Here is a 56,609-nt window from a genome sequence, read left to right on the forward strand (position 1 = left end):
ATTGATCGAACATCTTGACCACGGTCAAGAAGGGTCAAAATATTAACACTTGCTCACAAATCTAGTTATTGCGTTGTGCCGGAGTTCCAGAATAAGCAGAAGAAAAACCTGATTTCTCATACAGGATCGACGCTTTTCTGCTTTAGGGTCTTTCATTCATATTCGTATTCGATACTGGCATCCTAGCCTCGCACAGGAATCTGACCTGGGCCCTCTTGTACAGAGTTTGGTACGGAGTCAAAACTAGCGTCTGCAGATTCTTGATAACCTCATCTTTGAAAGAAGTGTTTATTATCGAAATGTCGAAGAATAAACTTAATTTAACGTTGCGTCCTGGTTCTTTGGAACCCTTGGCTCTAACTCCGCAGTCTGAAAACGAGTGAGTGGATTATATTTGAAATGGTGTCAAAATAAAGAACTCACGTACCTGTTGGTTCATTATCTGAATAGTTACAAAAACTCTTCTCTAGACATGGCTCAATCAAAAAGCATCAATTTTGTTTTTCTTCTCCTCTCAAACCAGTTGTTTTCATGTTTTTGAGAATTAGTATGGCACTTAAAACCCTCATTTGTTATGGTTTTTATTCTAAGAAATCCACCGAGGTTAAGATACCCATGATTACAAGTGAACTGAAGTCAATCATTCCTTTCCCTCCATTGTTTTCTCCTGCCTTTAAAGGTATTTTCGTTCATGGAATTTTTATTTTGTTTTTGTTTTTTTCCAGCTCTGGTCAATCTTCGATTGATAATATACAAGAGCGCATTGAAGAGCTCAATATGAATGACACTGAGAAAAAACGTTTAGAAAATTTCCTATGCCAAAAGTCCACTATTGGTGAGCTCACAGATGATGACCTGGAAAAATTAGGGGAACTGGGTGCCGGAAATGGTGGAGTTGTCATGAAAGTCAGGCATAAAAAGAGTGGTTATATCATGGCAAGAAAGGTGAGCGTTTGCGCAAAGCAATTAGATCCTTCCCTTTGATGTTTTGAGTTCTTTTTTTAAATCCCCTGTTTCACTTGCCACAGTTAATTCATCTTGAAGTAAAGCCAGCCATCAAGAAGCAAATTATCAGAGAGTTGAAAGTTCTCCATCAATGCAATTTTCCTCATATTGTAGGGTTCTATGGAGCATTTTACAGGTAAGAGATGTTATTAGTTAGTACTCGTTTTCAGTTCTTGAAGATTTCTTTTGTCTTTTTCTCATAATTTTCCCCTCTTCTTATGTCTGTAATCAATGTTTGTTACAGTGATGGAGAGATAAGCATTTGCATGGAGTACATGGATGGTGGCTCTCTTGATCTTATCTTGAAGAAAGCTGGCCGCATACCTGAACCCATACTTGGCAGTATTACCTTAGCGGTAGGCATATAAGATGATTGGTTCAAACTTCTTGTTCACATTTTCTGGTGTGCACATCAAGATTCTTTTCACTTAAATTTTTATTGTTATGACAGGTTTTGAAGGGCCTAAGCTATTTACGGGACAAGCATGCTATAATGCATAGAGATGTTAAGCCTAGCAACATTCTTGTCAATAGCGCTGGAGAAATCAAGATATGTGATTTTGGTGTTTCTGGTCAACTCATTGACTCAATGGCAAATTCCTTTGTTGGCACAAGAAGTTATATGGCGGTAAGTTTTCCAGTTTCCTTTGACTCATAGTGTGAATATAATGTCTTATTTAGAATATATTACCCTATATTTATTTTTTCTCATCTTTTTACAGCCGGAACGATTGCAGGGAACTCATTATTCAGTCCAGTCTGACATTTGGTCTCTTGGCTTATCATTGGTTGAAATGGCCATTGGAATGTACCCTATTCCACCTGCTGATGCTAAAACACTTGCTGCCATATTTGGGACAGTCAGTGGTAATATAGAAGAAATTGCAGGAACCCCACCTAATAACAACAGTGAGTACAAATTTGTTTAAGCTGAACTGGTTTCTTGTCTGTCTTACTGTAATACCTGCATTTTATGTTTCACAGGTAGTGGCAGTAGCTCTAGCAATGGTCCTAGACCGATGGCAATATTTGAGTTATTAGACTACATTGTGAATGAGCCGCCTCCTAAGCTCCCAGCAGGACTGTTTTCTGATGCTTTCAAAGACTTTGTCGAACGCTGTCTCAAAAAGAACCCAGAGGAACGAGCAGATCTCAAATCTCTCATGGTACAGGTCCAATACTTGTTTGTTTACAAAGTTTCACCTTATTACTTGGGGTAATTCTTGTTTTGTTTTCTTGTTTTAGAACCATGAGTGGATCAAAAAGGCAGACCAAGAGAGAGTTGAAATTGCAAGTTGGGTATGCCAGACAATGGACCTGAAGCCAACCACTCCTACAAGAATGGTTCCTTTATCCTCATGAGAACAAACTCCGCCTTGCAACTGTATCTGCAACATTCCATACTTCGAGCATTGACTCTATTGATCCTTACTGACCGCATCCACTGATGGGTCAGCTTGATTATAATGGGCTTTGTGCCGGCAACAATACATGAACAACAATTTCTGTTTCTGCTAGCCTTGCAGGCTAGCTAGCACAATTAAATGTAATTGTGTTGTGTGTATGTGATGTTCACAATAAATTATTTTCGCTGTGCGCGTTGACTTTGTTCAATTACAGGGGGCTCTGTTTGTATGATGCACATTATTATTACTATCACTACATTTTTATTATTACTGTTATTGTTATTATTTTTATTACTGTGAATGCATAATATGGTAAATAAGTTGTTTGTAAAGTTGCCTCTGGCCTGCTTGGTATCCATCTTCTTAAATAGAATAGTTAATCTTCTATTTGAGACCTCTTGTTATATATGAATGAACTTTTAAAATTATTTCAATTTGAGGTCAAATAGATGTTTTTGGCTTGAAAATTTGTTACCTTACTAATCAAGGAATTTGTCAATTGTACTTGTCAGAAGTTTATCAGATTTATTAAGTCTTCACTGTGAAAATTAAGTATTCCTTCAATTTCTAAAATTACAATTTAAGTACCTTGAACTATTTTATGCCAAGCATTTCGACTGGATTCATATCCATGTAAACTTGTATCATGTTATATTAGCTATGATGATTATTTATACAACTCACATGATGTTAGCTATGTATTTTGGCTGTATTTAAAATTTGCATCACGACATTTGTGAAGCCCTCAACATGTTTCACTTACAAATTTCCTCTTTTTCGTAAGACTTTTGGCATGTCATTACTCTTGTCTTCAGTGTAAACTTTGTGTCCGCTCTGTACATACCCTTAAAGGTAAACATTATTCTAAATGTAACTCGAACTAATCTAGGGTATTTTATTATTAGTGTATTTTAATCATCAAGAGTACTCTGGGCTGAAAAAGTATGGTTTAGTCAAAGCCTTTCAAAATATTTTTGTAGGCTGAGTGTTGACCAAAGCTGCAGGAAATTGAACCACTTTGTATAGATAATTATTAAATTATTCTGTACAGTTATTATGAGTTATCTTACTGTCCATATTAAATCAGATATGACAGTTGTTGTAACTGCTGATCAGGAGAAGTGGCTGCTTTGTGATAGTGCTTTAAGACTAATTTTATTGGTACTCTCCTTAACTACATTTATGTACTGTTATTCATATACTTGTGTTGCGCATGCGCTTTCATGATGTCTTTAGTGAAGATCAATGTCAGATACCGCTTTCTACACCATTGAATTTTTGCACAAATTTGTTCGCAGACTTCATTATAATATGCTGCCTAGATGTATTCTTTAATGATATGTACCTGTTAATATGTGGTATTTTAGTGCAAACAAACCCATGCTAGTATATGTCTTCATTGGGTTGCATTCACTGTTTTATCTCTTTGGTAAGTTTAATTATTGGCTTGTACTGTCCCACAAGAAGAAAACATACTCTACCACTTTCATACGAATGTTGTGAATTGATAGACATTTATCTTCTTCGAGGACAGAATGGCTCTGTGTTACCTTTTTAGAAGTTATTGCTGGGGAGTCGTCACCCGACTGTTGTACTATATGTTTTCACTTCCACTCCATTGCTGTAGTATACTTCACGGAGCACACAGAGCTTGTGTTTTATACTCAATTTAGATGGTAGTGCAGCAACATTAGTTAAAACTGGTTCACTTTTTGGAGACTGCTGCATTACTTGCTTTCATGCTACTAAGTGAAAATTTTCCCATTTCTAATTCATTAGTTTTAACTCTTTTTTTATTGGATAATCAAATCATTTATGCAGCCATTTATACTTTCTTTTAAATTGCCTTCCTTAAATTCTCTGAGTGGTCATACCTGGTAGATTTAAATTAGATAGTCTTTTTTTTAAAATCTTGTTTCATATTCTTATTTGAAAACATTATGTTTACAATAATTGAGTCTGAAGTGTATCCAGTATTTGTTGAGCCCAAAATGAACAGGTTTTGTTCATGTTTTTGCTAGTCGTGTCATCCACCAACTACCAAATGACTTTCATGATTAGGAAACCCTTGGTTTATGTTAGCATCAGTTGAATTCTTCTTTTATTTGACATGAGTGCTTTTTATGTTGTTGTAAAAAGTTGTGCTTTGACTGAAATTTTATTTAATACTCCTCTTCTTTGTCTTGTCAAGCGTGTTGAAACCCTCTGCTGGTAACTTACTTATGCACACGCTCTGTGTTGCGAATCAACCAGAGATGTATTAATTGTGTACATGTATATTAAAGAATAAGTCAGCTGTCCTTGGCTAAAAATTGGAAGTTGTTGATGAACCCGTTCCCCTCTCCTTTCCACCCCCATCCCGCACTCCGATTGGGGACGGCTCGTCCTGCCCTGCGTGGGGGACGTCCCAGTCCCAGCAGACCGATTCCGAGCGCCGTTTTCGTCGCTCTGTCTCTCTCGCACCGGTACGCGACGCCCCGAGAGTGCGAGAGAGACAGAGCAACGAAAACGGCTTCGGAATCAGTCTGCAGGGCGGGCCGCCGGGGTGGAGGATGGAAAGTTTCGGCTTTTGGCGGCGCGGGCGCGAAGAAGGCGAACGCCTTGCGAACGCGGACGCGGCGATAACTTTGAGAAACCGCGAAAGACTCCGGGATTGGCCCTGAGCTCGGCAAGCGGTCGCGAGGCGCTGCCTGCTCCCTGCACTGGAAGCCTAATTTGGCCGGCTCGCTGCTCATTCGAATTCGCTTCGCGCCCTACTAAGTGGAAGTCACGACGAAAGAAACAACCACAGTTTTGGATCCCCCATTCTTTTCTTTCCGGCCTCGGCCCTCGCCAAGTCCGCTCTATTCCGAATTCCGCGCCCCGTGTTCCTTTCGCCGCCAGACCCGACCTGCCCACAGTGGGCCAGAAGACCTGTGGAGGCGGCAAAAACTCTCGACGCGCGTTGAGATCCAGAGTTGCTAAACAGGACTCCAACAGAACGTATGACCAAACCAATGGATTCCTCGTTCGGAGAGCAATCCATAGGTGGGGTCCTCGGCCTGGCCGGCCGGTCTGGCCCAGGCCAAAGGGGATATTACAAACGATATGTGGACTGGAATTTGCAGAGCACCGGACAGCACGATTGAAGAGAGCTCCCTTTATAGGGGGCGGACCAGGGCAGGCCGCCCTTGGGAGGAGAGGGAGGAATCGGAGACTGCACGATGCCGAACAGTGCTTTCGTCGCGCTGTCTCTCTCGCACTCACGGGGCGCCCAGCAAGGCTGCAAGGGTGCGAGAGAGAGAGAGAGAGAGAGAGAGAGAGAGAGAGAGAGAGAGAGAGAGAGAGAGAGAGAGAGAGAGAGCGGCAAAAGCCTGTTCGGAACCGGCCGGGGCCCTGGTGGGGCCGGGTGGGGCGCTGGTGGGGCGCGGCTTTTCGGGGCTTTGAAGAACACGGAGGCCACGACCCCTGAGCTGCTATCGGCACTTTTCAGCACTTCCAGTTCACGGCCTGGCACAGCATGGCCTGCCACGGCGTCGTCTCAATCACTCCACGAGACTCACGAGGCTCCTTGCGCGGGTCGAGAGTCAACGCCCCTTGCCGACGACCAAAGGGAGGTCCTTCTCACTCGCACTCATGGGGCGTCCCGTAAGGGTGCGAGAGAGACAGGCCGACGAAAGCACTGTGCAGCCAGCCACCCCGAGCCGACGCCCGTCAAAACGCGGGCAGGCGGCGCCGCGCGGCCCCACGCCACCGAGTGCCCCGTCTTGCCGGCAGGCTATCTGTGCCCTCGCAGCGCGCGGCGCGCAGCTCGCAGGCGTCAAGCAGCTCAGCCGCAAGCCCAACACGGCACGGCTGGGCGGGCACGCCGCTGCGAACGGAAGACAAGACAGCGTCTGCGGCGGCGGGAAGTTGTCACCTCCCGAAAAACACATCATTCATGTTGCCAATATCTGACTCAATGTAGGGATTCGAACGCCGGTCCTGAGGGTTCGGGGTCGGCGCCTCTACGCTCGCGGCTGTCGCATCGCTGCGGGTGGCGGGGTGGCGGGGTGGCGGCCAGCACCGGAACGCGGTTTCGAGTCTCGGCAACTTTTGATGGCGCGAGATAGCGTCTTTCCGACTAGACACGCCGTGATGCCGTGATGAGCGAGGCTGCTGACTAGGCAAGCGCCAAGGATTTTCCGTGGAGCCACGTGCACCGATCCGCGCCTGTTTCACCTGCTTTGAATGCAAGGGCGGATCCAGTGGTGGTCTCAAGGGGGCACAGCGGCCCATCTTTTTGGCTGCTTGCAGGGGCAGCGTGTGGCTTTTCACTCATGAACTAACTTTTCCGGCCCTGCAATTATTTTTGTGGAGGGGGATGAGGACATACACGTGTGTGTGTGTGTGTGTGTGTGTGTGTGTATGTGTGTGTGTGTGTGTGTGAGTGTGAGTGCGTGAGAGACATATGGAAAGTGTGTGGTGGCGAGAGTGAGGGAGAGGGATTAGCTGGCCGCTTCGCAATCATGGTGGCCCGGCAGCGCGTTTCGCGTTTCGGACTGCTGTTCCGGAGTCCGGAGGTCCGTTTCGTCGCTCTGTCTCTCTCGCACCCGCACTCCCGCACGGTGCGCCCCGTGAGTGCGAGAGAGGCAGGCGGTGCCGGGCCGCTGCGTGTGGAGTGTGGAGGGCCCCGCCGCTCTCCGAGGCCGCTGCCGCCGCTGCGCGTTGCGCCGCCTCGTGGCTGCCCTGGGCTGCCCGGCGCTGTGCCGCCGGTGTTGAGTTCAGTGTCGGGCCAGACGCCCCCCGACGCGCACCGCTTGGGAGGGAAGGGGCATCGCCGCACCAGTCGGCTAGTCGGCCGCCACGCCACGCCGCGGTACGCCCGCCCGGTACGCCCGGTACGCCCGGTGCGTCCACCGTGCCGCACGCGCAGCGCGGCACACGCCAGTCCCAGTCGCCGTGCAGAGGCCGCACGCACGCGCGCCGCATCCCGCGCTCTCTAAACGTGTAGTGTGTCAGTGTGTGTGTGTGTGCGCTCGTGAAAGTGTCAGAGGTGATCATCATTAATGTGGTTCCAAGTTTCGGGGCGTGAGTGTGTGTGCCGTGTCAGTGGTGTCTGTGTGAGTGCAGTGCAGTGACTGTGTGCAAGAGGAAGGCTCCCTGGGCTATGGCTCCGAGAAGCTCTCGCTCGGACAGGACTTCCCTCAGGTTGGTACTCGACTACTCGCTGTCTCTCTCGCTCTCGTGGGCCGCCCCGTCGGTTTATTGCTTTCGTTGCGTCTCCCAGTCCACATTTCCATTCGCGAGATATTTGACGGCGGGGTGGTCAAACTTCACCCACCGGTCCATCAAACAACTCGAGTCACGAGTGGCATTTGCACCTACCGGCCTGTGGCTCTGGTCTCTCTCCCCCCTCTATCTCCCCCTCTCTTCGATTCACCTCCCAGACAACCTGGGGATGAAGGCAGTGGAGGAGTAGTTCACCCCTTCACGCGTCATCTCCCAGACGCGATTTTCGAGGCGGATTTGCAAGTCTAATTGTCTCTCAAGTTCGTTGGTGCAACCCGAATCGGACGAGGGCCCCCGTCCTTGCGAACGTTGCGAACAGCCGTTGACCTGTACAAATTCGTTTACGATTGTTTTGAAGCGCGGAGGAGTGGGTGATCCGGTGCGGCGGACGTGGCGCACAGTGGGCCAGAAGACCGGTGGAGGCGGCCAAAACCTTAGACGCGATTTGAGCTCCAGAGTCGCTAAATGGGGCTCGAACCGAACGTGTGACCCCACCAATGGATTGCTCTCCGAAAGAGGAATAGCTACACTGGAGCTCAAAACACGTCTAGTGTTTTGGCCACCCGCGGTTCGGAGCGCTTCCAGCGATACTTGTTGCCGGGGGCGGAGCAGCAGTGCGGGGGCGGCAGCCCTTCCAGTTGGCCGGTTCTTTTATTGGTGCCTTTGGCAACCCAATCGATCGCAACAAACGCCATCCACCGTGGGGAATCACTTCCCTGGCTTTACAAGTGACTTTTGGCGATATATCTTATGAAATTTTCTATGATGTAAAATCAAGCAACTGCTATTAACACACGTCGGTACAAAGTGGGCCAGAAGACCGGTGGAGGCGGTCGAAATTCCTGACGCGTTCTGCGAGCTACAGAGTCGCTAAATGGGACTCGAACTGAACGTGACACCCTCGGTGGCCCCACCAATGGATTGCTCTCCGAACGAGGAATCCATTGGTGGGGTCACTCGTTCGGTTCGAGTCCTGCTTAGCGACTCTGGAGCTCAAAACGCGTCCAGAGTTTTGGCCGCCGGCGCCGGTCTTCCGGCCCACTGTGCGGTGGATGCTTCGACAATGAGGCGGGCAATTCGGTCGTGGCGCACTTATCCCAGTTCGCCCGCTGCGCCAGCCTGTCGTTTCCAGTCCATCGAGATGAGCCCTTTGCTGCTTGTCGGTCGACTGCGCGCTGTGTGAAGTGGGCTGCGTGCCGCTTGCTGCCGCGTGCAGAGACAGGCCCCGCTGCCGCTTGCTGCCGCTTGCTGCCGCTTGCCGCCGCCACGAGCGATGCGCGCGATGAAGCAATGAGAACGCTGTAAATATGCCAATTTAAATCAACAAAAGAAAACTGTGGATTTTCCCCAGTGACATCGTTTTGACTAGAACCTTATGACTTGTTTGTTATAAGGACCAAAAATGAATTTGGCTTCACCTTCAGGACAGTGAGTCAGAAAAAAAATGCACGGGAAGCGATTTCTGAGAGGTGCCCTGATCTCAACTGCGCGAATTAAAACAATATGATAATGGTATTTGGGAGAGAATGCGAGAGGCTTGATGAAAGCGGAGCGCCGCGGAGAGGCAATGGAAAAGTTGACGTGAGGGGTGCCATATTTTCATCCACCCCTGGCCTTGGCGGTTCAAGCTCCAGTCCTCCCGCCCCCTCCCCCCTAAGGGAGGGATTAGTTGCCCGGTCTCCCAGCATGCATCTCGGTTGCGCCGACCTATCTTCCATGTGACCTTACCCCCCCCCCCCCCCCCACCACCACCACCACCACCACCCACCACCACCAACTCCCAACTCGCAGACCTGTCACGAGAGCCGGCGGCACAAGACTCGCCCGCGAGTTACCCACTACTTGTTTCAATTCGACCAAATGACTCCCGGTTTTTCTGTCCTCTCCATTTCGGACGCGAGAATGGCGCCAGCAGTGCGGCCGCCGCGACCAGGACGAAATCGGCTCGACGCGGGGTTCGGTCAGCGCACAGTGGGCCAGAAGACCGGTGGAGACGGCCAAAGCTCTAGACGCGTTTTGGGCTGCAGACTCGCTAAATGGGACTCGAACCGAACGTGTGACTCCACCAATGGATTGCTCTCCGAACGAGGAATCCATTGGTGGGGTCACACCGTTCGGTTCGAGTCCTGTTCAGCGACTCTGGAGCTCCAAACGCGTCTAGAGTTTTGGCCGCTCCACCGGTCTTCTGGCCCACTGTGCAGCGTCGCGGCTCCGCGACTCCGGCAAGGCTGGATGGCTTATTTTGGACCGGTTCAACTCGGAGCCCGCGTGCCCCGCCGCCTTGTTGGCCAGCAGGCCGGTAATGCCCGGCCATTTCTCTCATTATTATTTTATAATTTTATTATTTTCCCAAAAACTCATTTTCTTTCAGTATTCCCGCGCGAGTGCGGCAGTGCGGCTCGCCGAGTGGGCCCTGTTCTTGGGAACGGCCTGGCCCTACCATCTTTCTCCCGATTTCCTCGCATGCACGCTGCCGCGCCGTCCGTCGTCCTTTCATATTTCCCTCCACTTTTCTTTCTTTTTTTCCCCTTGTTTTTCGTTTCCTGCGGTCATTCCGTCGCTACGTGCGCGCCGCGTCCGCCGAGGCAGTCCGACAGTCCTTCGCGGCCGCTGCAGACTGGGAGTCTCGCTCTGTCTCTCTCGCACCCGTACGGGACGCCCCGTAGTGCGAGAGAGACGAAAACGACTCGCAGTCTGCTGCAGCGGCTTCGCAGCTCCGCGGCCAATTTTTCTTATTTTTGAGTTGGCCGGGTCATCAGCATCGGCAACAGGTTTGACAAGCGTGCTCACGTGAGGTGAGCGCCCCGCCCCGCCCCGCCCCACCCCGCTGTGCCGCTTGCCTGGCCACCTCCAGCAGCACGACTAGATGCCCCAGTGCCTGGCTGGCCTGGCTGGCCTGGCCGGCCGGCCCGGCTGGCCTGGCGCTGGTGGCGGTAGGTGTGATAACCCAGCACGCGAGACGGGCGAGACGAGACGAGACGCGAGCAGTGCAGAGACCGAGTCCTTTTTGCCCTTTTTCCATTCGCACGCCGCCGCCAACGCGCGCCGCCAGCCGTGCCGCCGCGGTCCGTGGTCCCGATCCTTGAAACGAGTGTGTAAAAGTTGCCGGCAGCGTGATTCCGAAAGGCCGTCTCTCTCGCACCGCTGCGGCCTGCGGGAGCGCCACACGGTGGGCCAGAAGACCAGTGGAGGCGGCCAAAACTCTAGACGCGTTTTGAGCTGCTGAGTCGCTACACAGGACTCGAACCGAATATGTGACCCCACCAATGGATTCCTCGTTCGGAGAGCAATCCATTGGTGGGGTCAAATGTTCGGTTCGAATCCTGTGTACCGACTCTGGAGCTCAAAACGCGTCTAGAGTTTTGGCCACCTCCACCGGTCTTCTGGCCCACTGTGCGCCGTGAGTGCGAGAGAGTCGGAGCACCGCTTCGGAGTCGGCCTGCTGTGCGAGTTGTGTTGTATTGTAACACTCGGTCGGCCTCCGCGCCGCGCTATTGCCGCTCGGCGCGGGCTGGGCTGTCGTTGGCTGCCATCGGCTGCCGCGCCTCGCCACCGGGTTAACAAACTAGGCGTGCGGATATGTTTTTGCAACTGTCAAGTACAATGCGGGTGTGCTATGCGGCCGTGTCATCCGTGTGAGTGAGTGTGTGTGTGTGTGTATCACAGTCGCGCTCACACCTACACAGACACACGGCACACGCGGACACGCAGGGGCCTCGCGCTTGCAGCGTGCCTGGCGCCCCCCCCCCTCCATCTCTTTCACACACACACGCGCGCGCGCGCGCGCACACACGCACAGAAAGACGCAGCCGTGTGTGGTTTAAATTAGCATTCTCTATATCGCGGGCCGCAATTTGAGGCGCCGGACGAGAACTGTCTGTGCAACATAACGACGGGGAATTAATGCTGAGTTTATGCGCGCTGCGCGCTCCGAAGGGGAGGAAGGAAGGAAGGTGGAGGCGAAGGCGAAGGCGAAGGCCTGCCTGCCGGCCTACCTGCCCGGCCTGCACGATATTAATTGGCGGCCGTTGTTAAAGATTGGGGGACAATGAGCGCTGGCGCGGGCTCTCTCTGTCTCTCTCGCGCTCAGGTGGCGTCCCGTGTGGTTGTGAGAGGGACGACACGCCGTGCGCGGAATCAGTCGTCTGCCGGGGCGCTGCTGCAGCCTGGCCCTGGCCCGGCGCCAGCGCTTGGGGCGACGCTGGGGACCGGGGGGCCGGCGCTAAGCTGGGACCATCTATATTTCCGGACAGTTTAAGCCCGGCCCCGGTCACCGCGACCTTGACGGCGGCCTTGACGGCCACTCGGCCATCGCAGCCCGCGGGCCTTGGACCCGCCAAGCACGGCGAAGCACGGCGAAGCACACCCCGGCCGACGCCACGCCGCGCCACCCCGGGCAGCTCACGGGGGACGGGGCTTCCCTGCCGGGTAGCGAACTTGACGCGGACACCAGCGCGCCGCCACCGCCACCGCCACCGCCGCGGAGCGTCGAGGCGTCGCGGGATAACGACGTGCAATCCGCCGCCCCATCCCGCGGTGATTGGGTTCCGGGATTCCGAGGGCGGGACGCGCGCAGTTCAATGCGATTCACTTGGCGGCGCCAACTCGACACGGCGAGGACGGCGAGGACGGCGAGGACGGCGAGGACGGCGAGGGCCTTGCCGTGGCCTCGGGGCGCGGCCCGGCCCGACCACGCGCACCGCCCTTCGGCCCGTCGGCCCTTTCACAGTGGGCCAGAAGACCGTGGAGGCGGTCAAAATCCCGAACGCGTTTCGAGCTCCAGAGTCGCTAAATGGGACTCGAACCGAACGTGTGACCCCACCAATGGATTTCACTCCGAATGAGGAGTCCATTGGTGGGGTCATACGTTCGGTTCAAGTCCCATTTAGCGACTCTGCAGCACAAAACGCGTCTAGAGTTTTGGCCGCCTCCACCGGCCTTCTGGCCCACTGTGCCTTCGGCCCTCTGGATGCGAAGCTAACTTGGCCCTGCTGTCTCCGAAAACTATTGGCGGCGCAGCGGCACAGCCCCGGGCGTAGTTCTGTGCCTGTTTCCGAGGCAGACTATCCCTGCCTATCCCACGCCTTGGCTAACTGCATGCCTGCTGGGCTGCGCCATGGCTGCGCCCTGCCGGGTCGGGTCGGGTCATAGAGTGTTGCGTGTAGCCAGTGCGCGGTGTCCGCGGTGTGTACACCATAAGCACCGCGTGTTACCGCTGCGTCCCTCTCCCGCAGTCTCTCACCGTCAGTCAATCTCCAGCAAGCTCTCTCCACTCGTCTCTCCAGCAGTCTCTCCAGCAGTCTCTCCAGCCGCCCACACTTAACAGCCCCGCGGTGTTGTCGCCGTGCATCCCCCCGCGCGTCTCTGGACAGCCTCCAGCCGGGGTCTGCAGCCTTCCGGCGGCGCGGCGGCCCTCCAGTGTGGGCGCGGTGTGCGGGCGCTTCTGTGCAACGCGACGCCGCGACCGCGAACCCCCGCGGGCCGCGTCCACGTCGTCGACCGGCGGCCGACGGCGGCCTCTCGTCGTTCGGCGCGGTGCTGTTGCAGGAGGTCTCGTGCAGCCGTGCGGCGGGCCTCGCTCACGCAAACCCGCAAGGCGTATGGCAGGGCGTGGCAGGGCGTGGCGGGGCGTGGCAGGGAAGCACTGATCACGGCCCCGGCCCCGCCACGCTCTAGCTACGCTCCTGCCACGCTGCCACGCTCCGTTGTCAAGTTTTCTCGGAAGAGCGTGCACGCCGCCGAGCTGCAGCACAGCGAACCGGCGGCAGGGGCAGGGAGAAACTTTAGAGATTTTCACGGAAAGTTATTGCGGGCCGAGGCCGAGGGGCGGGACCGGGGAGGAAAGCTCGGAAAAGTCCCTTCGACAAGTGCGGATTTGCCGAGTTCTATGGAGGAGGAAGGGGGCAGGCCAGGTTGGTCCTGGATTGATTGGGGGCGACGAGTGGGTCCTCCACTGTTGCAATTGCGCGCGCGCGCACGCACACACACACACACACACACACACACACACGTACACACACACCGTGGAGGCAAACCACATGCTGCCGAAGCCGTCCGTTAGTGGGCGGTCTGCAGCCGGATTCCGAATACTGTGTGTCTCTCTCTCGCCCCGACGGCAAGCCCCTCGAGTGCGAGAGGGACGGAGCCTGGGCAGAGCGGCGAGAGGCCTGGCTCTGGCTGGCGCCGCTGGCGGTGGCGGCACGCCAGTGCCACGGCAGTGCCACGGCAGTGCACTGTGCAGCGTAACTGAACTGCCCAATTAGGTGGACGCCAGCGACGACCCGCGTTCCGGCCCTGTGCCGAGGCTGTGCCGGTGGCGCGGTCGTTGGCCGGAACGGCAAGACACTTGCAGTGTTTGTTTTCGTTGCCGTTCGATGAGTTTTGGACATCATCGTGAAAAAAAGGCCGGGATTTCTTGGGTCCGCGTGCGGCCTGCCTGGCTTCTGGCTTGGCCTGCCTGGCCGGATGTCGCGTTTCTCTCCATCGCCGCAGTCGCGCTTCTAACTGCCTGCAGACTGATTCCGAGAGTCGTTTTCGTCGCTCTGTCTCTCTCGCACTCATGGGGCGCCCCGTACAGGTGCGAGGGAGACAGAGCGACGAAGACGGCTCCCGGTATCAATCAGTGTGCTGCTCGCCTCCTCGCCTCCAGCGCTTGAACGAAAGCCGAGAAAGCCGGGCGCCGAAAGCCCTCGCCGTCCGCGCTTGCGACAAGTGTGTCGAGGAGCGGGAAGGGGCGGTCAATTGACCAGACCACACCGGTGGAGGACTGACTGCCGAGCGATTTGTCGCTCTGTCTCTCTCGCACCCTGACGGAGAGCCCCATGAGTGCGAGAGAGACGGGCTATGTCGTCCAGAAATTGCGTGACACGCCATCGCGGTCGCTTCCGTCGCAGCGTGCGGTGCCGAGTGCGGTGCGGCCCGAGCGGTGCACGAGCGGCAAGCGTGTGCAATCCAGCAGTGCAGTGGCGATGCTCCTGGCGGTTGCGGCTGCGGCTTGCGGTGCCGTGGCCACCACGAAGCGCGGTGCGGCACGGCACGCCACGCCACGCCACGCCACGGCGCGTCGAGCAGGTCGGGCCCAATGTCCTTCACCCACACCCAGCTCCGCGCGGCGACGGCAGGCAGCGCCAGGAGACGCGAGGCCGCCGTCGGCAGCTCCGCGTTGGTGAGGCTGAGGCTGAGGCTGCTGCACGATGACCGCAGTCAAGGCTGACGCTCGAAATTTGGGCCGAAAACGCCCGAAAACGAAACGCGGCCTCGGCAAAGGGCGAGGGCGTGAGTGAAAATGAATGAGTGGAAGACTACGCGCTGACCGACAGGCAGACAGTCCTTGAACTGCGTGTCATTAGCAGCGCGACAGACTCGGACCTGCTACGGTGCTACGGTCGCGCTGTGGCCGCGGTGACCGCCACCGGTAACCCCTGCGAGCGTTGCGAGGCGGCCGGTGACAGACGGACGGACGGGCGGACCACGCCGCTGGCCGCTGACGTGACGGTGGCGGCGTGTGCGCGAAGCGTGTTGCACAGTGGGCCAGAAGGCCAGTGGAGGCGGCCAAAACTCTAGACGCGTTTTGAGCTCCAGAGTCGCTAAATGGGACACCAACCGAACGTGTGACCCCACCAATGGATTCCTCGTTCGGAGAGCTATCCATTGGTGCGGTCACACGTTCTGTTCGAGTCCCATTCAGCGACTCTGAAGCTCAAAACGCGTCTAGAATTTTGGCCGCTCCACCGGTCTTCTGACCCACTGTGCACCGTCCGAGCGACCCGAACCAAACAGAACTACGCACTCGGCGCGCTCGGCGCCTCACCTCCGATTCCGAGTCGCAGCCACCAAGCCAGCAGCCACCGAATCCGAGAGTCGCCTTCGTCGCCCTGTCTCTCTCGCACTCACGGGGCGCGCCGTGCCTGCCGTGCAGGTGCGAGAGAGACAGACGGCCAGCCATTACGCCGAATCACTCGAGCCTCACCGGCCATCATTACAGTGGAGTGGCTGCGGTGGCCGGCCAGGCTACGCCAGGCTACGCAACTACGCAGCGAGACAAACAACAACTGCCTCCCATTAGAGGCTCTGCAGACTGATTCCGAGAGTCGTCTTCGTCGCTCTGTCTCTCTCGCGCTCATGGGGCGTCCGCTATTGGTGCGAGAGAGACAGAGCGGCGAAATCGACTCTCGGAATCTGCAGCCCAGCCGGCCAGGCCAGGCCCAGCCCGCCGGCTCCGAGGCTAGGTCAGTGTGCGGGCGAAGCCGGCTAGGCGGACTACCAAATCAGGAAACAAACACCGAAAATCACTTTTTTTCACACAGTGCCTCGACCTAGACCGAACGGGCGCACTCTCGAGTGTACTGTTTCTAATGAATGGTAATCCGCTAAGCCGCGAGACCCACCCGACTGTCTGGATGGGAACCAATGGGAAAATCGCGATGCCTAGGCCCTAGGACGCCCAGGGGTCGACCCGGCTGCGACCCGCATCCAACAGCCTGCAGCCGTAATCGGTATCCACGTGCTGCAGACACACACACACTCACTCACACACACACGCGCGTGGAGAGGCGCGGCGTCCGGCGTCTTCCTAGGCTATTCAGAAACAGGTTGTGTAGCCTCCCGGTTCAGGCAGGCACCTCCCGCGGCGTTACCCCAATCACGTACTCCGTGTATGGAAATGGAAAACAGCATATTTTATTTTTTTTTTGTCGCCGTCGTCGCGACGCAGGCACGCGGCGGCCAGGCGGGCAGGGGAAGGAGTAGTGTGTCCCAAGGATCAGTCGTATTTCTATCGGTCCGAAAGAGACGCGCCTTTTCGGCCTGTTCGGACCCGTTCTCTTGGAGCGGGCCTCGGTCGCGCGAGTGAGAGAGAGAGAGAGAGAGACGGCCGTGTGGGTCACTCTGTTCTCGCCGGGAACAGTGGAAAATCACACGCAGCGACTGCCGGCGGTGGCCACAGAAACACGCGTGAGGAACACAGCCGCAGTCGACGCGGTGCAACTTTGTCATTTCTGTTGTTTTTTGTTTTGAAACGACATACGCCAACTACTCCGTGTAAGTTGAGTTATACAGAGTGGGCTTCGGCAATTGACTGTTCTTCACTGGTAGTCTCTTCCTTCCTCAGCCCCTCTGCCCTCTCGCCCTGCTTGGCTACGCCGGGCTATGCAACCAGCTTGGGCTGGACACGCTGCACCTCTACGCGGGTCCTGGAGCCTTGAACTTTCGCTTCTGGGTCCACGTGGCGTCCGTCTTCCTGGAAGAGGAATCAGGACTTCAATGCCAGGACTCCACGTGGAGCGCCTGCGCGGTAGGCAGTCCCGTTAAGCAGGCGTGTGCCGCGTGGCTGCCTATCCCACACTTGGCGGGCGGCAGGGAGCGCCTGCGCGGTAGGCAGTCCCGTTAAGCAGGCGTGTGCTGCGTGGCTGCCTATCCTGCACTTCGCAGGCGCTTGGACCATCCCAACAATTTGAGTGTGATAAAATGCTGAAAACGTATGGAAGTACCCGCTGCGTGTAGTCTCTGTTTTTGAATTCATACGTGGTGGCGCGCGGTGCTCGCTCTGGGGGAGGGTCTGCTGCCATAATGCGTCCCGTTTTTGTATCTCGGTCGTCGTCCCGTCCCGTCGTCCGTCGTCCGGCGCGTCGAGGACTCGGCCGAGGATGTCCAGCGACGTCCAGCGACGTCCAGCCGCCCCCGTTGCCTCCATTACCCGCTGCATGCATGCCGACATGGCCGACATGGCCGTCCCCCGCCTCGTCCCTTGCGTCGCCCTTATTACCATAGAGGTTGTTTCCCTTGAAAAGAATGAATAAAAAAAAGTAAAAAGACCCCGCTGATTGCGGGGGACGCGACTATTCGCGTAATCGCGCGTCCTCATCATGCTAATCATAAAATCAGGGCATTCGCAAAGAAACAAAATCTGAAAGTTCTTTTGTTGTTGTTTTTTGCAGGTTGCTTTTTGGGATGGGCGTCGCCGCGCTGGACGGCCTGGACGGGGACGCCGCAGCAGAGGCCGCCGCAGAGGCCGCCGCAGAGACCGCCGCCCCCTGAGCCTTTGAGCCCCGCGACGCCATGGACGCCATGGACGCCGAGAATGCGACGGACGCCGACAGCGACGCCCTGGGGCTTGCCGTGCTGGCCCTGGGGCTGGGCGCCTCCAACGGCACGGTCAGCGCCACCCTGGCCACCGCCAACAACACCCTCGAGTTCCTCGCATCGCTGCCGGTGCTGTACAAGCCCCTGTACAGGGACCTGGTGGCCTGGCTGGCGGACGTGGGGGTGGCCGTGGACGCCAACGACACCCTGTTCTGCGAGACCAAAGCCAACGTGAGCCGCCTGCCCGTGGAGGTGTGCGAGCGGCTGGACAAACTGCACGCCCCCATGAACGGCACGCTGTGCCAGGAGCACGCCCCCACGCTCACCAACCCCGACGTGGTGCGCGCCGCGCTGCTGGCGCTGCTGGCGCTGCTGTCCTTCGTCGGCAACTGCTACACCATCAACAGCATCAGGAATAAAGCGGTGAGTGGTGGCGGAGTCCGGGACACTACACTGTGGAGGCGCGCGGTCGCCGCCGTGCTCGCGACGGCGGCCACCCTGAAGGCCCGAAGGCCCCCCAGTCTCGCCCGGGGCAGCGCTCTGTCTCTCTCACACTCACGAGGCGTCCCGTGGATCCCGCAGGGGCGCGAGAGAGACCGCAGGCAGGCCCGCCTGGCCCGGGTCACGGGGGTCGCAGCCTCGCAGCGAGATGGGAAGTGCGCCCCTAATTCGTCCGGCAAACGCGTCGCTTCTCCAGCGAGTCAGCCAGACCCGCAGACCAACATGTCTCTGGAGCCCCCTCCCCTCCCCTCCCCTCCCCTTTCCCTCCCCGCCGCCCTGCAAGCCATCAGCACGGCGCCGTTCCCGCGGGGATGGAGTGTAGTCCTCGTCGTCCGTCTCTGTCCGTCCCGGTTAGCTGTCCTGCATGCCGGGTGGGGCGGGGCGGAGCGGGGCGGACCAGGACGGCGACCCCCGCGCGTGCGGCACGGCCCCGCGCACCAGGGTGGCCACCAGGGTGGACCACTCGATGGCTCTCTCGAGGCCCGCGCGCAACGAGACCAGCATGCCGACGGTGCTGAGCAGCAGACTGATTCCGGGAGTCGTTTTCGTCGCTCTGTCTCTCTCATGGGGCGTCCCGTATAGGTGCGAGGGAGACAGAGCGACGGAAACGACTCTCGGAATTAGTCTGCAGAAACAGAGCGCGCCAGCGTAAGTGACGAAGTGACAGCCTACTGTCCCGGATGCGCCTGCCGGCAGCCGTTAGCCGTGGGCCCGAAGGCCTGAAGGCCAGTGGGCCTGTTTGGGCAAGCGTGCCACACGCTGCCAGGTCCAGTCACCGCATGCGACTCTAATCAAACACGCATGAGTACACCAATGGATTCCCCGTTCGGAAAGAAACTCATCATCTGTACCCTTGGTTCCGTGGTTCGCGCCCTGTTCGAGCACAAAACTGGGTCCAAGCCTGGTCCACCGTGTGTGGACAAACCAGCGACACTGTCTTGACACACTGGCGCTGGTGCGTGAGTGGTTGGCCAGGCCAGCCAGCCAGGCGGCCCGGGCAGGGAGTCCGTTGGAGCGCGCTCTGTTATTCAGTCAAATCCAGTTGGTCAAGATCCGATCGGAAATTTTATGTATTCAGGGAGCGGACTCTATTGTCACCCCTCTCACTGCCTCTCTCTCCCCCTCTCCCTCCGACTGCTCCAATCTGTGCATCTCCGTTTTTCTCCCTCGGCCCTTTGCGCGGTGCGACGCGCGAGCCGAGCCAAGGCCTGGTGAGGTAGGCTGCAGCCAATCAGGACACTGATTCCGAGGGTCGCTTCCGTCGCGCTGCCTCTGACAAACTGAGGGCCAGGTCAACTCGGGGGTAACTCGGGGGTAACTCAGGGGTAACTCGGGGGTAACTCGGGGGTAACTCAAGGGGAAGTCGGGGGGAAGTCGGGGGGAACTCGGGGGGCAGTCGGGGGAACTCGGGGGGAAGTCGGGGGGAACTCAGGGGCAAGTCGGGGGAACTCGGGGGGAACTCGGGGGGAACTCGGGGGGAACTCGGGGGCAAGTCGGGGGGAACTCAGGGGTAACTCGGGGGCAAGTCGGGGGGAACTTGATCGACTCGCCCAAACACTAGAAATACGCTCCAAACTAGCACCGTTGCCTTTGTCTCGTTGCCCCGATTCTAAAAGTGCCCCTACTTGCCCCTCTATCTCAGCGGTTCCCAACCTTGGGGTCGCGACCCCAAATGGGGTCGCGAAAAAATTTTGAGGGGTCGCGGCGAGGTGGCTGGGGTCGCCTGGGGTCGCGGTGGTTTCCCGGCTGGCCCACACGCCGAGCACTGGCTGCTTAAATGCCGCAAAGTTGATCAAAACGGTCACAAATGTGTGTAAAAGATCGTGTTTTGGGTCGACTTTAAGCATCCACTGCTTCTGATCCGAGGCGGTAAATCGCCCTCCCTCAACGGGCAATTGGTCTTTGGACCTTCCTTTTGCATGCCTTTGTTACGGAGTGCGATTATCTGCCTTAGTTTGGGAGCAGTTTTGCCGCAAAGTTGATCAAAACGGTCACAAATGTCTGAAAAATCGTGTTTTGGGCCGACTTTAAGCATCCACTGCGTCTGATCCGAGGCGGTAAATCGTCCTCCGTCAACGGGCAATTGGTCTTTAGACCTTCCTTTAGCATGCCTTTGTTACGGAGTGCGATTATTTGCCTTAGTTTGGGAGCAGTTTTGCCACAAAGTTGATCAAAACACGATTTTTCAGACATTTGTGACCGTTTTGATCAACTTTGCGGCAAAACTGCTCCCAAACTAAGGCAGATAATCGCACTCCGTAACAAAGGCATGCTAAAGAAAGGTCTAAAGACCAATTTCCCGTTGACGGAGGACGATTTACCGCCTCGGATCAGACGCAGTGGATGCTTAAAGTCGGCCCAAAACACGATTTTTCACAGACATTTGTGACTGTTTAGACCAACTTTGCGGCAGTACTGCTTCCAAACTGAGGCAGATAATTGCACTCCGTAACAAAGGCATGCAAAAGGAAGGTCCAAAGACCAATTGCCCGTTGAGGGAGGGCGATTTACCGCCTCGGATCAGAAGCAGTGGATGCTTAAAGTCGACCCAAAACACGATCTTTTACACACATTTGTGACCGTTTTGATCAACTTTGCGGCATTTAAGCAGCCAGTGCTCGGCGTGTGGGCCAGCCGGGAAACCACCGCGACCCCAGGCGACCCCAGCCACCTCGCCGCGACCCCTCAAAATTTTTTCGCGACCCCATTTGGGGTCGCGACCCCAAGGTTGGGAACCGCTGAGCTAGAGGGGCAAGTAGGGGCACTTTTAGAATCGGGGCAACGAGACAAAGGCAACGGTGCTAGTTTGGAGCGTATTTCTAGTGTTTGGGCGAGTCGATCAAGTTCCCCCCGACTTGCCCCCGAGTTACCCCTGAGTTCCCCCCGACTTGCCCCCGAGTTCCCCCCGAGTTCCCCCCGAGTTCCCCCCGAGTTCCCCCCGACTTGCCCCTGAGTTCCCCCCGACTTCCCCCCGAGTTCCCCCCGACTTCCCCCCGAGTTCCCCCCGACTTCCCCCCGACTTCCCCTTGAGTTACCCCGAGTTACCCCCGAGTTACCCCTGAGTTACCCCCGAGTTACCCCCGAGTTGACCTGGCCCTCAGTTTGTCAGGGGTGTGTCTCTCGCACCTCTAAGGAACGCCCCATCGTGCCACCCCCTGCCGAAGACACTCGGAAAGGCCGACGCCGCGACAGGAGCGGACCGTATTTGATTGCCATCGCCAAGCCGTTTGTTCCATTCGGCAGTCACGTGACACTCTAGCCCGAGGGGGTAATGACTTCCTGCTCGCTGCGAAAGAGGACGGGCCTCGGGACGGGCCTGTACAATTTCAGTTTGATTCGTCTTCACGCGTGGCGGTTCGCCGAAGAAAACCAGAAAGGCCCTCGCTTCGACGCTGCTCTCCGCTTCCGGGAGGCTTTTCCGTCGGGAAGGCCACTTTGCCACTTTCCCGACGCTCGTTGGACGCGCACGCCGCGCTAGCCGCGCCGCCGGGCTTCACAGTGTCGTACCACGAGGAGTCAATCAAGCCGCGTGGTTTCACACGTGAGGCGGCACTCTTAGGCGCGCTAGACGCCTCGCCGCCCCGCGTCTGCCGGCTACACTGTAAGCGCGGCGCGGCGTCGGAGGATACGCCCCTCGCCCCCACCCCCGGATGCACCGAGGGGGCAGAGCCGGGCAGGGCCGGGCAGGGGAGGGGGGTCCATTCACAACCGTCTACGTGAATGAAACAGCCCACTACGCGACGTGACGCGTGCCGTGCCGCCGTGCCGCCGTGCCGCCGTGCCGCCGTGCCCCGTGACGTCAGCGTGACGTCACGATGACGCACGTAGCCTCACAGCTGATCGAGCTGCTGTTACTGCACCATTCATTCCACGGCGTGTGTGTGTGTCTGGGTGTGTGTGCGTGTGCGAGTGAGTCACTGTGTCGATGCACTCGGGGGAAGCCCTCGCCGGGATTCGAACCCCCGACGACCCCCCGGCGAGCCGCGGCGGACTGGCTGACCGTTCGCACACCGCGCTGCGTTCCTTGCATGGAAGCCGACTCGCGGAACGGACGCCGGACTGCGATGAGAGATTTCTGCTATTCAAAACGAGAAAATTCGGACTTTGGCTCCACAAACCGAAAATAAAAGGCAAGTTTTTTCGAACTCTATTCAAAGGTGAAATAGATTGTTGAGTCGGCGTTTTACAGCGAGGCGGCACGCGCGTCCAGCGTCTGCTTCGCGTCGTTGATTTGTGTTGCTGTCAGCGAAGTGTCAATAGACCTTTGTTTTATGGGCCGTGCATTCGCATGGCGAGCGGTAGCGAGCGGTAGCGAGGCCTCGAAATGACCGAGGCAGTATCCCCCACCCCGTCCCGCCCAGCCCCGCCTCCGCTCCGCCCCGCCTCGGCGACGCCGCACAGTGGGCCAGAAGACCGTTGGGGGCGGCCTACATTCTGGACGCGTTTTGAGCTCCAGGGTCACTAAATGGGACTCGAACCGAGCGTGTGACCCCACCAATGGATTGCTCTCCGCACGAGGAATCCATTGGTGGGGTCACACGTTCGGTTAGAGTCATGTTTAGCGACTCTGGAGCTCAAAATGCGTCCAGAGTACTGGCCGCCTCCACCGGTCTTCTGGCCCACTGTGCGCTGGCAACGTATTGGCAGGCCTTCGTGCGTGGAAACTTTCTGGGCTGTAATCATCGGGGTCGAGCGGCCTCTTTCCTGAGCCGGTGTCCTCCACACTGTACACTCAACACTCCGCGAGAGAGAAAATGAGAAAATGCGCGTGGCTCCGGAATGCCAATGTCGCTGCAGCAGTCCGGGCGGCGGGGCGGCGAGCCTCGCAGATCTCGGAAGACTGACTGCTGCGCGGGCTGCATGGCCGCAAGCCGCAGCCGCGACACATCTCGGTATATTCCGACGTGTTATGTCACTTGATAGGTTGGGCGGCGGGAAGCCGCGTGTATATTTAAAGTCCAATCATTTGTTGCCATATCCAAGTTGCGTAACGACGTGTGTCAGTGCGCCTGGCTGCGACTGGCTGCGACTGGCGTTCCCAAAGACCGCCAATCGTCGGGACGCGAACGCGCGATTAGCAGCGAATGAACCGAGAACGCGCGCTGCGGACCCAAACGCGCTTCTGCCGTCGCCAGAAATTAGGTTATTTGCCGATCGGGGATCAAGGTTGTCCCAAGTTTACGCGCTTCAATCCGGCCGAATCCAACTCGATCGAACTTGATCTAATGAGGGAGTAATTGTCCGGACTGCGTCACCAGAAGGAGCGCGATGTCGGTGACGGGGACGTTGACGGCCACCATGACCATCATGACCACCACGACCAAGGCTGTGCAGCCGAACTGTGCCAATCAGGTGTAACTGGGTGTAACCAGGACGGGACCATCTGTATCATAGTGGCCCTGCTTCGGCCCTGCTTCGGGCAGCGAGCAAAGCAAATGCAGAGTGGTTAGCCCCGACCATGTCATTAGCATGTTTCCCTCAAGCGACTCCTCATACCGGATGGTCGGATGAGTGCTGCTGGTGATCTGTTCTGCTCGTTCCACCGGCCCGCCCCGCGCGAAAGCAGCATTTATAGCGCGAGACTCGTTGCCTCGCTGCGAGCCGCAGTTCGCAGAAACATGGTCCAGCCCGCTGGCCTGCTTCCCGCTCCTTTCGGGTCCTTGTATATCTGCCACCGGTCCCCGCGATGGTTGTGGGTTTTACCACGCTGTTGTCTTTACAGGCAACGCGGAAAAAGTAACGATTCGTTTTAACGGACTTGGCAGGGTCCTAAACATTCCTGCGTTTGACGCGTTTGACGCAAAGGAAGTTTATTCATCTTTGTTTACAGTTTTTTGGGAATAGTCTAGCTGAATTCACTCCGACGGCTGTTCAAGGACCTCTAACATACCATCTGCTTGAGCGAACGTCAAAAGATCCACTGGCAGTGCGGCGGCGAATTCAGCCGAGCCAACCGAGAGTTAATAATGGCATTATATTGAGCTGCCTTATTGAAACTCTGGCAAACTAGTGCGTGCAGCCTCCCACAAGTGCGGGGCGGGGGCGGGGCGCGGCGAAGCAGGGCGCGGCGGTGGAGCGGAGCAGCGCTCCCTGGCGGACGGTTGGGCACAAACTAGAGGGTAAAGAAGGGTCGGGAAACCACAGGGCTTGCGCCTCGGCCTTCCCAGACTTGCCACAGGGGCTGCATGCCGGCCGCGCCGGCCACGGCTCTGGTTCGGTTGCTCGGCGCTCCCAAAGGATGTACCCCGAGCCGGGCAGCGCGTCCACCGAGACTCGGGGGGCAAGGAGCTCCGAACCGGGGTCGAAGTCCTGGCGCGGCCAGCGCGGCCTGCACCAAGGCGCCGCACAGTGGGCCAGAAGACCGGTGGAGGCGGACAAAACTCGAGACGCGTTTTGAGCTCCAGAGTCGCTAAGCAGAACTTGAACAGAACGTGTGACCCCACCAATGAATTGTTCTCCGAACGAGGAATCCATTGGTGGGGTCACACATTCGAGATCCATTTGGCAAATCTTGTGCTCAAAAACGCGCCTCGAGTTTTGTCCGCCTCCACCGGTCTTCTGGCCCACTGTGCGCCGGGCGGCCCTGCAAACTTGAGCAAACTCGGGGAAGGAAATGAAAGGACACCACCACGGAGCCTCGATGGTCTCGACCAACTACGCAGCGACGATGTACCGGGACGGAATACGGTCCAATTTCGGAGTTGGCGCACCGCATTTCGGTTCACAGTGGCGTGCCACCAGTGCCGACAACTACACAACTACTCGAGGCTCCCAACTGCAAGCAGACTGACGAACCCCCCCAGGCGCCTAGTGTGCCTAGGGTGGCCGGGCCGGGCCGGGCCGGGCGGCCACTCTAGTTCAGATCGTGATCAGTAACCTTTTCGCTTTGTTTTTAATGCGACTGCTAGACCGGCCGGGCCGGTGCGCCTGGCCTCGCCGTGTGCACTTGTTCGATACATCGAGAGTTGTTCTCGATGCAGGCGTAGCTCTGACTGCGAGCTGTTGGCGGTAGAACGCCTGCCTTTTTCTTTGCGTGTGTTAACAGAGTCAAGGTAAGCACGGGTTTTATTTTTTATCATTTCGCGAAGGTGTCGTTGCTGTCACGTTGAAGTGGACGCGTGTCGGCTTACTGCCACGCGACACTGGCTTGGAAATTTTTTTTCCGCGGGCGCCTCACTTTGAGCTGGCTGTGTTTATCGTCTTCATTCGCGGCAGTTTGAGCTGACGAAGCGCCCGAAACGCAACGCCTCGTTACTGGTCCACTTTGTTGTTTCTTTGATTCGAGAGATCAAAAAGTCTCGTCCGCGGACGCGTCCACGGCGCGGCAGTGAGGCAACCTTCGATCTGGCGGCGATCGGCGGGGAACTTTCTGATGGGAAAAAAATATTCGCTGATCTCGTGAGGAATTATACCGAGCCTCCCTTCGCCCCGACGGGAACCCTCCCCCCCCCCCCCCCCCCCCGCGGGCTGCCCCGCCCGGGTGGGCCCTTCCCTCGGGGCGAACGCGGCAACGCGCGGCAACGCGCGGCAACGTCCAATCGGCAGGCAGAAGACGGCCGGACTCCAGAACGGGTGCAGCTCGCGGCCAAAACCCAATTGCTCGCGGTAAGGCAAGCTGCCAATAAAAACTGCCGTGGAATTTGGACTTCAAAAACTCGGTTTCTGTTTTCTTAAACATCGAGGCCGTGAAGGCTGACGTTGAAAACGCGCCCTACATTGACCTGCCCGTTTTCTTTATAGTGCAGGTGGGCCGCTGTGTGTACATACGCTGCAGGGCCTCGAAGTGTGTTTACCTCCTCGCTCTTTTGTGAGTCAGTAACGGTTGAGGTCTCGAGGCAGCGAAAGAAGAGAGAGAGAGAGAGAGAGAGAGAGAGAGAGAGAGAGAGAGAGAGAGAGAGAGAGAGAGAGAGAGAGAGAGAGGAAGTTTGGAAGGGGGCGTCTGGGTAGGAAAGGCTCAAGGAGTATCTTCGCCGGGAGTCCAGGGGCGGGGCCGGGCGGGAGGAGGGGGGGGCGGTGCTCAAATCGAATGATAAACTGAAGGATATGCCCCGGGCTGCCCGGGCCGCTCCACCACGGCTCCACCCGCACGACCGCAGCGGCACGCCGCAGCACGCGCAGCACGTGTCCCTCCGTCTCTCTCGCACTCGCGGGGCGTGGCCGTGGCGTCGCCGTGGCGTCGCGGAGGGGCGCGAGAGAGACGTTCCGCCCTAGCCGCAGGATGCAGGATCGGAGTCCTGGACGTCCGGGACCGTTACTACAGCAGACTCATTCCGAGAGTCGACGCTGTCTCTCTCGCACCCATACGGGACGCCACGTGGGTGCGAGAGAGACAGAGCGACGCAAACGACCTCCGGACGCAGTCTGCAGCTTCCTTGTGGGGCCGCGAGGCCTGCCCTGGCCTGCCCTGGCCGGCCCTTCCCCGGTGGGTAAACAGAACGGCAAGGCTTGGCACGGCTTGGCACGGCCCGGCGAGGCCCGCCGCAAATTAAGCCAGCGAGGCGGGCAGCAGGCGGACCGGGCCGCCAAATTTGACGCGCGCCCGAAGAGAAGACTCGAAGACGCTTGCCTTCCTTCGTTTCACTGCGTTTCACCTCATGTCGGCCTCCGGGTTGACCCCGCGCGCACAGTGGGCCAGAAGACCGGCACAAGCGGACGAAACTCTTGACGCGTTTTGAGCTCTAGAGTCGCTAAATGGGACTCGAACCAAACGTGTGACCCCACCAATGGATTCCTCGTTCGGAGAGCAATCCATTGGTGGTGTCACGGTCTGCGAGTGTCGCACGCGCCAGTCGAAAATTGTCTGAAAACGTCGTCGTCGTGCATTCCTCTTTTTCAAATTTTATCCCGTTTTACGAAGAATTACACTTTGCATTTAGCGCGTGGGCTCCAAAATGATGATTGCCCGGGTAATGGACGGGACTGAGGCAGAGCCATGGCAGAGCCAGGGAGGGACCCCGGCGGAGGCACGGCGCCGCACCGCCGCCGACAAGTTCATTGTGTTTCTCTCCGCGCGTTTGGCAATTTGCGGTGCCAACGCCAAAACGCCAAAATGCAGACGCAGCTGTTGACCCGGGCGCTGGGCTCGGCTGCTATGAGGCTTGACAGCGTTGGCTGGCCCGGCAGGCCGCAGGAGTCGAGGGGACAGTGGCCGTGGGAACGGGATGGCGGGGGAGATGTATCTGTGTGCCTGTGTGTCGGTGTGCCTGTGTGTCGGCGTGTCGGTGTGTCTGTGCGTGTCGTGCGACACCTCACTAGCGCCGTCTAATGATATGGCGGGGCCAGGGCGAGGGGAAAGGAAATTATGATGGCGAAAAAAAAAGAGGAAAAAGTGAAAATGCCGGGGTTTGAACCCGTGCCCGCCGCATTGTCAACGCAAGGCTACCTGGCCGCGTAATGACCCTCGCTTGTTGTTGTCGCCAGTTCCGGAATGTGTGTGCGGGAGGGGGGGGGGGGTGATTTGAGTGTTAATTGAATTGTGCTGTATTTTTCCGCGGAGCGGCACTGCATATTGAGAGAAAGAAGTGCGGGGGGTAGACGCGGCGACGCAGTGAGCAGGGGCACCGGGGACACCACTACACTGCTTCTTGGCACCGGCTCCGCGGTCCCGTAAGCGCTCAGGCGGAAACCCAAGGGCGGTTTCAGCCTCCAATCTCGCTGTAGTGATTCGCATTTTGAGGGAGTCGCTCGCTCGAACGGTTCACAGTGGGCCGGAAGGCCGGTGGAGGCGGCCAAAACTCAAGACGCGTCTTGAGCACCAGAGTCGCTAAATGGGACTCGAACCAAACGTGTGACCCCACCAATGGATTGCTCTCCGAACGAGGAATCCATTGGTGGGGTCACACGTTCAGTTCGAATCATATTTAGCGACTCTGGACCTCAAAACGCGCCTAGAGCTTGGGCCGCCTCACCGGTCTTCTGGCAAATCCACTGTGCGGTTCCCCCTTTGGGATGGTAGGTTTCCATACCGCGGCCCAGCCTGGCCGCCCTGTCTGGCCGGCCTGCCGCCGGGGGCGTTGTACTCGTTTGATCGCGGGACCGCGGCATCGCGGCCCGGCTGCGCCAAAATAACTCGCGTTTATTGGTGGAGGTACCAGGGGGGGGGGGTGCGAAATTGCGGCGGCCGTTGCCTCCGAGAGGCAGAGGAACGTACGATTAGCACAGTCCATTAATTGCGCAACGCGTCACGTTACGCAACGCTTTTTACCTAACCTAACCTAACCTTAATGAGGCTCGCGAGTCCACCTTCTTCCTCTGCTTAAGGTGCACTCGGTGTAGTCGCTCTATAATTACGGACCAGCAACCAGTTAAGAAAACCCTCGGGGTCCAGATCACTGTTGAATTCGCACCTAAAAATCATTTTGTCCCTGTCTGGGGAGAGTGAACTGTTTTTTGTTGTTGTTGTTCTTGTTTCGCGGCTCGTGTCAAAGTTGGCGCGCTTGTATCCCCCGCGGGCGTGGCGGGGCGGGGCGGGGCGGCCCAGGGCTGCCAATCCCCTGTTTACTCTCGGGACGAAATAACAATGGCGATGTGATGGCAATGCCGATGCCATATCCGAATCGGATTCGGATAATCGGGCGAAAGTGGGTTGGCGTGCTGGGCCGCGCCTGCGCCGTGCCTGCGCTCGGCCGACCTGCAGTGCTACCACACTGCCGGCGGTGCAGACTGGCGCTAGTCCCGTTGGGGATTCGGCGTTCGTCCGTGAGGCAGGGCGCGCAGCCCAAACCGTTGGCCACGCTCCACCTCTTAATTCTTGATGAGTCGAGCAGCCAAGCCTGGCCGTGCCTGGCCGTGCCGGGAGGTGTCCGTGTCCGTCCCGTCTCTGCTGGCGGGGCACTGCCGGCCACTGCCGGCCACCCTCGCTCCTCGGCCAGCACCCTTTCAAGGGCACAGTGGGCCAGAAGACCGGCGGAGGCGGGCAAAACTCGAGACGCTCGGGGGCATGGGTTGCTTACAAGCATTACCATTACCATTAGAGGCTAGACCTCACATGATCGTATGCCATTTCGGCCCCGACACATGCTTGCCTGCACTGCAAACCTAGGCGTTTTTGGAGGTGGGCGGTAGGGTAGGGCGATCGACCCCGAACCTCCACTGACAATAGCTCCAAATCCGTCTCCGTTTGGCACTTCAACGCGCCGCTTTCTTCGCTGTCTCTCTCGCACCCTTACTGGACGCTCCACGGGTGCGAGAGAGACGGAGCGTCGAGAGCAGTGCTCGGAATCAGTCAGCAGAGCCGCGCCGTGCAGCAATGACACGGCACGTATGAGTGTGCGGATCCGCGGCGGGGCCGCCTCGCCTCGCCTCGCCGCGGCGCCGCGCCCGCCAGTTCGGCTCGCTCCAGCCTGGCTCCAGCCTGGCTCCAGCCTGGCTCCAGCCTGGCTCCAGCCTGGCTCCAGCCTGGCTCCAGCGCGCCCAGGCGTCTGTATTCACTATTCACGACCAACGCGTTAAGGGGCCAGGGCAGCGCCACGGCCGGGCCGGCACATCACCCCGCCCCCTCCACTGTATTTCCGCTCCGACGTCTCTCTGAATAGAGATTTTGGCTTCCCATTTCGGGCATCTCGCACTGCAAAAACGGCCGCCACTTTCTGACGAAATAAGGGACGGCATTTTCTTACCAAAGCTCCTATGCTTGTTGCGTGGGCGTGACAACGAGTGTGATGGCATTCTCGTGAGGTGAATTAGCAACTTGTCATCGAGTCACTAACCAAAATTTTGGCTGTGCGGGCGGTCCCCGGCAAGGCTTCCAGCAAGGCTTCCAGCTTGGGGCTTTCCCGGAGCTTTGGCGTCGTGACTCGAAGCGCTTCAGGCTTCAAGTTTCTTACTCGTCGCGCGGTCTTAGAGGCGAGAGTTGAAAGCGCGTGCATCTTGGAGGAGCAGCCTCTGGTCCTCTGCCGCAAGTTCGAACAGGGGGGCTGTCTGTTTCCGTCCCGTGCACAGCGGGCCAGAAGACCGGCGGAGCTGGCAAAAATTCTAGACGCGTTTTAAGCCCTAGTCGCTAAATGGGACTCGAACCGAACGTGTGACCCCATCAATGGATTGCTCTTCGAACGAGGAATCCATTGGTTGGGGTCACACGCTCGGTTCGAGTCTTGACTCTGGAGCTCAAAACGCGTCTAGAGCTTTTGCCGCCTCCACTGGTCTTCTGGCCCACTGTGCCGTGCAGCACACTCACCGCGGTCGAGGTGGTGAGCTCGTGAAAGGAGGAATCATGCGAGTTAAGAGAGGTTTAAACGGGTTGATGGAGGGCCGTATTGTCGGATCCCTTTCGGCCGGTGGGTTGCCCTTGCCGCTCGCCGTCCTTGGCCGTGGCGGTCGGACTTGAATAGCGCGGCTATAGCTTGGCGTGGCGTGGCGTGAAGCAGCATTCATCTCGATTCATCTCGGAACTGAATTCGGCTGAATGCCTTTCGACGCCCATTCTAGAGCGGCGGACCTAACGGCGGGGTCCAGGGCCCAGGGCAGGGCAGGGCACAGCAGTCCACACCGATCCAAGCCTCAAGCCTCGCTGCAGACATTGTCCAGCCAATTGGAACCTCGCCGTGGAGGCTGTGCAGGCCGTGGAGGCCGTGGAGGCCGTGGAGGCCGTGGAGGCCGTGGAGGCTGTGCAGGCCGTGGAGGCCGTGCAGGCCGTGCAGGCCGTGGAGGCCGTGCAGGCCGTGCAGGCCGTGGAGGCCGTGCAGGCCCTGGAGGCCGTGCAGGCCCTGGAGGCCGTGCAGGCCGTGGAGGCCGTGCAGGCCGTGGAGGCCGTGCAGGCCGTGCAGGCCGTGGAGGCCGTGCAGGCCGTGGAGGCCGTGCAGGCCGTGCAGGCCCTGGAGGCCGTGCAGGCCGTGGAGGCCGTGCAGGCTGCGGAGGCTGCGAGCCGCGCGCCATGCGTGAGCCTTGACAAGCCGAGCCGAGGGCCTGCCTGACCACCGCCACCACCGCGCCGTCCGCCGTCGCGGTGTAGGAAACTTCCAGGGTTCCAACCGGTTCGGCGCCGACCTGGTCCGGCTCGCGGCTCCGGCTCGGCTCGGCTCACTTTTGCTGGCATTGCTGAGCCAGACAGAGGCCAACTCCGCGAGTGTGTTCGCAGGCGCGGCTGGCGGGGGCAGGCTCGGGGGCAGGCTTGCAGCGTGGCACCACCGTCCCGTCAGTCGCTGGCACGGCCTGCCGAGTCTTTTGTCGTGGAATTCTCCATGCTTTTGGGCTCATGTAGTCGCTCGGTTAATTTGGGTTAGTTTACAGGACGAGCACGTGAGGTGGCGGACTTGGCCTCAACAAAGTCTTTTTTCCCGTGTTGGCACGTCTGGCGCGCGCTGCAGCGAGACTCACTCATTGCCACGTCCTCGCCGCCTTCATGACCCGCAGCGCCCCTCACGATTCGCCATTCGCGAACCCATTGGCCCGCATTCCGTCGCGCTGTCTCCCTCGCACTCGCGGCGCGTCCCGTAAGCGTGCGAGAGAGACAGCGAATCAAAGTACACGCGGCGCGGCGGGAGCACGCCCCGGCACGCGACACCGGCCGTGCAGTGCAGTCCGTGCGCCGCCCGCGCGATTCAAATTGATTGCCGGCGACTTGACTCAGCCCCACTGACTCGGCATGGACTCGGCGGGGAAATAGGCAAGGCTAATGCGCCGGCCAGTCGGCGAGCCAGTCGGCGAGCCAGTCGACGAGCCAGTCGACGAGCCAGTCGGCGCCTCGGAAGCACCTTGTGTGGCAAGTGTCAGCGGTACACCGTCAGAAGTGAGGCCGCAGAAAATCAGTTTTTTATTCGCGGATTTTACCCGGAGTGGGAACGGAACCCCGGTCCTCTGGCCCACTGTGGCACGGCGCATTCCGCGATGCCTCCGTCCGACCATCCGTCTTCTGTCGAGAATTCGTCGAGCAGGCAACACGTCGTGATAACCAGCAGATCGTTTGACACGTGTGCGGCGTGAGATTCTTAAGCAACGTCTTCGTTTTTCTCTCTCCCCGTCCTGGCTCTGGCTCTGGCCCGGGTCGTCTGGCGATGCGCGGGTATGATTCCATTCTTGTCACACTGGAGCAAAAAACGGCGGGGCCGGACCAGCAGGGCGTTGGCCGGGAAGGCCCACTCCGCTACCTCTGGCTACCTCAGGCTACCTGTAATACGGGTCGCGTCCTTGGCGGGCACGCCAGGGCACGGCAGGGGCAAGGCTTGCCCGGCGAGCAGGCGTACCTTGTGGCTCCCTGATTATTAAGAGGCCGTTTCTCTCTCTCTCTTTCTCTCTCACTCTCTCTCTCTATCTCTCTCTCCCTCTCTCCCCTCTCTCCCCTCTCTCCCCTCTCTCCCCTCTCTCTCCCTCACACGCACACGCGCACATTCACCATGCCAATGTCAAAGGTACGCCTGAAACTTTCAAAATAAAATCTGATGGAAAGTGTGAAAAATAAAATGTCGGCCACTAGTATTATACGACGCACCCCGTGCAACAGTTGCGTGCACTTTTGTTCCTCTTCTTATTGTCTCTATACGAGTCTCATTTGCATACTGCGTATAGCAGTGTGGCCGCGTGGCCGGGCAGCGGGACGGACAGCGCTAAATAACATCAAGCCCCTGCATCATTCGCGTTTTATCGCAGTTTTTTTCCACCCAGGTTGTGCCTGTGTGCGTGTTCGTCAGTGTGTGTGTGTGTGTGTGTGTGTGTGTGTGTGTGTGTGTGTGTGTGTGTGTGTGGCGCTCTGTCTCATTGCGTAGTCACGAGGACGGGCGTCCCGCGAACCGTTTGTCAACTCGGATCGCGAACCGGGCCGTCGAAACCAGAACCAGAGGAGCCGGAGTGTGTGTGCGTGTGTGTGTGTGTGTGAGAGAGAGAGAGAGAGAGAGAGAGAGAGAGAGAGGAGAGAGAGAGAGAGAGAGAGAGAGAGACAGAGAGAGAGAGAGAGAGAGAGACAGACAGACAGACAGACAGACAGACAGACAGACAGAGAGCCATAGGTGCACCGGATGGGCTTTGCTGTGCCCAAGAGGCACACGGGATTTGATTTCGCGCGTCGGACCATGCACGAGCCAGGATCGCTCACGAGCGAGCTCACGAGACACCCGCCCTTCGTCCTCCGTGCTTCAAGTAGGTCGAGCCGTAGGCCCGTAGAGTGGTGCGACCTACCGTGACTTTGACACTCGGCACGCTGCCTTGCCGCATTGCCGACGCGGGAATTGGCGCGATCCGCGAGCTGCTTGTCTGTCTCTCTCGCACCCGTACGGCGCGCCCCACGAGTGCGAGAGAGACAGAGCGCTCGTCTGGCAGCAGTCCGCTGGTGCACATCGCGCACGCGGTGCAGCTCGCGGTGCAGCCCAGTTAGTTAGCGCCGTGTCTATAGTGCGTGCCCATGCGTGCCTGTGCGGGGCCGGGCGTGCGATTTTCAAGTGCAGCTCCACGAGGCGCCCCGCCGCCCCGCCCAGTGTGTGACTTTGCGTGTGACTTTCGGGTGCCGATCCCACGGCCTGCCATTCAACAGCCTCCGCGCTGACCCACCCTCGCATATACATTCAGTGCTACTCCCCCCCCCCTTCCCGGTTTTTGGTTAATACCGTGGCATTGCCTCGCGGCCTCCCCCCCCTCTTTGCCGCGCGTGTCCATCGCGCTTTCGCCGCGTGGTTTCGCTGTTGTATATTATTTACAATTTCCAAAGCGAGCGCCACAAGGGCAGCAGTGGTTGCGGTTGAAACTCTGGACCGACGTGCGGCACGGCACGGCACGGCACGGCACGGCACGCTGCCGAAAAAGCCCCGCCTGGTGAAAAGGGCGTTGAGCTGACCCTCTTCTTCTCCTCCTGGGTCCGCGAACCGCGTCGCTCTGTCTCGCTCGCACTCTCGGCGCGCTCCACAGGTGTGCGACAGGGACGGGGCCTGGTGCATCGTGATGGGCAGACCTGCGGGCAGACACTGCAAACCTAACTTTCTACTAAGGACACACTTACAAACGCATGCTTGACGCTTATACGGCGTCAAACATGCGTTTGTAAGTGTGTACTTGCAAGCATGCATTTGTAAGTGTGTACTTAGTAGACAGTTAGGTTTGTAGTGGACCTGCGGGCAGACCTGCGGGCCATTACGGCGATAGGCAAAGCACACGCAACGCGACGCAACGCGACCCCGATGACCTCCTCCCCTGAAGCGGCGCTCTGTCTCTCTCGCACCGCTACGGCGCGCCGAGTGAGTGCGAGAGAGACAGAGCGACGAAAGCCCTGACACGGGATTGGCGGATTGGTGCCTCCGCTGTTCACCGCGGCTTCCTGCTTGTTGGAGCCGCAGCCTCGGACGCCCTCTCGACGGCCATCGGCTGCCATCGGCCGCCTTATCGCGTAGCGGGGATCGCAGCGCGCCTCGCTGCCGCGCAGTGGATTTTCCAGAAGACCGGTGGAGGCGGCAAAAACTCCAGGACGCGTTTTGAGCTCCAGAGTCGCTACACAGGACACGAACCGGACGTGTGACCCCACCAATGGATTCCTCGTTCGGAGAGCAATCCACTGGTGGGGTCACAGCGTCTAGAGTTTTGGCCGCCTCCGCTGGTCTTGTGGCCCACTTTGTGCCGGTAGGCACGGCACTGCCCGGCGCCAAGGCGACAATAGCAAGCCAGGTAGGCAACGCGGACACGCGCGCGCGGGCGGGTCGCCTACCCGCCGGGCGGCCCGCATGGCACTGGCGCGGCGCGCTTAGCTTAGCAGCCTAGCAGCGCCTAGCGTAGTACGGCCATCGGGGAGGTCGTCCCGCGGCGTCGCCGACGATTGCGAAGGCGAAATGTTACTTGCCGCCTTACCCTCGCAGTCGCTAGCGACCGCGCTAGCGACCCAACTTGCATCCAATGGCGGCGCTTTGGCGGCACGGCATCGCGCTGCACAGTGGGCCAGAAGACCGGTGCGGAGGCGGCCAAAACTCTAGACGCGTTTTGAGCTCCAGATTCGCTTAACAAGCCTCGAACCGGACGTGTTACCCCGCCAATGGATTCCTCGTTCGGAGAGCAATCCATTGGTGGGGTCACACGTTCAGTTCGAGTCCCATTTAGCGACTCTGGAGCTCAAAATGCGTCTAGAGTTTTGTCCACCTCCACACACTGTGCGCTGTCTCTCTGTCTCTCTCTGTGGCCGCGTGAGCGGGGGGCTGGCCCGGCTGGCCGGGGCGAGCTAGACCTTGGTCTGGTCATGTGAGTCGACGGGCTGCGTCTGCACCCTCGCGGCCCTCGGAGCCTTCGCGGCCAGCCTTAGTCAGGGCCTTTGCAAAATAAACAAGCAGAGCGGCCAGCCCCCCCCCCCGGCCCGCCCCGCCACGCCACGCATCTCCACGTCGCCACACGCCGCGCGCCAAACGGGCGCCGTTCGCAATGCTTCACATTTTTCCAGTGTGGAAAAATCCCGCCTGGAGGCGGCCCAAGACCACCACCACGACCAACGCGCGCCAACGCGGCTCTCTGGCTCGGGCGGGCCGTCCACGTGCTGCCTGTTGGCTGTCCCGCCCCGCCGCCGTCCAGAGGGCCCTCGAAGAAACTCCGCGACTGTCTGAGGCTGAGAACGAACCCCATGAGGCTGGCCGCCAGTGGCCGTCGACTCGCCCCCGGGAGATTCGCAGGCGGTTGCACCGAGCAAATCCCGAGCAAATCCCGAGCAAATCCCAGCTTCTTGATTGCAGGGGTGGCAGCGTGGAGGGGTGCACCCGTCACGGACTGGAGAGAGACGAATGATGAAGGTGGAGAGGAATGGAGAAGGGAGAAGAAAGAAAGAGGAAAAAGAAAAGCAAAACAGCGAGTGTGCAGACTTGTTAGTTCTGCACCGCGGCCCGCCGCTTCGTTTTGGCTTCGTTTTGGCGGCCGCGTAACGCAGAGAAACGCAGAGTAACGTAGAGTACGGCAACGCAACGCGTGTGCGTTTGTGTTTGCGCTCTTCGCTTTTCGCGGAGGAAGCAATGAGCCGGAGTGGCCCACTGTGCGTTGTAAGGCCCACGCTCACAAGGCGATGAGGCGATGGGGCATTTCGGCCGGCCCAAAACAAAACGCTGACGAGACATCTGCCGGCCGGAGAGCCGCAGCTCGGCCGCAGGGCCAGGGGCACCACAACACGCTGGCGACGCTGCACACTGATTTCGTCGCTCTGTCTCTCTCGCACCCGAACAGGACGCCCCGTGAGTGCGAGAGAGACAGAGCGAATGCGCTTGCCACGCTGGCCGTCTCGCCCACACGCCAAGCTCGCCCAAGCCGACCCGCTCCGTTCCGCTCGGTTCGCCCCCAAAATTATATTTTGCCTCGGTTCCGGACTCGGTCATCCGCGAAAGCAGTTATTTCCCCGCGTCTTCATTGGGACTGCCTCCGGAGAGCCGAACGCCCGGCCGAACGCGGGAAAGCCGGAAAGGGGAAAATGGCGGGAAAATGGCGGGAAAATGGCCATCCGGTGGAGAAACTGCCATCGGGGCGTCGGAGGAACCTCAGCAGCTACCTGCATCCCCCTGAAAAAATCAGGCAAATGGCTGCAAAAGTAGAAGATTTTCTTTAATTTGGGGCATTTTTTGGTGGTGTTTTAGTTTTTTTAAATGGGTCTGGGCTGTACCGGCAGTGCGTCAATGCGCGGGAAGGAAGTCAAGTTGGCGGGAAGTCGGCAGCGCGCCGAAGTCGTCTACGTAGTGGCCGCCAGGCTTCCAGCCTCTCGATGATTGGGGTGGCCTCTATCCGGGTCCACTGTCAGAAAGGAAGCGAACCAGATATAGATTTGTTCTCTGCCCACGGGGACGCGGTCGCGGTAGAAAAAGAGGGAGAGAGAGAGAGAGAGAGAGAGAGAGAGAGAGAGTAAAACGAACACCCGCGCCTTCGCCCTTCGTGTCTGAATGTGTATCACACCGTTTACATCGAGTCGACAGTACCCGCTGTTCCACTCGCTGAAAGGGTCCAAACGGGATGCACGCAAGCGTACTATTTCGGGCGCGGGCCTTTTTTTTTCGTTTTTAAATGAAAATGGACAGATTACGAATGGAACTACACTCGGAATCCTGCGGGCGCGGAGGAGTGCTTCTCTGCGGCCGCTGAATGTATTGGCTGGGAAACTTCCACTCCATCATCGGCCGAGCCTGGAGGAGCTTGGAGGAGCACCGGCAGAGCCGCGGCAGAGGCGACGAGTCACGGCCAATGTAATCCCCAATACGCGACACGCGCGAGGCGAGGCGGCGAGGCGCGCTATGCAAAGCAGCAAAATTATTTCCTCTTTTCGGTCTCCGGCTGCTGCTGCTGGTGGTGCTGCTGCTGGTGTTACTAGTGTCGTTCGCCCTGCCGCCGCTCCCGTTGGGCCTGGCCTTGCCGGCTCCGACCATTAGTCCGTCAGGCTACGCAGAGCAGCGCGTGAAAATGCAGTGCAGTTGCATCCTGAAAAATGAAAAATAAATGTCATCTTTATTCGCCTCTTTTTGTTTGTTTGTTGAGCGATGACTGAGATATTGGCATGGCGTGCCGGCGGAGCGAAAATGGCGGGAAACGGTGAGATCCAGTTCGACAGTGCTGTGAAGCCGGTGGCGGCAAAATGGGGCTCGCGGTTTTAATTTAATGTGCGCCGCGCGCCTTCGTGGAGGCCCTGCTGCCCGTGGGCTCGCTCCAACCACTGCGTCGCTCTGTCTCTCTCGCACCCGCACCGGACGCCGCGAGCGCGAAAGAGACAGGAAGCACTTTTCTGAATGTGGCCGGATGCATATCCCGCCTTATTACCGTCAGTACAGCGTAGCACAGCCAAGCACAGCGTAGCGCGGCACGTAATGAAACAATGATGTGCTGCAGGTCTTAATGTAGCAATTAGTCCCGCATAACGCTTTCTGCATTTACTGCAATTACCGTAACGGCGAGCCCAATGTGTAGCCTGGCTTCGGTAGAGATCGACCCAACTACAGACAGACCGACAGAAAGACAGACAGACAGGCAGACAGACAGACAGACTGACAGACAGACAGACAGACAGACAGACAGACAGACAGACAGACAGACAGACAGACAGACAGACAGAACAGACAGACAGACAGACAGACAGACAGACAGACAGACAGACAGACAGAAAAAGATAGGCAGGCAGATAGACAGACAGACGTATTTTTAGTTTAATGGAATGTTTATAACAGGCAATTTGTTTTTGTTTTTTTTTCATATTTTTGCGTTCCTGTTGGCAGATGAGGTTCCGACTAACGGACGCGCGGCTCGAACCGCGGCGCCTCGCGGTGCGGGAAGAGGGGGGGGGGGTCGATGCTGCGATAAGCATAGACAGGTTGTGGCCCAACAATATTACGTCACGCTGCCCCATTGGCTCTCGGACGCGCGCACGCCACGTCCAGGCACGCTCGTTTGAACGCAACTGTACGCCACGCTCAGCCACGCTCAGTCACGCTCAGCCACGCTCAGTCACGTTCAGGTGGCAGACGGTACGGCCACGCTTAGCCACGCTCGGCGCGGAAGCGCGCGCTGCGATGGGCAAGCATGTGCTGACACCATTCCGCTTCCCGCCAGGCCGGCCACGCCGCCGCTGGAGCCACGTGTGCATGCGGACCGCGGGCGCCGAGGCGGACGCCGTGCCGCCGTGCCGCCGTGCCGCCGTGCCGCCGTGCCGCTGGTGTAGCTACACTAATGACGGGGCGAGCGGCAAGCACCGAGCCCTTCCACCAGATTATCGTTTCCCTTTCCACACCCTCCACTGCCTCATTCTCGAACCCACAGCTAGGCACCCGTCCCGGCGCCACAGCGAGGAGACCGGTGGAAGCGGTCAGAATCCCGGACGCGTTGGATTTCTCTCCGAACGAGGAATCCTTTGATGGGGTCATACACTCGGTTCGAGTCCTGTTTAGCGACTCTGGAGCTCGAAAAGCGTCTAGAGTTTTGGCCGCGCCGGTCTTCTCGCCCACTGTGCTGGCACGGAAGGGCATCGCGATGCCGCTGATGACAGGTGGCGGCGGATGGCGGCAGAAATAGCCCGATCGAGGACCTGGACCTCGTGTCCGCGTTCCCGTGCTTCCGTGCTTCCGTCGAGGCTGGTCCTGGTGGGCCGAAACCGTAAACGCGCCGCAATCGGCCGGCGTCGCTGGCGGTGCTGGCGGCATGGCGGCATGGCGGCCGCGCTGCGGGTTGCCTACCCTCCCGACTACAGGCGCTGCCCACTGGCGGCGCAGACCACTAGTGGGGGCCCGGCCAGCCTGGCCAGCCCAGTCGTCCCAGCGCGGCGTGCACGCGGCTCGCGGCTCGCCCCCACCCCTTTGCGAAATCAGCGGGTTTGGCCATCGCGGGCTCGCTGCCTCCAGAATGGCGCTGCACACTTTGCTTGCAACGTCGGCATGTCGGCAGGTCCGGGCGGCGACTGACTAGACCCGGCAAACCAAGCGGCAAGCCGTCTACGGCCTGGGCCGAGGCCTGGGCCGGGGCCCAGTGGCCCATGGGGCACCCTCTGGCCTCGACGACGGCCTCGACGACGGCCTCGACGACGGCCTCGACCACGGCCTCGGGGGCTTTGGCCTTGGGCCATGGCTCCACCCTGCACCCGAACTGGCCGATGAGGCACCCCCCGCGCTCCGCGCCGCAAAGCAACCCTTCTTGACCAGCCTCCCTCTCTGTTCCAGAGCCCGGCCCCGGTCTACAAGCTCATCCTGCACCTGTCCGTGGCGGACGCGCTCGTGTCGCTGGTCTGCATCGCCGGCGAGGCCGCGTGGATGCTGGTGGTGCAGTGGACGTTCGGCAACGTGGCCTGCAAGGTCTTCAAGTTCCTGGAGATGACCGCCCTGCACGGCTCGTCCTACGTCGTCGTCCTGATCGCGCAGAACCGCTGGGTGGCCGTGAGCCACCCCCTGGCCTCGCGGCGACACAACTCGTCGCTGTGCGGCACGGTGTGGGACACGGTGCGCTGCGCCTCGCCCAGGTCCGTGCTCTTCGTCTGGATCCTGGGGGCCTTCGCCAGCGTGCCGCAGGTGAGTGGTGCGCGGTGCTGCGCGGTGCTGCGCCTGCTCCGTCCCGGCGCGGGCATCCCTGTCTAATCCTTGCCGCCTTCTCCTCCCCCAGCTCATCATGTTCAGCGTGAAGGAGGGCCCGTTCATCGAGCCCTACTACCAGTGCGTCACCCACGGCGTGGTGTCGACCGAGTCGGTGCGCATGTACAACATCATCAACTTCATCACGCTGTTCGTGTTCCCGCTGCTGGGGCTCATCTGCTCGTACCTGTCCATCTACTGCACCCTGTCGAGTGAGTAGTGCGGGAACTTTCCTCTCCCGAAACGGGTCGCCTGGTTTGTGGGTGACGGGTGCGGACGTCCGAGTCTTGAGGGCCGATCAAAACGGGCTGGATGCATAAGTCAGTGAGTCTGCCCCGTCTGGACCGGCAGCCCATAGGCGGCCGTGGCCTGGAAGCCTGTCTGCACGCCATGACCCTCTTCTGCTTTGACGTGGCGACGTCTAGCCCTTCTTAGGCGTCCAGCAGACTTTTCGTCGCTGTCTCTCTCGCACTCATGGGGCGTCCCGTATAGATGCGAGGAGGACAGAGCGACCCTCGGAATCAGTCGGCAGAGGCGGCACGCGCGCCACACCCCACAGTGGGCCAGAAGACCGGCGCCGGCGGCAGAAACTCTACACGCGTTTTGAGCTCCAGAGTCGCTAAATGGGACTCGAACCGAGCTTGTGACCCCACCAATGGATTGCGCTCCTAAAGAGGAATCCATTGATGGGGTCACACGTTCGGTTCGAGTCCTGTTCAGCGACTCAGGAAAACGCGTCTAGAGTTTCTGCCGCATGCGCCGGTGTGCACCCCTATCTAATACGCCTTTCTCGTGCCGTTGCAGAGGGCCAGAGGGAGATCCACAGCGTGGACAAGATCACCATCGCGGCGCACGACCAGAACCGGCAGCGCAGCATGAAGCGCGCCATGGTCAAGTCGCGCTGGATCGCCGTGGTCATCGTGTGCGCGTACCTGGTGTCGTGGATCCCCTACTACATCTCCATGCTCGCGCACTTCCTCTCGTCCGGGCCCGAAGTGGTGAGTGCGCTTGCTGCGCTTGCTTGTGGCTGGGATGGTACTTCCCCGTCAGACTCGTGCTTGATTGGTTTGTTGGCCTGCTGCAGCCGCTCCCCACCTCCGAGTGGATGGACTGGATCTTCTTCTTCGGGATGGCCAACAGCGTCGTCAACCCCGCCATCTACGGCATGTTCCAGCTGTGGAAGCCCAAGGCGAGGCGGCAATGGTCCTGCTTTCGACAAAGGTGCGTATCGGCGTGACGCAGCGCTGCGCCTGCGCTCAGACTGCGACAGTGGAGTGGACAGCAGCCTAATGTGGACTGTGTTCGCAGGGACGGCTCCACGCAGTTGACGCAGTTCACGGACAGCTTCCGGCGCCACGCCATGCTGGGTCTGACGCCGCCCGAGGCGGCGGCCGCGGAGCAGGCCCTACAGGGTGTCAACGGGTACGCCAACGGGCACGCCAACGGCGGGGTGCCGCCCCTGCGGCGGATGCCGTCCTCAGACCGGGCGCTGCCCCCGCCGCCCCCGCCGCCGCCACCCTCGGCGCCGTTGGTCGCGCCACCGCCACCTCCTCCAGCCTCCACCGAGGCCACCGCCGAGACCATGCTGCTGGACAGCGCGGCCTCGACCAACCAGGCCGCCTCGCGCGCCCCGGGCGACGCCGTCGTGGAGGTGCCCGTCATCAGGACGAAGGCCGGCCCGTTCAGCTGGCGGACGCGCTTCCTGCGCAAGTACAGGGCGCTGCGGGCGCACTCGGCCCACCAGACGCACATTTGATGGACTGCGAGGACCCCGCCGAGGACCCCGTCAGCGGCTCTAGTCGGCCCCCCGGCCAACCTCGCCGGCGAGCACCCCGCGAGGCAGCTTTGCTGGGCAGGACACTTTGCTGGGCAGTGCCATGGCAGTGCTTTCCACCCAGAACTTACTAGTCAATGAAGAGAGCTGTCGGCCATCCGTCGGCCAGCCGATGGCAGCTCTACTAGGTCACACTATTCGCTGGAGAAGTTTGTGACACTAATTAAACAAACGGGTCATGTTAATGCTAGGAATAAGGATCTCGCACTGGGGCAGTGTCCGTATGCGGCGGGCCCCAGTCGAGCCACACGATCTCAGAACGGGTTTTATGACATCGAATCGGGAAATTAGTATTTATTGTCGTAGCATGGCTTCAGATGAATACTGCTGCATTTCTCTGTGACGCTTGCATTGTACTGTACAAATAATTGAATAAATTGGTGTAGCTCTCTTGGTGTTGAGAAGACCGGTCCCGTTTCACGGAGTCCAAAACTTTGGCCCTGATGCGGAAACGTATGTTTTGTGCATGAGAGTTAAGTTTTGAGTCATAGTGCTGATTAATAGAATTGTAAATATGTAATGATGCAAAAGTCTCTCTATTTCCGGTTGTATTTCTTCGTCACAATGTAATTCTAGGGGTAGGGAGTCGTTCTAGATATTTATTCGATTTGTCTCTCTTATTTAAGATTAATTTCCATTCACCATCTCCATTTGGCTTTGTAAAAAAAGAGGACATGTAGAATGTTCGCAAGCCATACAATGTGAACAACTTTCTGGCATCAAGCTTTACTGTGTCAAAGGCCTAAAAGACACCACCTGATTTTCAGTATTATATGAAAAGGCTCAAATATGGAACTATACATTCCTAGAAAAAGTTTAATTCCACGATGCAATAGTTCTGATGTGATAGATTTCGAGGCTCTGGGTACACCGCGCATTTGCCAAGGCAGACGAGGGTGAGGGTGAGGGTGGGGGAGCGTGGATCAATGCGAATCGCGACCCTGGCGCCTGATGGTTTGGCTAAACATTTCACCATCATTTGGTTCAGATAGATCCCACCTCACCTGTCAACGATGTGGAGAACTCGGCCTACATCTTTTAAATGTCTTATTGTACAGAGTCCTGACCAAAGACAACCCTCTGAAAAAAGCAAGTTGTGAGTTATAATAGAATTCTCTTGTCCTTTCCTGGACTAGCTGCTGTCAAGATCTGCTACTCCTTTCTCCTCTCAAAGCAACATGTTCTCTTTCTATCTAGGTTTTATTCTGCAATGTGGTGAAAAGAGAAGGAAAAAATGAGTGAGTGCATGTAAACGGCAAAGACTGTCTTTGAATTGTTTTGTTTACTTTAATGTATAGAATTTCCTTTCAAATAAAATCAGACAATGTCCACATGTTCCTAGATTGCTACTCTAGGTCTGAATATAATTTGGTTATAATGTGTTTCTAGCTGTTTCATACAGCCCCCATTAAATTTATTCTGATTCTGTGTAAAGATTACATGTATGCTGTGATAAAGTAGCATTCTCAAATCTATTATGATTTCAGTAAGAATGGAGGATAGAGGCAGAAGTTAGTCAACAAATTTTTTTCTCTGCCACTTCCTGTATAAAAGGCAGGCCGATCATTTCAATTTGTCTTATCTGTACGAAAAACGCATTAATCTAACGAAGGCATGAAATAAAACAAAGTCACGATGTCTACAACGCTTCTTAATGTTCTTAATTTGAACCGTGGCATTCCCTCCCGAACACAGCCTATTCCTACCAACCTACATACCTGAACGACTAATCTTCATACCACCTTGACAACTCATTTGATGGGCCAAAACATCTTCAACACTTCAATAAATCTCATTTTATCATTATGCGAAGCGAATTGCGATTCCAACGGATCCATGCTGCCAGAAATCGCATTTGAATTTTCACGCCGTTCTGTTGGCACTACAAGACCGAGAAACCATCCCCCTCCCCTCCCTCACCCACATTCCACTCCTCCCTCTCCTCCAAGAGACACACACACTTCCACACACACACAGTCTTCTCCGACCAGTGGCCACCGGTTGAACGGCGTCTTGACGATTTTGACTTTGCGTAGCGTGTTGTGTTGCATGTTGTTCGGTGCCAGGGACCTCGCCTGCTGTTTGTCTTGAGCAAGGTAAGTATTCGGGCGCATGTCGGTTCCTATTTGTAGGCGCTGTTTACGAATTTTTCGATGTGTTTTGAGTCCTTTGTCGCCCCGATGCTTGTATGTCGGTGCTGGTCGGATCCACGCGATGGAAAGAGCCATCTCTATTTGTTTTCCTTTGCAAACTGAGCTTACGCAACAGTTCGCCCTATTTCGACCGTGCAGCTTGTGCCTCTGTTGAGACTTGCATGTTTTGTGTTTGGCTTTCTCCCATCGAGAGGTTTCGATCTTCGTGTGGTCGCTTTCCGTGCAGCCGACCCGGTCACACATTTTCCCATGGTTGTTGACGTCTGTTTCTTTCTTTCAGCTCAGGTTTAGTCGCCTCATCATGGACTCCATTCCTGCCTCCCCTTTGCCATGTCAGGAGGAAAGGAAGTTCCCCACCAACACAGTCTGCTCGGTAAACCACAATTTCAATACTCTTCTGTGCAGGTGTGTGGAACTTGGTTGATGTTTTCTCTCTTTTGTACGTTTATAGGTGCATATTCAATGGATTGAAAACGATGGATCTTTGTGGGTCCTACTGAGTCCAGAAGTTGAAACTATGGAGTATGTGTCCCAATATTTAGCGGACTGTGCCAATTTTGATGGATTGAATTCCATAGCAGTTGGTGATGTTGTATCTGCTTTTGATGCTGATGATGGTTGCTGGTGAGTCAAGGTATCTGTTAAAGCAAGTGGTTTTTCACTGCATCTTCTTCACTGAACTGCCTTATTTCAGGTACCGAGCTAAAATCTTGAAGACTGACCCATTGACTATTAAATTTATTGACTTTGGAAATGTGGCTCGAGTAACCCCTGAGTTTGTGGCTGCCTTGCCACCTGACCTCTCATTGATTCACGAACTGGTCTGTATAACCCACTCAAATTGGATCAGGGGATGAAGGGTTTGGGAGGAATGATTGTGGTAATTTATTTCTTTTTTTATTACAGGCCATTCATGTTAAACTAGCCCCTGAATCAAATATAATTCCGTGCCTTGGGGATGAGCTTCTAGTAAATTATGTCACATCAGTAAGTGTGTCTCTTGCCCTCACAATAATTTTAGTATGGTTTAATATATTTCAGGACTAATTTAGTATCTGTATTTTTTTCCAGGATAATGGAATAGCTGTTGTTAGTGTTGAAGTACCGGTGGAAACACAGGCGCCGGTTGAATTGGTCGCGCCACTGCCACCTGCTTTACCAGGAGTGGTGGTGACAGAACACATTTCTGACACTGTGCTTAAAGAAACGATGCCAACGGTATCTAGTGAGCTGAAAACTTCTGACGCAGGTTTTGATTTGGATAGTGAAACCAAAGACATTATTTTCGAGTCAAGTATTGATTCAAATGAAACAATTGTCGTCACAGAGTCAGTGACTGCAGATGTGTGCAACTCTATGCAGTCTGGATTGCTTGATAGCAGTGAAGTGTTGGCGTCAGTGCCAGTGGCAACTGTTCTTGCGTTGGACTCAGAGAAGCCACCACAGGCTGCCGATGAGGGTAACTCTATGCAGTCTGGATTGCTTGATAGCAGCGAAGTGTTGGCGTCAGTGCCAGTGGCAACTGTTCTTGCGTTGGACTCAGAGAAGTCACCACAGGCTGCCGATGAGGGTAACTCTATGCAGTCTGGATTGCTTGATAGCAGCGAAGTGTTGGCGTCAGTGCCAGTGGCAACTGTTCTTGCGTTGGACTCAGAGAAGTCACCACAGGCTGCCGATGAGGGTAACTCTATGCAGTCTGGATTGCTTGATAGCAGCGAAGTGTTGGCGTCAGTGCCAGTGGCAACTGTTCTTGCGTTGGACTCAGAGAAGTCACCACAGGCTGCCGATGAGGGTAACTCTATGCAGTCTGGATTGCTTGATAGCAGCGAAGTGTTGGCGTCAGTGCCAGTGGCAACTGTTCTTGCGTTGGACTCAGAGAAGTCACCACAGGCTGCCGATGAGGGTAACTCTATGCAACCTGAATTGCCTGATACCAACGCTCCTCCGGATGATGTGTTGGGTTTCCTGGGGGTCTCCAGCTCGGCAGTGGCAACAGCTGCGCCTGTTGAAGCAACTTTGACACCCATATCAATTGACAAGGAAATTTCTACTGTACAAGGAGTGGCTGCAGCAACTGACTTCCCAATGAAAACAACTCTTCCAACTGCACCAGGTGATCAGGAGCTGTCACTGCTACATCCACCTAAAAAACAGCCTGAATTTTGCTCAGATTCTTCCAAGCCAATTTTTGCTTCACCTGGAGAGCCTGTGGTTGATACATTTGTTTACTCGCCCATGGAAGCAGCCCTGCAGACCATGGCAAGTGGTCAGGAGCTTATAGTGCCATGTCCGCCTCCAGAACTACAAGATGCTAAATCAGATTCTTATGAACAAGTTTCTGTTCTACTAAGAAAAGGTGTGGCTGATCCAGTTTGCATAACACCTAAAGAAAGGAGAATGGGCAGCATTTCCAATAATATTCGTTCTGATTCACCCAAAACAGTTTCTGTACCACCAGCTGTTCCAACTGAAGTAGTTTCTGGATCATCTCTTGAAGATGTGTCTGATGTGATTTCTCATGCCTTTGAAAAGGGTATAACTAAAGTAGTTTCCAACCCGCCGAAAATTGTCAATGGGTCACTTAATAGTGTCCTAAATGCTTCAGCTAAAGCTTTCACCATATCTGAAACCCCCTCATCTCATGGACAGCATGTCAGGAAGAAAGAAACAAAAAGGGATACATCTGAGTAAGTTAAATACCTTCTTTCCTCTTAATTTTATTTTATTTGAGTCCTTGGTTACCTAAACTTTTTTTGTTTTAATAGGTTTTCTCATCACTTTGAGTTGAGTATCATTCAAGAACAACTACGACTTCAAATGTTACAACTTCAAAAGAGAATTGAACAGGACGTTGCCTATCAGATAAATTGTCTTAAGCAAGAAATGTCCAGACAGATTGGACATCAAATGGCAACTTTATTTGCTGATGTTGCTATGATAAAGAACGACATTCAGATGGGCAGATGTAGTGAGCGTCGTCCACCAATGAATTCTGTGCAATGTCAGAATTCAAATCTCTCTACCAACGAGCAGCCCTTCCAACATCAAGCCTCAGCCCTTCAAAAAAATACTCATCAATTTTATGGCTATGAAACTGCAAGTCATCTAGGAATGGATTATTCTTACTCTCATGATCTGCCATCTGAGCTGCAGTCCTTCAAAGCTAATGACAGGGAAACCCACTTAAACAAACTGAAAGTGGTAAGCATCTGTGTGCCTTTTGACTTTAAGTTTCCATCTGTTCGCCAAAGTATACTTGACATTTATTTCCAACAGGACTCTATTGAGCCTTCCACGAGTGAAACGATTGAGAAGCCAAGTGTTCTGAAGTCTGCCTCAAAACTTGTTTATGTAACCAAAATTGCAAAGGTACTTTATACCAGTTTTTAAATATGTTGTTATTTTGTTTCGGTTTTCAAGACAAGTTTTTACATTTTCAGGATGTAACTTTGGATCATTTGTTTACATTGTTTGGTAGGTTCGTCAAATTTTGGAATTGCTGTTTTTTTATCTTTAAAGACATTGATAAAATACTCTTGTTTGGTTTTAGGTCTTTATGGTAATGTCCTAAAGATTAAAAAAATGTCACCTGTATCCGCTGTGATTGAAATGGGTGACCCTGCACAAGCTGATCTGGGTACTTTAAGTTTTGATTGTGTTAAGTATTTTTGAAGTTTTTCAAAGAGCTTATGAGCTTGTGTCTTTCTGTTTCAGCTGTCCGCTATCTTAATTTTGCCCCTTTGAAGGGTTTAAAGCTGCATGTAAACCTGTCCAAATTTTCCACTATTTTTACAAATCGTGAAGACTATGAAGCAGGTCTTGTTAAGGACTTCTCCAAATCAAGGCTGAACCGCTTTAAGGCTGGCCGGATGGATTGGGATGCTGATAAATTATCCCCCCCTTGCAACAGATTAAGAACAAATGTTACGTGAGTGATTAAGGTATTTTCATGAAGTAACTTTTAAGTTGTGTCAACTTAATGATCTTTTTTCCCCCCTCAGGAAATCTACCTCTGATGATAAGATAAAAGATATATTCAAAAGTAAAGGACATCATGTTGCGATAAACTCCGTACCGTAAGTTTCAGACTGCATTGTGTTCACGTTTCCACTTTTCTCTCAAGCAGCTGCTTCTAATATGGTTTGTTTTTGCTTTGTTTTGTATGTGCCTTTTGAAGAGGGAGGACTTCTGAAACAAAGACGTTGTATATTTCTCTCAACTCAACAGAAGAAGCCATAAATGCTTTGTGTGTAAGTTTTTGTCAGTTTTGTGCTACCCAAACTCAAACTACTCCAGATATTTCCTCCCGATATTTCATATGCTTCTTCTATTCCACAGGCTTCCTAGGCCAGTGCCTTGAAACAGTGTCTTGTCTGGAAATCAGTTTTGTTGTTAGAAATGTAATTTTTGTCTTACCATCTGTTTAACCACTTGTTGCAGGAATTGCATTACGCTGAGTATGATGACTGGTCACACATGCACATCACGTTTGCAAGACCCTCAAAATTTTAAGTTTCTGCATCAAAAATCTGTATTGTTGATGCCATTTTTTTTATTTTTTTGAACTGAATTTGTTTTTTTAATAAGCAATTTATCAAGAAAAGTAATTTCTTATAACTGTGTTGTAATTAGCGGATTGCAATTATTTTGCATTATAGATTAAGCAAAGAATCAATTAATCAATTTGTTTGGTATCTGCCGTTCGTATTTAAGTTTGTTTTTTGTAAGCTTCTCATCTTACAATTTCGCATGAAAATATGTGAAGGAATGGATCAGTAATAAAGAGACATTTTTCCCACTTATGGTTTGTCTGTATTTCCAATGCCTTATATAAGTTATTGCTCAGTTATTTTAGGTGTCACAAATTTAACACAATCCCTTCTTACAAACACCAAATGCATAACTGCCTTGAACAACATTACACAGGTCAGTCTAAAAGAGTAATGCATTCATCCCATAAATATTTGGAATATTTACACAATGGTTACACTTGCATCTATTCTCAGGTACCAAAAATGGAAAGAAAGCCCACATTTCCTAATTGAACTCTGAACTTTATAGTTCAAATAATTGAGGCAACACCACAAACATTTTATAATCAAGATATATGTAACCAGTGAAGGAATAATAAAGCAGTACAAGTGGTAGGGTACTCAGCTGCACAAACACAACACGTGTCAACAAGAAAAATAAAAAAAGAAAACATGAAATTAGTGCTGACATTAAATAAGCAGCTTCATCTTCACCTCCCAAAGAGTAGATAGAATTGATTCACTCAAAATGACTTCTAACATCAGAAATGTAAACCATCACATATGACTGAAGTGCTGGTGAACATAGACCCAGTTTCAATCTTCTTCCAGAAATAAATTCATTTAAGGAAATGTCGCTTAAAATTCTGACAGATTTCTCCTTGCGTTATGGGCCAATGACACCTGACTAGAATGGAAGAAAAAATGTGTCCATATTGAGAAGGACACTTTAAGCAACAGTAATGTGGAATGTTGAACATAACTTTTCTCTGATTACTCAATATGGGTGCATGAAATGTCACAAGGTATATTTTAGGCAACGGTAAGGTTGCCAGTAGAACGATCTTAAGTACGCACAAAAGATCACAAACAGAACAAGATACATAACAGATTTCATGTTGGGACAGAAATGTATTATGGGCCAGGGAAAAATAACATGATTTAACAGATTTAAAGAATAAAATGACAGGAGACATTTAGCATAGGGAGTGAGTTAGGATTGAAATGAAGGGTAAGGTGTCTACAGTCTTCTGTTAGATCTACACGCACAGTTCAGACGACGTCCTGACAGGCAAGTACTAATCCTTAAGGGCATTGACTAAAGAAATACAAATTTAATCATGCAATCCATGCTAGGGAGCCAGACCTGGCACTCATGGAAGACCTTGGTCAGAATACTCATAATGCGTAAAAATGAAAAAAAAAACAGAGAATTTTACAAAAAAATAATGTTTAATCTTTCCTTTTTTTAAATTTTAAAATAATTAGTTCAATTGTGGTGCTTATAATAATGATGATCAGGATAGAAAAGTACAACACAGATAAAAATATCAAAACGATAGATAGTTATGTTATACTACAATGATGAAGTTAACGTTTCAGACAGCACATAACACCTGATTTAGGGAGGTGGGAAAATAAGATATAGAGGGAAAAAAGTTCTGAAAAATTCACAATACCCCACATATAATGAGATCAAATAATAATAAATAAATACACAATGTACAAAGTGAGAACATTGCAAAAGATTTCCACTACCAGGGAAGCAAACAATACATTGCCAAGTAACACATAAAATTAAATTATGAAAAACATTAAATAATCAGGATTAACACAGCAATAACTACCAATTGCTTCTCTGATGTTGGCTAATAACAAATATATAGGATATTGGGCATGCTGAACACACCTTAAGGAAACTTCCCATCACAATAAATAACAGGGGAAAATGCGCATTTTGGCAAATCATTTGTACCGGGTGGAAACTTGCCTGGAGGAATCCATTAGATTTGTAGTGAAGCCAAAGCAAACTCCCCTTCTGTCATAACAACTCTGACTAGGGAGGAAAAAGAGAGGGAAAGTCAGAGTTTTTATGTTCAAATAATAACTAGGTTTTTTTCTGAAATTCATTGAACAACACTTGCTTGAGTCAAGTTGGAGCTTTTTGCTAGTTACACATGTAAAAGACCAACATAAAGGGTTTCTATGACATAATACATATGATACATAATATTTTACACAAAGGCCAAACTAAGGGCCTTATATAAATTTGGTAATTGTGTCTTTTTAAGACAAGAGTTCAATGAAACCTAAAGAAGGATAAAATTAATTCATTTTTAAGTCACTCATTCAATAATCACTATGAAGAAATTCACATCCTTGGATGAATGTTAGTCACGAAAATGTGAGGGTACTTAAAGGCCTAGACTGAGATCGATACAAAGTTAGAGGTAAAGTATCAACAACTTATCTACAGACAGACAGAGACACACACACACATGCGCACACACACACACACACACACACACACATATATACCCACACACAGCCACTTAAACTTAGCTCATTCCTATTAATGTGTAAACAAGTATAAATAGAAGTAGAAAGGAGCACAACAAATACGAAATGAAATACAGTTAAATGAGGAAAGAAACAGGGAATGTGATCTCCACTAATGCAACTCGAGCACAGGGAACAACAAGGAAAAAACATCATAACAGCAAAAAAAGGTGAAGATACCCATGATAACTTTCAAGTGGCTGTGAAAAATTCCTGTAACTTACGAACTGTGTTGGCATCAAGAGCACATAAGTCAAAATCAAATGTTTGTTTGGTGATCTCATACTGTCCAGTTTCAGCAATCACTTGCACAACTCTCTTCAATTCATCGTTATTCTCTAAAGTCATAATCTTGCGCTGTAGCTCTTTCAGTTGACAGACATATTCTGCTGTAAATCCTTCTACTTGAATTTTAGACCATTCTGGTGCACATGTTTCAGCAGTATCAGGTAAAGCAGCATCTGGTTCAGTGGTAGTAGAATCAGGCTCTTCATTTGCAGTAAGATCTCTTCTTGCTAACTTTGCTGGAGGCTCATCAGATGATTTGTCCTTCTTCCTTTTCCTTTTCTTCTCCTCCTTATCCTTTTTCTTTTTCTCTTTTTCAGTGCTTGCTCCAGCTTTACTAGGTCTCCCAGGCTTTCGCTTGGTGGGTGTCACATCTGAATCACTACTTTTTTTACCTTTTGCTTTCTTGCCTTTTGTTTTCACAACCAAGGGACTTGCAGGAGACTCTTCAGAAGTGTTGTGCGCCTTCTTTTTAATACTTGGGGGAGACGGAGGAACTGACGCATCTGAGTCATGTTTTATATCCGATGATGTTCCTTGTGCAGATTTCTTGGTTTTTTTAGATTTTTTTGCTATTTTACGGTCTGATAAGCTTGAAGAATCCTCATCATCAGACTTCTTCGCAGCAGGAGAGTCGCTATCAGACGATGATGATGATGATGAATCCCCATCAATATCTTCTAATAGAGTAGAAAGAGGTTTTTTCTTTACATTCTTAGGTGGACTAGGAGATCTCCTTTTTCTCGATTCTTCAACTTCTTTGGCTAATCGCTCCTTTTCACGTCGTTTTTCTTCTTCCCTTCGCATTTTATCTCTCTCTTTCTCCTTTTCTCTCTCCCTTAGTTCCTGTTCTCGTTGCTCTCGTTCCTTTTGCTCAATTTCTCGCTGCTCCCGTTCCTTCAGCTCAATTTCCCGCTGCTCCCTCTCTCTTGCTTCTCTTTCTCTAGCCTCCCTTTCCTCTCGCTCTCTTCGTTCCTTTTCTCGCTGCTCCCTTTCCCTTACTTCTCTCTCTCTAGCCTCCCGTTCTTCACGTTCTCTTCTTTCCTTTTCTCGTTGTTCTCTTTCTCTTGCTTCTCGTTCTCTCGTCTCCCTTTCTCTTTGTAATTCTCTCTCTTTTTCTTCACGTTCTCTTCTTTCCTTTTCGCGCTGCTCTCTTTCTTTAGCTTCTCTTTCTCTTGCTTCTTTTTCTCTTTGTAATTCACGTTCTTTTTCTTCTCTATCCTTTTTTTCCTTTTCTCTCTGTTCTCTTTCTTTGGCTTCCTTTTCTCTCTGAGCCAGTCTTTCCTTCTCTTTTTCTCGTTCAGCTTCTTCTTTACGCTCTTTCTCCCTAAGAACTTCCCTTTCACGTTCCCTTTCCTTTTCTCTTGAAATATCCCTATCTTTATCTTTTGATCGATCTTTTTCTTCTTTCTCCTTGTCTCTATCTTTGTCTTTCTCTTTGTTTTTCTTCTTATGTTTATGCTTATCCTTGTGTTTTTCCTTACTTTCAGCACTGTCAATTTTTTCCTTGATCTTTTCAGAGCTTTCTTTCAATTTCTTTTCAGTTTCCTTTTCTTTTGGTTTGTCTGAGGGCGCAGGTTTCTCACCTAATTTATCACTTTTCACTCCAGTCGAGCTACCACTAACAGGTTTTGGAGTCAAGTCATGATCTTTGTGGCGTTTTTCTTTGTCAAGTTTCTCAACTTTATCCTTTTCACCTTCCTTTACTTTATCTTTCTTTACCTTTTCCTTCACTTTTTCTTTATCTCTATGTTTTTCCTTTTTATCTTCCTTTTCCTTATCTTTGTGGCTCTCTTTCTCTCTGTCCTTTTTGTCTTTCTTGTGTTTTTCATGTTTCCTTTCCCTGTCTTCATTATCTGTATGGCTTGATTTCTTCTCTTCTTTAGAGGGTGGTTTAGAGGGTGTTGATGGTCGCTTTGGTGAAAAGGCCCGTTTGGGTGATAACGATCGTTTTGGAGGTGTTGGTTCCGAACTTGTCTTGAGTGAAGATGAAGATGATGAGCTTGACTTGGATGGAGTGAGTGGTCTTTTAGGTGATGTAGACAGCTTTCGCTGCTCTTTACTTTTATCCCTGTCTCTACTTCTATCTTTCTCCTTTTTCTCATCTTTGTCACGTTTGCTTTCTTTGTGGTGAGATTTACCACTGCTTGGCACCTATGAACAAGAAAGACAGATAATAGAAAATCGGATTGACTGCTACATCAGGACAAACATGATTGTACAACACATAAGTGAAAATGCTAACACAGCAAAAGTTAGGCAGGGAACCATAGAAACAAAAATGAACATAAACTATAAAATACATACAGCCCATTAGCTCATGCAATAATTACTAATACAAAAAAATGGAAAACAAAACATGCACATGCACATATATGCATTAAAATTGATTATTAAAAGATGGTCCTGGTACAAGCAGATTGTTTCTTAGGTTCTCCTAAAGCTGAAATTTGCGCCCATCATCTCCACAGTCTCCCCTTTACCATCCACACTTTACTTTTCATTCTTACCTTCTCAGCTGATAAAGGTTTACTGCTACTGCTGCTGCTGCCCGTATTGCTGCTACTAGTGCTGTTGCCACTACTGCTATTGCTACTGGATTTGGGTGTGGGAGAGGGCTTGCTGCTCTTTTGGCTAGGTGGTTTGAAGATATCGCCATTCGAGGTAGAAGGAGGCCCTGGCCCTGCCGAACTGTTGGAGCTGCTTGAGCTAGAGGCACGCGGAGGATGTGGGGCATGCAGGACATCATCTGAACCTGATCTCACCGTTTCCTGGCCAGACACAATGGATGGATTCGGAAAAGGGGGAAAGAAGTACGTAGTTAGTATCAAGTGCTTAGGCACACACATGCTTATAGGTGTGAAATGTTAAAATGGCAAATGGTACTGAAAAAACTAGACAATAATAATAATTGAAAAGTATAACTAAATTGGAAAGGCATCGAAAGCAATCGACAACTAACAATGATAACGTAATGAAGCAAAATAGTCAAAAACCCTGCAGAATACTTTTTCCCGCTAATAAATTAGGCAATGGTAGATAATGATTTCAGAATGTTTTCCATATGAGTAAATCATTTACTGCTTCAACTGCTACACAGATGAAATGCAACGGGATTTTGAAATAAAAAATTAGTCAACACCAACACACACAGGTTTAAGCACCAGTAAATTAAATGAGCCCTAGAAAAACGGTAACTTAAATCATGCTTGTTAAAAATTGAGAAAAATTTTACCCACATGCAAGCAAGGTCTAAGAATATTAAACATCAATTTCCTTTCCAATATCAGCAAAAACAAATTTCAAATATTGTGAACCTAACAAAACATAAACTAAGAAAAAAATATTTTTAAAGGTACACACCCCTCCTCCACGAATCAGTCTCTTTCTGAAGTCATCAGCTGGATTAACCACTGTATGCCGTTCAATGAGGGATCGTTTAGTGGCCATTTGAGTGTCCAGAATAAGGTCATACTGAACATTGATAGTTTGATGATTTTTTAAATGAACTTCAACAGGAATGATGAAACCTGCATACCCAGATTCTTTCACCTGGTATGGGGGTTCTTTACAAACTATAAATATTTTAGAAAATCAAGATTAGTTATTTGAAAATAGATACTCTTTCAAAGATACAGCAACAGAAATTTCTTGGAACACATTACCTCTTTTTGGCTTTGGAAAGGTTTCATGTAAATGAAAGACGACTTTGTCGACATAATGATGGATTTCAGCACCATCAATACCCCTCACATATACTTCCCAATCATGAGTGAACCCTTCTGGGGAACGTTTGTTTTTAGGGACTGCATCGTGTCCCACTTCAAAAGCTATTTTCACACTCTGCAACAGAAAGTAAAACCAATAGTAAACATGAATTTGTAAGAATACAAATAGAAACAAACACAAGATAACATTGAGAATGAGACAATTTTAAGCTAAAGTGACAGAAAACTTGCATTATATACAGTGAGAACATCGAACACAGTAATCACTACTTTTACTGAGACAAAATGTCAGACTTTTCCACTAATTAGTTTCTTGACGAACACCTGTAATTGAACTAGCTAAGCCAGAAGATATGACGGTTTTCTTTACAAAACATCAAGGGGGAAAATAGCAAGAACAGTCTAACCTCTAAGACTGAGTCATGTTGCCCACGGATTAGTTCAAAACAAATACTTTTAGCATTCTAAGGAACTGCTAGGAAACAATCTTAAATTCGGATTTCGATTGTTGGAAGGGAAATTTACTAATTGGTTGTTTACGTGGATTCAAACTGGATTTGTTGTTTAAGTTACTTAGTAGATTTAGTCTCATCATAAATCATGAAGAATTGATCAAAAGTTTCTGGAAATGTACTTACGGAATGTGCCATTGATCAAGCCGAGTCTAAAACGGTCAAGCACAGACAATATTTGACACTTGCTAGCAAGACTGCTGGGAAATTAACGAATGTTTGGAAAGTGAAACTCGTCGAAATACCACCTTCCATTTTGTTATGACCAATGTTCGTCTGCTGTTGATTGTGCAGGGGAAAGGGTTGCCAACAAAACCACAATAGCGACGTTCGTACTTCCCTCAACTTGCGGCAAATCGCAAATAAACGGACCAGAGAAATCTTTGGGATGAGAAAGCAAACATTCTGTCTTCTACTTTTAATTTTCTGTATCGTAGCAACTAGGTTCTATTTTCTTATATATTTTGCATTGTTGGTGTACTCGGCCAAGAAAAAAACAAGGGCGAGACAAGGGCCCTCGAGTTCAAAATAGTGAGTTTAGCCCAAGACACCACGGGCTGCACATCTCTTTAATTCATTTACAGACATTCAGTCAGGAAGGAGTGCAATCACATGTCAACTGTTCAAACGAGGCATGCACAAATGGTAATTCAGACAAGCCACAGCAGTAGTGCCAGCTGTATAAGCTTATCACAGCTCCTAATTATTTTCATATGTTCGCATGAGCTGGTAGCTAATGGCCAGAGTGTAAGGACAAGTGGAAATTAAGTTATGTTACAATGAGTCATTTTTA

The 56,609-nt window shown here is 53.7% G+C and overlaps 4 protein-coding genes across 6 annotated transcripts; 3 read left to right on the forward strand and 1 right to left on the reverse strand.

Moving 5' to 3' along the window:
• The first annotated feature begins 209 nt into the window (after positions 1-209).
• Positions 210-4,722, forward strand: LOC117645021 (dual specificity mitogen-activated protein kinase kinase dSOR1). The gene is made up of 8 exons (XM_034384895.1): positions 210-379; positions 726-945; positions 1,029-1,141; positions 1,250-1,361; positions 1,457-1,633; positions 1,728-1,914; positions 1,990-2,171; positions 2,251-4,722. Exons 1-8 carry the CDS (start codon positions 300-302, stop codon positions 2,365-2,367), a joined length of 1,188 nt encoding a protein of 395 aa, XP_034240786.1. The 5' UTR covers positions 210-299; the 3' UTR covers positions 2,368-4,722.
• A 2,556-nt stretch (positions 4,723-7,278) lies between these two features.
• On the forward strand, positions 7,279-43,697 carry LOC117645109 (gonadotropin-releasing hormone II receptor-like). Its single transcript, XM_034385026.1, has 7 exons — positions 7,279-7,580; positions 17,597-18,164; positions 39,809-40,153; positions 40,245-40,425; positions 41,018-41,211; positions 41,298-41,434; positions 41,522-43,697. The coding sequence occupies exons 2-7, from the start codon at positions 17,718-17,720 to the stop codon at positions 41,967-41,969; spliced, it is 1,752 nt and encodes a 583-aa protein (XP_034240917.1). The 5' UTR covers positions 7,279-7,580; positions 17,597-17,717; the 3' UTR covers positions 41,970-43,697.
• A 284-nt stretch (positions 43,698-43,981) lies between these two features.
• On the forward strand, positions 43,982-49,002 carry LOC117644286. 2 transcript variants are annotated; one of them, XM_034383615.1, is made up of 14 exons: positions 43,983-44,143; positions 44,481-44,573; positions 44,652-44,824; positions 44,895-45,021; positions 45,107-45,187; positions 45,272-46,887; positions 46,966-47,401; positions 47,477-47,569; positions 47,641-47,674; positions 47,751-47,837; positions 47,915-48,128; positions 48,202-48,276; positions 48,378-48,450; positions 48,641-49,002. In XM_034383615.1, the coding sequence occupies exons 2-14, from the start codon at positions 44,502-44,504 to the stop codon at positions 48,710-48,712; spliced, it is 3,153 nt and encodes a 1,050-aa protein (XP_034239506.1). In that variant the 5' UTR covers positions 43,983-44,143; positions 44,481-44,501; the 3' UTR covers positions 48,713-49,002. The 2 variants fall into 2 exon arrangements, 1 of the variants encoding a protein (XP_034239506.1); XR_004587659.1 differs by lacking the exon at positions 48,641-49,002 and having other exon boundaries at positions 43,982-44,143; positions 47,915-48,123; positions 48,378-48,452.
• LOC117644287 (protein AF-9-like) lies at positions 48,990-56,112 on the reverse strand. 2 transcript variants are annotated; one of them, XM_034383617.1, is made up of 5 exons: positions 55,943-56,112; positions 55,242-55,419; positions 54,940-55,151; positions 54,087-54,347; positions 48,990-53,730 (listed from the first exon to the last, which is right to left on the reverse strand). In XM_034383617.1, exons 1-5 carry the CDS (start codon positions 55,952-55,954, stop codon positions 51,484-51,486), a joined length of 2,910 nt encoding a protein of 969 aa, XP_034239508.1. In that variant the 5' UTR covers positions 55,955-56,112; the 3' UTR covers positions 48,990-51,483. The 2 variants fall into 2 exon arrangements, with proteins under 2 accessions (XP_034239508.1, XP_034239509.1); XM_034383618.1 differs by lacking the exon at positions 54,087-54,347 and having other exon boundaries at positions 55,943-56,111.
• Between the last annotated feature and the right edge of the window lie 497 nt (positions 56,113-56,609).

This window comes from Thrips palmi, unplaced genomic scaffold (assembly GCF_012932325.1).
Source record: "Thrips palmi isolate BJ-2018 unplaced genomic scaffold, TpBJ-2018v1 HiC_scaffold_18, whole genome shotgun sequence".
NCBI classification, from domain to species: domain Eukaryota; kingdom Metazoa; phylum Arthropoda; class Insecta; order Thysanoptera; family Thripidae; genus Thrips; species Thrips palmi.

What these genes read in the sequence shown, in the direction of transcription:
- LOC117645021 (XM_034384895.1), top strand. Translation starts at nt 300, where the DNA reads ATGTCGAAGAATAAACTTAATTTAACGTTGCGTCCTGGTTCTTTGGAA. An exon ending in TTCTATGGAGCATTTTACAG is followed by an intron (nt 1,142 to 1,249) that starts GTAAGAGATGTT and finishes TGTTTGTTACAG; the next exon opens with TGATGGAGAGATAAGCATTT. An exon ending in GCACAAGAAGTTATATGGCG is followed by an intron (nt 1,634 to 1,727) that starts GTAAGTTTTCCA and finishes ATCTTTTTACAG; the next exon opens with CCGGAACGATTGCAGGGAAC.
- LOC117645109 (XM_034385026.1), top strand. Translation starts at nt 17,718, where the DNA reads ATGGACGCCATGGACGCCGAGAATGCGACGGACGCCGACAGCGACGCC. An exon ending in TCTCGTCCGGGCCCGAAGTG is followed by an intron (nt 41,212 to 41,297) that starts GTGAGTGCGCTT and finishes GGCCTGCTGCAG; the next exon opens with CCGCTCCCCACCTCCGAGTG. An exon ending in TGGTCCTGCTTTCGACAAAG is followed by an intron (nt 41,435 to 41,521) that starts GTGCGTATCGGC and finishes CTGTGTTCGCAG; the next exon opens with GGACGGCTCCACGCAGTTGA.
- LOC117644286 (XM_034383615.1), top strand. Translation starts at nt 44,502, where the DNA reads ATGGACTCCATTCCTGCCTCCCCTTTGCCATGTCAGGAGGAAAGGAAG. An exon ending in ACTTAAACAAACTGAAAGTG is followed by an intron (nt 47,402 to 47,476) that starts GTAAGCATCTGT and finishes TATTTCCAACAG; the next exon opens with GACTCTATTGAGCCTTCCAC. An exon ending in GTTGCGATAAACTCCGTACC is followed by an intron (nt 48,277 to 48,377) that starts GTAAGTTTCAGA and finishes TGCCTTTTGAAG; the next exon opens with AGGGAGGACTTCTGAAACAA.
- LOC117644287 (XM_034383617.1), bottom strand. An exon ending in CTTTCCAAAGCCAAAAAGAG is followed by an intron (nt 55,152 to 55,241) that starts GTAATGTGTTCC and finishes AAATATTTATAG; the next exon opens with TTTGTAAAGAACCCCCATAC. An exon ending in AACCTTTATCAGCTGAGAAG is followed by an intron (nt 53,731 to 54,086) that starts GTAAGAATGAAA and finishes TCTTGTTCATAG; the next exon opens with GTGCCAAGCAGTGGTAAATC.